This window comes from Leptosomus discolor, chromosome Z (assembly GCF_034619465.1).
Source record: "Leptosomus discolor isolate bLepDis1 chromosome Z, bLepDis1.hap2, whole genome shotgun sequence".
Lineage (NCBI taxonomy): Eukaryota > Metazoa > Chordata > Aves > Leptosomiformes > Leptosomidae > Leptosomus > Leptosomus discolor.
The window spans coordinates 5,853,193-5,919,832 of record NC_141419.1 but is presented as its reverse complement, the minus strand read 5'-3'; the positions used below and the strand labels follow the sequence as shown (position 1 = coordinate 5,919,832).

Here is a 66,640-nt window from a genome sequence, read left to right as displayed (position 1 = left end):
AGCTCAGGGGTGTGGGTGAACGCAGCATTCCTGCGGCTGCGGGAGAACCGAAATTATTCGGACTGCGGCTTTACACTCATGTTCAGCAAAACCTGGCCAAGGCCTATCCAAAAGGTAAATTTTAAGCTGCTAAAAAAAAAAAAAGCCTAACAGTGAGAATATGAAAGACTGGGGGATGTTTTTAGGGGTCACCTAAAGAACAGACATGAAGACCAGTTTTCCGTAGGCTTGCGGGTGGCTGTGTGCAGCTGCAGGGGAGAGAGCTCAGCTAGTTGTGTGAGCCCTGAGTTGATGGTACTCCGCTTGCGTGTTAATCATGGTACTTCTTCCCTCAAGTCAAAACCTGCTCTTTTCAGAGAAAAGAGGATTTCTTCCTCTTCCCCAGCATCTCTGTTTGGGGTGGGGAGGGTTGGTGCTTTTTTGGGTTTGGGCTGGACGTTTTGAGAAGCTCAACTCAAGCACAGAAAAAAACAAAAATGTTTTCAAGCTGGCTTTAATCATCTTCACTTGCTGCCCCGATACTGTACATGCAGGTACAAGCCAATGAAAATGTGAATACTTCAGATTTTTCCTCCTTGGGAAAACTGGCTAAGAATATTTTACAAAATAGCGTGCACCCTCACAGCCATCAGTCCTGCTGCATATATAAACCACAAAAATACAAGAGTTTTACATTAAGAAAGACCACACACATATAAAACATTACGTAACACAGGTATAAAATTGCCATTTGCTTTTTTAAATCTATTACCATTCTCAAGTATCCATCACAAGCCCATCCCCTTGTCTTGAACGTGGAACTGGGGCTTAAAGGACCCCCTAGTTCACCCCTCTGTGGCATTTATTTTTAAGGTGGAGTTGTTAAACTTAAGAATCTGTCATCAAAGCAAAAAAGTTTACCACAAATACGAGTGGGCTGGTGAAGGCAGCCACATTTGTTTGCTAATGTGATTACATCCTGGCTTCCAAAAGTACAAAGCTACCGAGGGTGAGTGTGTCAGTCCTGTACGAGTTCTGCACCTAACTCTCCTTCTCCCCGTAGGTAACAGAGGCACACGGAAAGACGTAAGGATGACATGTGCTGCTCGAAGGGTGAGGTGTCTGCTGCCTTTTTTGTTAAGAGGCTGAAGGCTGAGCTCGTAGTAGCAATTAACTTGTGGCTAATGGAGTTCTGATCTAATGGGACTCTCTTGGTTTAGGTAATTCTTTTCAGTGCAACTTGTTGGAGACTTTAGGATGGAAAACGTGAAGTAGCACAGATTTCTGTGTCCTTGCTTGGGTTTACCGCTTTCCTATGATGCACCCCTGCCAAGATACTCGGTTTAGCCTTCTGAAGCAGCTGCCTGGAGAAGGGCTATGGTTTGCAATGACTGCCTGCCTGAGTTGTCCTGGGTGCATCTCTTATTGCCTTGTCCCTTTAAGGGCCCTTCTACGCCCTCTCGTACTTTTTAGGGGGCTAACGCAGTTTAGAAGGCATAGGCTATGTCTGAAGATTTGTAAGGTACAGGTAAAATCCCTACATAAATTCTGAATTTTTTGACAGGATGAATACTTCAGCTTGGGTGCTTCTTAAAAGCTCCTTGGTGCTTTTGTCTGTGTGCTTATGTGGGTTTGGTTTGGGGTTTTTTCCCTGGTGCTGTTAGTAATCCAATTCAAGGGCAAACTTAAATTCAGACTTGGAGCCGCTACTTTACCAAGCGTTGTTACAAAGACAGATGTCTGGTTTTATATTTGAGGTGTAAACTTCTGAGATTAATGACAGATTCTCGAGTCCTGGATAACATCTTAAATGGTCCAGGTGCTTGTTCATAGCTTAATTTTGAGGTGGGGAGTAGGACAACATGATGGGGAAGATTATTTAGTTTTAACTGCATGAAAAAATCAAGCCCTTATAAGAAAACAAGGCCACCAACTTCAAAGTGCTAACATTCAAGAGGCATCCGCTGCCAGGGTCCCTGGCCCGTTGGGTACAAGGAGGGGAGTGCTGCTCCGTCCAGAGGCCCTCTGACATCAAGCATCGCTTCACGGTTCTCACTGCAAGCGTTAGGACAAAGTTCCCTTTGTATTTTTTTTAGCAAGTACTGGGATCTAGCAGATATATACAGACAGCGACCCTGCTAGGAAATTGGATCAATGTTCAATACCTGTCCTCCCGCTGCAGGAACACCCTTCCTGCCTCCTTTTGAGGTTCCCTCTCCATCCAGGCACAAGCTTTAGTGAGGGTTTAGTGCCCCTCCGAAAGCAGCGGCACTGTCCTCGGCTTGTTGCATCTGAGGCGCTCGCCTCCTCGCCGGCCTTTGTGGGAGGGGAGGGCTGCTGGGGGAGCAGGACTGCTGCCACCCGCCTGGGTCGAGCTAAGGGGCAGCCTTTGGAGCGCGTGGTTTTTAACAGGAGAGATGAAAGGGGGGGACCTGCTGTCCAGCGGAAACATCTCTCCCTCCAGAGAAGCACCCTGGCCTCTTGCTTCCCTTGCCCTTTAGCTCAGCATTCAATAGTGCAAGTGCTAAATGAAGCAGAGGTTGGGCTCGCAGGAGCCAGCGTGGGAGCAGGTGGTAGACGCACACCCTGTATCATTGCTCTTCATTGCACAGTTACAACAAAAAATAACCTGAATGTGATAAGAGTGCACTAAGCTCTGGTTCTTAAAAAAAGAGAAAAAGGAGGGGGAAAAAAAAAAAAAAAAGAATGAGGTATACCAATAATTGGAGCTCCAGACAGGCACAGTGGTCACACCAGCTCTTGGGTCTCGGTGGCAGCTCCTAACCAAGCTGCTTTCTCCTGGATGCTGCTGCGCTCCGTTCTGGTGTCTGTGCCCGAGGCAGATGATCGGGGTTGAACAGTGTGGCGGTTATTCGGACAGCAAGACAAACACTTAGGCCCTTTACTGTACATTTTTCCAAGTCTACTTTTAAAACCTAAATCTTCCCTAAATACTCAGTTAAGGTGAGTGTTATTGTCACATCTGGTCACTGAGTTTGGGTTGTTTAACTTCAGCTGCGTTACACGTAGCACATCTTTACCCCACCAGTTCCATCCATGCTTATTGCAGACACTTCTTTTTCCATGGGAGGTCTTTTCTGCAGCCCTTCAACCTTCTTGTTAGCTCACAAACGGGACTTTTGCACCTCTAACAACCAACCAAGGGTTGGGGTGTTTTCTGTGCTTGTGAACATGACGTAGAAGGAAGACTTCCAGTTGAAACAGCTTTGCTAGAGAAACACCGGAGCGGGCCATCATGCCTTTGGCACATCTCAGGCTGCAAACCTTGCTTTTACTGAAGGTAATTCTACAGATCTGTCTGGAGGTGTGAAAACCCAAAGGAAAGCTCTTAATATCTTTTTCCATCTGTGACGCAAAACACATTTAGACTTTGAATTCGTCCATCAAGAACGGTGCCTGAACACTGTTCCTTGACCTTTAAAATGCAGTTATTTTCCAAATCGATAACCAAATGCACACCCTTAAGGAAGTTTACAGATGTGCATTGTCCAAGCGTTTCACATCAATCTGGGAAGAAGCGTCTGAGTCAACTGGAAGAAAATAGAAGGTGGACTCTTTATGCCTGAAAAAGCATCCCCGGTGCTGTTCGTATAAATGGTCTCGTATCAGTAAAGACCCTTAAATTGCACTCACTGCTGCTGGGTGTTTGCAAGCCCACTGAAGCAAGTGAAGGTGTTGAAATGCGTTAACTCCTCTCGCGCGCACCGATGTCCACGAACACGTACAAATACCGGCTTGACTTCTCAAGTCTCATCGCTGCTCGAGCGGTCGTGTAAGACTGAACAGAAGTGACTCCCTACCAGCGAAGGGAATCGTGATCCCACTCCTGTAGGAATTTCTGGTCTTGTATTTGCAATCGAGAGCTACGGCCATAACTGCTGCTGGAGGAAAGGTTTTAAGAGCTGGGAAAGGCCGTGGAGGGAATACTTCCCACTGTCCCAGTTGCTCTGTGGCATTTTCTGAAGCCACTTAATAGTTTTAGTTTTCTGATTGCTGGCCAGGTAATTGGTTCCGTATCTCACTTGATTTCAGGAAAACTATGTCTAAGCATCCTCTCCCCATGCTTTCAACATGCCATGGCGTTGATGAAACAGGAACTAATTTCTGATTGAGCCCAGAAGCCTGGCCCACCTTCTGGTGCCCTAGAAAATTTTCACTCAACTTTGGCAAATAAAGCCCGCTCCAGGCTTGTAGAAAACCCTGGGATTGCTTAGGCCTGGGCATGAAATCGTGTAGTGTTTTCCGTGCTTTGCTGCGTGGCCGTGACTCGCTTTACGAGCATGTAGGGGATGTTTAAGCATCGTTTCAAGGCTATTTTGGCAAAATCCATCTTTGTTACTCAAGTGGGGTGCCCTGATTCTGACACCAGCGTCTACTGTCAGCTGAGCTATGGTAAGGTCGTCTGTGTCTTGGGTGGGTGCTGCGTGCGACTGGCTGCTCACTTACTGCTGGGGGTGCTGGGTATAAGATGGGCAGCAAAGCTGCTTTAGTTTAATATTAATTCTTCTTTCTAGGGAAAAATACCTGGAAAGTCAAATGTTTAGAATTTCCTTTTCTGATGGAAAGCGGAGGAAAGAGAGGAAATAATCTAATGCAGAACATCTAGTCTGAGCAGCCACCTTTTGCAAATCATGTAGTACATAAAAAACAAAATGCCCTTCGCAAGAAAACATCCCCCCAGAAAAAAAAAAAAAACTGGAGTCCAGAAGCTTGTGGTTTTTCTGGTGTGTTCCATGTAGAAAGCAATTGGGTGTCTTGGCTTTTCTTTTTGCTCTTGTTGTTCGAGGAGGGAAAGCATCTGACACGTGGTCTCACGCGTTCAGAGATGAGGAGGAGCTGATGGTGCAACATAAACATGGCACACTTCGGTCTCTCCCCCCCTCTTTTAGTTTTTCCACATAAGAGTAATGTGGGTCCTGACCCAGCTGCTTCCCCAGAGAAGTGAATGCCGGCTCCCTTGGGGGACTGGACGCGTAGTGCTGAAAGTGAAGAAGGTCTTGATGGATTTTAGTGAGTCAGTGACAGTCACTTGAAGTCACTGGCACAGTGGCTTCACCCTGCTGGTCTCTCGACAAACAGGAGGAGTCGTCCCCAGGAACCCATCACGTTGCAGCCAACTGAGAACAAACCGGGCTGCAGTTTGTTCCGACGTTAGCGATGCTGTCGTCCTCCAGGGCATCCTCAGTCTGTCGAGGATACCAAAGTATTTGGGGTTCCCCTGTTCCCTAGAGTGTGCCTTCCAGGTGACGGTTCTTTACTCGGGATTTTCCACGTGCCAGCAAGGGCGGGTTTTTCAATGGGTGCAGAACCAGTGAGCCTTTTGCTGGACCTTGGGGATCTGCTGCTGCGGGTGCGTGCCCGGCTGGCCTGGTGTTCCTGCTGCTCTTCAGCCACTGCTGTTCTCTATCTCAAGAAAAGCCTTGTGTTGCTCGTGGAGAGGGGGAGCAGCAAAGCTCTGCAACTTGCTGGAGAAATTCATTGGCAGTGAGCTCTGTGCTGGAAAGGGAAGGGGGTGGGATGCTGCGTCCACACCAGTGAGCAGAAAATACCTGCAGAGCTCCCTGCTCTGCCCACGCTGCTGTTCCTCTTCCCTATGGACATGGTTGTTGTCCCACCACAGGCAGATTTTTCATTTTTTCTGTTAAAATCGAGTGGGTAAAGCAAAAGCAGATAATGTTAGCTTGAAGGAGCAGGAAGCTTTTCCTCTCAAGACACCTTCCCTCACTTATATTCAAAGATCCAGCACGTCAGGGCAGAGAAAGCTTAGCCTCATCCAAGCGTTGTTGACCTCATATAACTGCTTCGTCTCTGGAAGGAACATCATGTTCAAACCTTTGTTTATTCCTGTTTCAGTAGTCAGGGCACCAAGTTTGCTTCCTCAAACCACTTGAGACTGCCAGGCCATCCCACGGCCCTTGCGTCGCCATTCAGCACAAGCTCAGAATTCAGCACGTGTTGCTTGAAAAAGCCCTTACTGCTCCAGCAGACGAGGATTTAATCCTTTACAAGGCAGGCACTGGGGTCCTGAAGCAGACCCCTCTCCGTCCCCGCTCAGCAGCATCCAGCCTACTCTCTTCTCAGAGGTCTGCAGTGACTGTGATTTGGTAAAGATCCAAAGTCCACGATGGCAGCTGAAATTCCTTGACACGATGTCACTAAATGCATGGGGGTGTCTGGTAGATCAGCCACCGGGCAGTGGGGTTTTTCTGAGCCCCAGGTTTGGCTTCGTGAAGGGGACAGCTTCATCGCAACAGTCTTTTCCTTCAGGTTTGGTTTTGTTCCATTGTGGCAACAGATTCGAGCTGGTTCGTCGTTCCCGGCATCGCCAGGAGAACCACAGGTTGGTTTTGTTGTGCTCTGTGCATTGTGAAATTCTCCGCTTTGCCAATAAATAATTGTAAAAAATCCCAGCTGTGCTGCGGGTTGATTTGTGTTAAAGACTGAAGGTCAGAGCCATCTGGTCGGTAAAAATTCCCCATTAACCTTTTGTCCTCTTCCAGTCTCAAGACTGTTCATCTTTTGGTGTGTGGTGTTGTGTTTTTTTTTTTCTCTCTTTTGGAAACTGATCCTTCAGGACAGTCATTGCGTTAAGTATATTTTATGAAGAAACCAGAGTTTCTAGTGGTGTCTCCCCTGAGTATTTTCAGCAAATTTCATTAGGCACCTTCAAAAAAAGCTTCCGTAATTCTCGGTTTTGCTACAAGAACTGGTCCCTCGGGGGGGAACCAAAATGCTGCTTTAAAAACAAACAAACAAAACATACAAACAAAAAACCCAAAACACTCATCCTGATAATAAATTCAAAGCATCTAGTCCTTTGTTCGTAACCTCTCAGTCACCCTAATTCCAGATCAGCAGAAGATGCTGTTGAGATGTTCCCCTGTAGCGTACCAACAAGTCGAGAGTTAGAGAAAGGTGCGTCCTGCTGCGGGGTCTGGCAAACCTTCTGCTCCTACTTGAAATTCAAGTATCGAGGAGAGCACCCTGGACCCGAGGGGAGCACCCCAGACCTCGAGCTGGCCCGCACGAGAGGAAGGGGCTGGGAGGCAGACGATCAACCAGCATCACGTATTCCCGCTCCGTCGGGTCACCTTCTCCTGACTTGGATTTTCACGTGAGGCATCACAGAGTTTAGATTTTGGGTCTTGTTTTGGCCGTACAAGACCGTGGTTAGTGGTGAAACACGAGGATAAGACCAGCGTCTGCTTAGGTGAGGCGAGTGCACCTTTTTCTGTTCTCTCTTGCTTTGGCAATGTCACTGGTCACAGGCTACATGCTACCGGAAAAAAAAAAAATAAAAAAAATAAAAAAAAAAAAGAAAAATGGCCCCCAGAAGTGCTTGCTCAGTGTCGCAGGATTTGTGTTGGGAAACGAACAAACAGGAAGTGACTGGCAGATGTCTCCGGTCAATCCGGAGTCTCTTAGATATTGCAGAGAGTGAGTGTTGTTAGCACGTGGCAAGCTACATAATAGAAGATGCTACATTCCTTGGAAAAAAAAAAAAAAAAGTAGTGCTGAGTTGGATTTTTTTCTGAGGTTTCTTTTCTTTGAAAAGCTACCTTTTCCTCAGAGGCAGGGAAACGAAATCGAAGGAAAAGAAACCTTGTCCTTGTTCAGCGGCGCTGAACGACTCAGACCGAGATGCTCTCGCTGGGCGGTCGGGAGAGAGACGTGTCGCTTCGATTCCTTTCCGCCGGGACGAGGTGCGGTAACAGTCTCGGGATCGGTCGGCAGTCGTGGCCCTTGGTCTGCCTCACGGCGGGGGTTGTTTTGTGGGTTTTTTTTTTTTGCTTCTCCTTCCCCCCTGCCTCAAAACACACAGCCCTCACTGCCTCTCTGACGTCCCCCTCTGCACGCCGGGACGCGTGCTTGGGGAGGAGCGTGTCGAGAGCAGATTTGTTTTGGGAAGGAGAATTTAAAAGAAAAAAAAAAGGACCAAAAAAAAAAAAAAAAAGAAAAAAAAGACAGGATATTTACAGCTATCCACTAACAGTTTTGGTAGGTCAGGATGTCTCCTTTCCCCTCCCAGCCTCTCCCACCAACCTGCCGCCTACGGGCAGGAGGGGCTGGTGGAGCTCTCCAGGGAGGACTGGGAGAGGCGGCGCGTCAGAGGTCCGATGCTGGAGTCGGCCAGCGAGGAGGTGGGGAAGAGTTTGTACCAGCCCATGACCGCGCTGGAGAGATCGAGCTCCTCCAAGACGATCTGGGCCATCCCCATGAAGCACTTGTGGTCCATGCGCCCGTAATCTCCCCAGACGATCACCTGCGGGGCAGAGAAGGTGTTAGGGGAGCTGCCCCGCTCACCGGGTTGGGATTTTGGGGAAAACTCGGCAAACCCAGCACACCTGGCTGGGAAGGACCCACTGCGATGGGGGTGGGGAGGCTGCGGTCTGAAGGACAGCAGTGAGGACGCTGGGTTTCTCTGCCCTGTCCTTGCTCCCCTAATCCCTCCCTGTCCCCAGGTATCCGTGTGGGGAGTACGATGTCACCTGGAGGACTTTGCCCTGGGGGCTCTCCTCGAAGAGCAGAGGCTGCTGGTACGACGGGTCACAGGTTTTCTTCACCGCCTTGGTCTTCTTCTTGGCCAGGCAGACACCGTTCTCCAACAGGTAAACTTTCACGTAGGTGGCTGCGTTGGAAAGAACGGGCGAAAAACACTGACTCGGCGCAGGCTCCATCACTCCCCCTCCATCCCTGAACCCCTCCCTCCCCAGCCACCTACCAGGGATGGACTTGGAGCCCATCTTCGGGATAAGTCCCCTCGCCTGGATCACCTCCACCTCCAGCTGCCCGTTCCGGTCAGCCATGCCGACGTGGACGTCGCCTAGGTGGAGGGACAAGACACTCTCAGCACCCTCCCCGACGGCCACCTCCCATCGGGGACAGCCGCAACCCTGGGCTGGTCCCCACCAGCTCCCCCTTTTGATGCTGCCCAAAGGAGGTGGGAGGTGTCATCTCCAGGGCTGGCAGCCCCCAGCACCACTGCCCACTCCTCATCCTCAGCACCCACCGCTCCAGCACACCGAGCATCCCACCACCGGGTGCGTGATTTATCGTGAATTTGGAGGAAGGACAAAGCCGAGCTGATGTGAAGACGCTTGGATTTGAGCAGCGAGGAGAGAACCGGGTGAGAGCCCCCCTCCTCCCCACCCTCCCTGCCAGCTCCATCCCACGGCAGCCTTGCTGGGCGATATTTTTTTCCCTCATGATGGCAGAAGGGGCTGGGATTAACCAGGGCTGTGCCTTGGCCAGGCAATGCCTTCAGCCAGGGTGGGGGAGTTGAGACCCCGGCAAGAGAAGGAGAGGCTGGGGCAGGAGGGGTCGGTAGCTGAGCACCCCACCAGGGCCAGTACCCATCTCCTGGGTGCTTCACTGGGATTCTTCCCCGCTCCTTGCAGAGGAGCATCTGCAGGAAAAAATGTGGCCAGGCGCCTCTTGAGCTCGGTGTGAAGTTGTTCTCCCACTTACGCTGTCCCGATCATACGTACGTATGTCCCTTGGCCGGCGGGTCCCCGTCGCTCGCTGCCTTGTGGCCCCGGGGGGGGGGAGTGGGGATGGGGAAGGGGCGAGCTGCCGTCCCAGCGGGGTTTAATAGGAGCGAGATGAACCTGGATGTTCTCAAAACACACTTGGCATTTCAACAGCAAGTCAGGGCCAGCGCCGGGGGCTGCGCGAGGAACCGGCCGGCGGGAGAGGAATGAGCTGGTGCCGCAGCGTGGGAACAGCAGGAGCCGTAGGGATTCGGCGTGCTGTGGCACTGCGGGACCTCGCCCCAAGGGAAGCCAACGTGTCCCCTCCTGGGGAAGGTGGGCAAACCCAGAGGGGTCCAACTGCCCCCCTTTCCCTTCCCTTCCCTCCCACTGGGAATTTATACAGGGCCAGGAGGACCAGGTCCCTGTGCTGGGGGGGGACAGGGTGGGGGACCCTGGTTACTGTGGGCCCCCCAGGGCAGCTCTCCCTGTTCCCAGCAGCTCAGGCCCCTCAGCAGGACATGGGGCAGCCACCTTGGTGTGCCCTGGGAGCAGCCACGGAGACGCTGCTGCTGGCTGGAAGTTCAGACTTGGGGCACGACTTTCTATAGCCATTTTGGATGTAAAAGGGAAAAATGGAACAAAACACAGTTTTGTTGGGTCCCCTCTGCAGCGGGATGCTCGGAGGAGCTGATGCACAGCAGAGGGGCAGAAAAGGCCTCGGGAAAAGGCAGAGCTGCTGCTTCCCCCCGGCGGGTGTCCTGCCCTGAGCCCTGCACAGGACATTCCCTCCCTTCTCGGAGCCAGCAGTGGGAGCAGCAGGGAAGGCCAGAGCATCTGCAAGCCATGCACCGACCCGGCACGTGCTCAGCAGCAAGGGACGCTGCTGGGATCAAGCCTGTCCCCCAAAGCCAGTGCCTTGTGGAGGAGCAAGCGGCCACTTTCCCCCCCACCACCACAGCCCCTTCCCTCTCGCTAGAGCATCCTCCTGCACTGCCCAGCCCCGCATCAGCCAAGACGCAGCCCTTGCTGTGCAGGGCTGGAGATGGCACCCCCCCTCCCCGGGCAGGGAGCCCCCTCAGCCAGCACTCACCCATCGGCGGGGTGGCCAGCGTCTGCCGCCCCACCAGCTGCCCTGGCCCAAGCCCGTCGAGGAAGTCACTGAACTGGCTCTCGGCGCCCAGCCGGGTCGTGGGGAAGATGAACCTGCACCAGGGAGAGCAAAGGGCTTTCGTGGAGCATCGGGCTGCCAGGTCTCAAGGAAAATCCCCTGGGAGCACAGGGAGGGTGCCCAGCCCCAGCTCCCGTCCCCCCACGGCGCCTTACGTGCCGTCGGAGCTGTTGCTGTTGGTGCTGCCGTCGGTGGACTCCCGGCTGCCTTGCCGGGTGACCCTGGTCCTCATCTCCACCGCGATGCCAGTCTCCGTGCTCCTCCGGATGTTGCTGCGCAGTTTTTTGGGGCCACCCTCTGGAAGCCAAGACAGGGGGTGAGCCCGGGAAGCGCTCACTGGACTTCCTGGACCCTCTTATGGGATGGGCATCAAACCAGACGGAAGAACTAGGGCGGCCAGAGCCTCCCCACGTGCTGCTGCCTGCCTTCCTTCCGTCCGTTATTCATCGTGATTTATGCAACCTTTCCCTGGGGACGAAACCCTGCAGAACCCCACAGGGGCACACACCCGGTGCCACGCACCCTGTGCTGGAGAGCCACGGGCTGTCTGCGCCCCAACCCCCCTGTCCCAGCCTCATCTCCCCGCAGCCCGATGCCATCGTGCCTCCGCATGGCTGAGCACCCCACCTGCCCCTCAGTCTGCCGTGCTGAGACCTGCCAGACTCAGCCTGGCCTGTGCTGCTGCAGAGCCACCTCCTGACCTCCAAAATCCCCTGGGCCCCATCGACACGTACCAATGTCCCCATGCCGCAGGGGACGGGCACCCCCAGTGCTGCAAGCGGGCACAGCCCCGACACTGGCTGATGTCTCCCTTTCTCCTCACAGTTACACCATCCCTGCCACCACGTGTCCCAGGTGGCAGATGGCAGAAGGAGGAGTGTGGGCACGAGCATCCAGCCCTGGCACTGCCGACAGCCCCACTCCTGCCGCGTGAGCATGTGTGTGTCGGCACCGCGCCGCGGCTGCTCCTGCGGGGAGTCACGTTTGTCCTCCTAATTCAGGGCTGCCCCCATAGAGGCGTTTGCCTGGTCCTGGCAGCCCTCCTGGACTGGGCACTGCTCCCCTGGGCACTGGCAGCTGGGAGGGTCCCAGTCCTGCCATCCCCAGGTGCAGTTCTGCCCGGCTCTGGCACTTTTCACTTGGCTTTTGGGGATAATTATACCCCTTCAGAAACACCTCAGATGTGCAGGGCTGGAGGGCTCCAGATTAACTCCTCTCTTTACAGAGCATCTCCCGAATCACAAAATGCCAACAAGAACCGGAATAAAAAAGCAATAACTAGAGAAAAAGCATGCACTAAAATGAGCTTTTTGCTTCCCCTGCCCTTTAAAAAGCTATTTTAAGCATTTAAATATTTCCCAGAGCCAGACCGTTTGACAAGTCCTTTCTCCGAGCTCCCTCCCTCCCTGCCCGCAGCCCTGCAGCTGGGACTGACCGTTGCTTGGGGGACAGGGACACTGAGCCCGGACCCCCCAGCATGGGCAGAGCTCCGGCAACGTCTCCACTTCATGTTTGCAAATGGTTTGGGCACTTGGAGAAGTGCCGGTGGGGGGGGATTTACAACGGGCTTTTTTAGGTGTCTTCATCAGACACGGGCGGCTGGAGCATTGCTTTGGGCAGCCAGGAGCGTGCACCTCTCCTAAAAGCAAAGGGACGAGCTGGGGGGGCCTGGCAGCGCCGGGGGTCCGCGGTGGCTCACCGGTCTGGTTGAGCTGCAGCGTGCTCTTGCTCCACTGGGACAGCCCCACGATGGCCACCATCTTGGCACCCAGGCTGGAGCGCCTCTTCTTGCTGGCGGTGATGGTGACGGAGTCGGCGCTGCCCCGCGCGCTCTTCTCGATGTTGTACATCTCCCCGCTGATGCTGGAGCTGCGGACGACATTCCTGGCCGCCGAGGAGCTGGCATCTCCGTTGAACATGGTCAGCCGCTCGCGCACTCGCCGGCCCCGGCTCTGCTGGGTGGGATCAGCTGCGGGGGGAAGCCAGGGGATGCGTCAAGGCCAGCAACGCTGGGTGGTGGCACTGGCCGTGTCACCGTGCCCCCACCCAGAGGGACCACGCAGGGGTGGACGGTTCCCCAAGGCACTTACAAACCTATGAAATTCAGGCGGCACAACCCATCATGATCATTTTTCCCCACCCATGGGGTGGTGCAGGGTGCGGCAAGGGAGGGGGTGCAGGACCTCTGTGCAGCCAGGTCATAGAGTGGACCCACCGTCCCTGCCCCAGCACCCCGTGGGACCCGGGCAGCCCCTGACATCCAGGAGAGACCCACCGGTGGGCAGAGGGCTCCGTGTGTCACCAGCCCACCTGGCTTGGGAGCAGGAGGAGACCCTGAGACTCAGGGACAACCCCGTCCACCCCCACTGAAGGTGTCCAAAATTGCAACCAGCAAAGTCCCTCCCGTGCGTCTCCTCCTCTGAACCACAGCTGCAGCATCCCTACGTGCTGCTCCGGGTGTGCCTCTGCTCCACCCCGAGACGGCTGCCTGCCACGGGGGCTGGATCCAGCCCCGGCCCAGCAAACCATGCCGGGCTGCTGCTGGGCTCCACCGCGATGCCCTGGCAGCAGAGGGTGCCCGGAGGGGCCCCGCCGATGTGCCGAGGGTGCCAGGGTGCCACGCTGCCCGGGACCAGGGTGTTCACCGGCAGCAGGGGCTGCGATGCAGCTGCCAGACCTCCCGTGCGGTGCAGCGGTTGCTGCCTTCCCTTCCCCATGAATATTTAAATTCCAGCGGGATGGGAGCATCCATCTTCCAAGGAAAGGTGAATTATTAACTCCAGGCCAAGTGAAGCCACTTTATGATAATGGATGGAGGCAGCGCCTGGAAAAATATTTCTCTTTCAAGAAAGAGAGACGGCAGCAAACGTAGATGATCAGTTACGGCTGCGAACAGGGGAGCGGGGCAAGGCAGGGGGCTTCTGCTGCCGGTTGCCATCAGGGGAAGGAGCTTTGCAGGGGAACGGTTGGGCTGAGACCCGACAGGAGCCACGGGCTCGGCTCCAGCACTGCTGAACTCGCGGATTTATCAATTACAGAAGAGACACAAACAGGGGCAAGTGGGTGATTAGTCATTAACATCGTTAATGAGCTCCCAGAGAGCAGCAGCCATCCCACATTTCCCTTCTGGCTGGTGTTTTCCTCCCCTGCTTTGCCCAGGCTCCCTCGGGCAAGCGCATGGCAGTGACCCTCCGCTTTCACCTTCCGCTCCTCACACACAGCGGTGCTCGTGGCCAAGCGGGACCCCGGCACAGCCGCTTGCATCCAGCAAGATTTCGGGTGTGCCATGACCGTAGCACATGGTTCCCCTCGTGTACACACGTGCATGGGGGATTTTCTGCCCTCGCTGCTGAACAGACGCTCGCACAAGGGCTTGAGCCCCTCGGATAAAGCCATCGGCACCGGGCGAGCACCAGCTCCACAACCCAGAGCCGCCCCGGCTTGGCCGTGTGCCGATGGGAAGCCGAGATGGGCAAGAGCAGCCAGCAGCACTCGCCCTCTGCTTGGCATCTGCTCAAGGAGGGGTCGGGGCTGAGCCGCGATCTTTGGGACCCCTGGGATGAGCATTTTCCAATGCCACCCGCCACTCTCCAGGCACCCTCTGGCCTCCAAACCCTCTGCAGCTGCTCACAAGGGCTGGGGTTTCTCTTAGGAAGCACCTGCCACGAGGAATGAATCCCAACCGCAGCACCCTCGGTCACACGCCACTTCGCTTCCCTGTGCCTCAGTTTCCCCACCTGCAAACCTGACGTTCGATGCATCCCTTCGCATGAGGGCTCAGCCCAGCTCAGGCCTCTCCCCGCGGCGTTACGGGCGAGAAGAGCTGTGGCACAACTGAGCCCCGTTATTTCCAGGGCCAGGAAAACACAAAAGGCTCCTGCTGCTGTTTTCCCCGCTCGGAGCTTCAGCCACCACGAGAGCACCGGGCTCTGGTGGAAGCAAATTAGATCAGGAGAGCACAGCGCTAATGGGATCATTTCCAATGCAACACACGCAAGGATAATCCACCGCAAAGGAAGCGGAGCGCACGCACCTCAGCCCAAAGGAAGGATTTTCTTTACCCTGCCCCTAATTTTACCCCTTCTGGCCTCTGCGGGAGCGGGATGGGGGAGATCAGGGAGGTGCCTAGTGCTCCCTGCTGAGACGAGCTTGGCCGGAGACCCTGCCCAAGCACGGGAGCCCAGAGCTCCCACCACCAAGCCGGCCTCGGCACCGCGACAGCATCCTCGGCCGGCACAGGCAGCCCTGGTGCTGCCTCTGCCCCCCCGCTCCCTTTCCCCAGCAGCAGGTGGGGGGTTCAGGGAATGGCACCAGGTTTCCCTTCACACACCCCCCCACACACACACACAACCCCAGCTCTGTATTTTCTTTATTCTCTATATTGCAAAACACCGGGATTCTCAGAGCAAATGACCGCGACACTCCAGCAGCGGCTGGATCACATGCAAGCCCCCTCCTTCCCTGCCATGGAAACACGTCCCCACGCCGCCGGGGTGGGGGGCAGCCCCCGCCGCCCCCGCCAGCGCTTACCGCCACCACGCACCGTCCTTGCGGGAAACGACAACCACCACCGCCAAGAAGTTCTCCAGCGAGCCAGCCCCGCTTCCCCCGCGGGCTCACGGAGCCGCCGGGCACCAGCCGAGCAGCCGGGAGAAGTGTCATGGCTGTAGCATCCCCCCGGCTGCTCCGCTGCTTGGCGGACACGCAGCCAGCGCCCGGACGCCGATGCACAACGCGCAGACAAACACGACCGGCAGGAAAATGCGTTCCCTGTTGCATTTCGATCGCCGCCACGGCGCAGGAGCCCCAGTGATGCTGCTGGGGCCAAGCCCTGCCCTCCCCACACCGGCACCCCGAAGGAACAGAGGAGACGGAGGCATCTTACCGCCCTGCGCAGGTGGAGGAGGACTGGGCACCGTCCGCCGCGCTCTCCCCGCCGAGGAGGCTCAGCCCCCGAGCCCCATCCTCGGCTGGAGATGGAGGGTGACGGGTCTGGTTAATCTTTAAAGGGTTCTGGAGAGCGGGGCTGTGCCGGCGCTGCTTCAGCATCTCCTTCAGCATCTCCATGGTTACATCGCTGACCCAGTTCTCCTGCCAGCCCCAAGCAGGGGCAGAGTGGTCCAGCGGAGTCGGACGTGCCTCGGTGGGGCTGGGGGCATCCCTGTGCCGGGTTTTGGGCACCCGATGAGACCCTGTTGGGTCCCCCTAGCCGGGTGTCACGGGCCTGCCAGGGGATGATGGAGCTGGGAAAAGTGGGGAGCAAGGCAGCACAGAAGGTGGGGGGTCACAGGCGACCCCAGGGAGCGGATGGGGCTCTACAGCCCCACTGCTGGTGCATCCTGGTGACCCAGCATCCCAGTGACCCAGCATCCCAGGGTCAGGGGCTGCATATGGTGAGGAACAACCTGGGGCTGTGAGGGAGCCCTGGCCCCACATATCCCACCGAAATAGAAATGAGGGGCAAAATATTGATGGGAAAAATGAGGTGTTCTGGCAAAGGCTGTGGGAAGGAAGGAGGAGCCCAGTGGGTGCCTCCACACAGGTGGAGAAGGACACCTGATGGCAGGTGGGGAGAGGAGGAGGAGGAGGAGGAGGAGGAGGAGGAGGGAGGTGATAAATGAGCATGGTAGGGCTGGCTGGGATGCGCCTGGCTGGGGAAGGATGCAGAGGGATTTTGGGGGCCATCTGCTTCGTTGAAGCCCTCAAGGTGGGTGTCCCCAGGGAGAGACGAGGTTGGAAAGCCCCGGCAGTGGAGTGGCAGCTCCTCTTGCCCCTGGGCTGCCTCTGCAGCCCCCAGCCCCCTGCACTGGGGCTGCCTCCAGCCTGGAGGGAGAGCACCAAAATGCTGCTGTCGTCTGGAGCAGGTAGGCCCTAAAATCAGCACTTTTGGGGATAGAAAAGCCTACTAGAGCTGCCGCTACAAGGTCCTGCCAGTCCTGAGCAGGGCACAACGCGCTGGGGCGAGCCGCAGCAGCACAGCTCACAAGCACATGCTCCTCCTTGTATTCGGAAGTAAAGCAAGGGCTTATTTCCCCTAAAAGTACTTAATTCTAATTAATTGCTTCAGGTTTGATAGGCAGTTGCTCAGATAAATTGAATTGCCCAGCAAGAGGTATAATTCAGTGCACATGAGCTGAGAACATGCAAGTAACTCCAGCGACTGGAGTTAAGCATCTCATCGCTCAGGCAGGTTATAAAAGTTATATTCTGACTGAAACTTGCTGCAGGCACAGCATTAATCCTCCTGCACAATCTCCACGGGAAATAGAAACCTCGAAATTAAAGGATGGGTCCAAATGTGTTCCATTTGTAAGAAAAGTGGAGCTTAGAGGGGAGAAGTTTGGATGGGGCCAAGCTGGGGCTGTGCCCAGGGATCCTGTGGGAGCAGCTCCTGCCTGAGGGTGCTCCAGCCCTGCCTGTGCACCTGGAAAAAGACCTGACTTGTGTGAGCGAGGTTTAGCAAGCCTGAGCCTGGGAGGAAGAAGAGGAGGAGGGTCGTGTGGCAAAGCCCACAGCGTGCTCCTGCCGGGTTGCTCCAGTCCAGACAATTCTCCAAAAGGCAGATGCCAGCGCTTGGGTGGGAGCAGGACGAAATACTGGAGCTGCTCAGCCACTCCATCTGGCGTTGGAGCGGCTCTCCGGGAGGGATGGCAGAGCAGCACCAGGAGCTGCTTGCGTTGGCGGTGCCCTGGTGCACGGGGCTTTGCCGAGAAGGCGACTGCACAGCCTGGTCTGTCTGCGGCAGCCGGAGGCTTTCCACTGGGGTGGGAAGGGCTGGTGGTCGTGGTGCGGGTGAAGAGCTTGGTCCCCTGCACAGACCTGCCGGTGGAATGGCGGTGACAGCGGCCAATGCTGTGGCCTGGGAACGTCCCCAAGGGCTGAGAAATGGCTTCACGGAGACCAGCTCTTCCAGCGACACAAGCAATGCATGGCATCTCCTCTGGGATAAGCAGTGGGATGGTATTCCTCAGGCCTGGGAGCAGGTTGGGTCTGAACAGCCTTTCCATGCCGGGTGCTCTCCTCCGCGCTGCTCCTGTGCACGGGGACGGACTGGGAGCACCACTGGGACCCAGAGCAAGAGAGAACAGGAGCCGCAGCCCCACGGGGGGGTCTCCAGCGCAGCAATGACACAGAAGAACAGACTGTCCCGTGATGGACCGTGCGGTGTCTCCAGTCCCAGCTGTGTCCAAACACACCTCAGCCGTGGCGATTTACCTGCCACCCCCGCTCACAAAGCACATTTCCACCTCCAGCCAGTCCGGGTGCCGCAGCTGCAGCAGAAGTGATGCTCCTGGCAGGCAGAATCCATTTGGGAGCACTGGGACAGGGAATTGAGTATCTCCAGGAGGGACAGGCAGGAACACGGCATCTTCCCGCACCCACCTTGTGGCCATCTTTCACTGGGTGGGAGGATGGGTGTGGGAGTTGGGGGGGCACCCATGTCTGCCCCTGCCTGGTGGCCCGATTTTGGGCTAAGCCCCCTCTCTGAGATGCCAGGAGCGCAGGACCAGTGCCCTGACCACACCTTCCCTTTCCCCCATGTCCCTGCATGACGTCTGCTGCTCGGTTAAATCAGATCCGTGCTGCATCCCGTCGTTTCCTAGGCAACATAAAAGAATCAGAGGAGCAAAAGCCACCCGGCGGGGCTGTGGCTGGGGGACGGCCAGCTCCCGCCAAGCCCAGCCTGCTGGGTTAGCTGCCTGGCAGACGAGGGCTCATGGCACTACGGCAAGCACCAGGGCATCCCTGATGGTCCAGTCTCATCCCGCAGACATCCTGCCTGGACCAGGCTCCAGCAGGGCAGAGCTCGGTGCCTCTGCATTTGCCGCACCCTGGTGCTGGTTTTGGCCATGACGGGCAGCTTGGGAGGGAGCAGGACCTCGCTGGAGACGTGCACGAGCCAGCGCCTGCCCAGTGCCAGCAGCCACCTTGGGTAGCGTGATGCTGCAGCCATGCGGCCCCGGAAACTGGGCCACTTCCACGGGGAGGCAGCGGGGATGTAAGAAGCCAACCCAGGGCCTTTGGTGGCCCCCAGAATGGGATCACCGGTGCTCAGACCCCAACGCATCACCTGGTGTGCAGGCACTGAGGCCTTGCACCGCCACTACGGGGCCAGGGCTGGTACCAATCTCCACCGGCACAGAGGGGCTGTGGAAAGGAGCTTTTCCCGTTACCCAGCAGCCGCTGCCTTCCCGGCTGCACGGCTCCGAGCTCTGCAATGCAGCTCACACCGTTTGTCTGCTGTGTGCGAATCCCATCAATATTTCATGGAGCTGCTTCCTCCAGGGGAAGGACTGCTATCAGCTCTGGCTTTCTGCTGCTCCTACCAGCGCTCCTCTTCTTGCAGAGAACATCTGATTTCCTTCCACCGGTGGCCAGCACCCAACAGCCCCCCCTTTCCCTCCTCGTTCTGCATTAGCAAATACCGCTTTGCCTTTCAGGGGCTCTGTATCCCACATGGGCCAAGAGCTCTGAGGTCCTCTTGGGTTCAAATCAAAGTACTGACCACGTTCTGCCTCTGCTCACTTAAGCCTGCCCGCAGCAGAGACACCCATCGCGACAGCCCCATGTTGGGCCCTCCAGGACCAAGCTGCCAGACCCACAGCTCCAGGATGAGTGACCAGACCCACCCACACCCCCCGCAGCCCCCCCAGCTCCACGTTCAGCAGCAGGATGGTGAACGAGGAGGCCCTGAGACTTCTTAGTGCCAGCAGCCCATCTGACCAGGTCCGATCCACCCTGCCTGGCCGCATCCAGCCCGCAGGTCCCAGCTTGCTCCAGAGCCCAGCGGGAGCCAGCGGGTAAGGCAGGCTGTTAGCAGAAAAAAGTTGCTTTTTAAGTGCTAAGACTGCACTATTATAGCAAAGCTTCTTAAGAGATCAGCAGAAAACTTGCTTGCCGTAGGAAGACTTTTGGGAGCCGGAGTGATGCCAAGAGACAGCAGGAGCCTGGCGCTGCCCACAGCAGACTCCCGTCGCTCCACCACGGTCTGTACCCGACCTGGTGAGAGGAGCCAGGGCAGCTCTCCTGGGCTGGCACCGGCATCTGCATCCCCGGTAGAGCGGGAGGACGGGCCGATGGAGCACCGGAGCACGGGTGCCTTGGCTGGGGAGAGAGGCGATGCATGAGTGTGCCTGAAGAGAAGGCCAAACGCTCGCACATCACTCCACCACCCAACAGCTAAAATAGGTGCAATTCGCTGCTTGCAGGCTGAGAGACCTCCAGCTCCGGGAGTCCCTTTGGCTGCAGGAAGGATGAGGAGCCTGGGGAGGCTCCCACCATGATCCCTCCGCAGTCCAACACAGCATCCCGGGGCAGGCAGGGAGCCCCTGAACCCAGCAGACAGTAAGCATGGTGTGTCAGCAGGGCTGTCAATTCTGTGCTAAATCACTTTAAAATAATTACTAAATGAGCCTGTTACCCTGCTATTTGAGATGCTGTGACAAAACATTTTAAGTGCATTGAAATGGATGCAAAAGAGACGGTGCTGCACGGCTCGAGTTTCAATAAGCAGGAAAATTAGGCATTTTCATAACCTTAAACTGTGTCTTGCATCAATGTGATGCTTCCCGTAGGGCTGTGCCGCAGAGAGAGCCGGCGTGAGCCCGCGGCCGGCCCGATCCACACGGGCTGACTCGGCTGAGCTCGAGGGGCAGCAGAAGCTGCGGGAGGATGGCCCTGGAGTGTGCGAGGGAAGCTGGTGGGGATTTGTCCCCTGACTTGGGGTGCAAGGGGCCAAGTGAGGGGCAGACCAAGATGCTGCGATCTCATCCTCTGTCCACAACCCACAAAGGCTATTGTGACCGGCGCTGCGAGGATGAGACTGAAACGGGGACGAAGCGAGAGCCCAGGAGTGCTGTGCCTGCAGAGAGGAGCGCTGGGATGTGGGAGGTGGCAGAATTTTGCCCTCGCAAAGGGATGTCAGAGAAGGTACATTGCTCTTCAGGAGAGGTGCGTAAGCACAGCAGAAGGGCTGGCTTTTAAGAGGTGTTGGTGTAGAAAGAAATGGGCACACGTCTAAACTGGGGCTGGAGGTGAGAGGTGTCGGAGAAGCCACTCCACTGCTCAGGGAAGGGGCCGTGCAATGGAGCTGGCTGTGGCAGGGCTGGTTTGGGCAGGTAGCCCCTCGCTCTGTGACAGAGGGACGACCCTGGGCTGCTGGGGCTGGCAGCAAAGCCGCTGGGTTTGTGCTGCAAGCAAAGCCCATCCCCGCGCCGGTGGCCCGAGGGGATCCGCAGGCTCCTGCTCTCAGCACTCAAATGAAATAAGCAGCGCAGCCCCACGGGATGTTCCCTGTGCACCAAGTGATGCAATTCAGCTCAGGGCTAATTGTTTTGCTCAGCCTCGAAAGACCCCTCGCGATACTTCCCGGAGCCCCGGGAGCGGGCACTGGCCATCGCAGAGCCTGGCGTGGCCACCACCTCCTGTGGGGACAGCTCAGCGTGGGCACCCACGCAGTGGCCCTGGCTCTGGGGACCATTTCGAGGCGCAGAGCAGCCATCGCTCCGCAACAGCTCGGTGGACACGGCGGCTGGCCAGGCCCACGCCCGTTTGGGTGCTTCCCCGCTGTGGGGGATAAGTGATGCCCACGCTGCCCTCGGGCTTCTCCCCACTCGCTGTAACCCCGGTTACAGTAAGCAGCGAGCAGCACAGTGGCCTCTACCTATCCCGGGGCATCACTTCACTCTTCCTCACCCGTTCTTTAACAGATTTCCCTACAGAACCCGCCTCAACACCTGCCCAAAATGCCACGGAGGGCAGAGCGGGCTCTCTGGATCAAGCAGAGTCAGATCAACATATGAAGCACAGGCTGGAGACACCGGGAAGCCCGGGGAAAGCTGAACGCTAGTGTTAGGTGGGCTGCGCGGTGCAAGGATGAGGACCCGAGGCAAGCTGTCCCCAGGCAGGACCCCTCGCTTTCACTGGTCCCTACCCCCGTTTGCCCCAGCGGCGGGGACCAGTGCGTATGGGACGGGGTTGACGTCAACGGGCTTTCAGCGGGGATGATGGATGGCACGGGAAAGCGCTCCCGTTCCTGAGCCGCTGGCTGGGAAACGCTGCCCGCCACCCCGAGCCGGGGAGGGCTCCGGTGAACCGGGCTCGGTAGCGCCCAACCAGGGAGCCCCTGGGGACCGGGGGAGCGCAGCCACAGCCCCCACGCTTTGGGTGCAGCGATGTTTTCGGGGTGTTCACGCCCCAGCTGGGAGCCTGGGGTGTGTTTTAGGGGTGCCAAGCGCACCTCGCCGGTGAGGTGAGAGGGGCAGCACCGGGGCTGTCCCACCGGGGGTCGGGACCCATCCTTCCCCCCGCTCCTCTTCCCACGCCCCCTGCCCCGGGGCTGCCGGTGAGCCCATCCCGTTCTTCCCGGGCACCGCATCCGCGACGGGCATCCCCAAAAATCACTGCCCCCCCCCCCCCCCCCACACACACACACAAACCCCCCTACCGCCGGCGGGGGATGCTCCGAGGCAGGTGCGGCCCCGCTCCCCACCGGTGGCCGCGGGGACCGAGCCTGTCGCCGCCGTCCCGGGCGCCCGGGAGCGCCCCACCCCGCGCCGCCGCCGCGGGCACTCACCGCTGCCGCCGCCGCCGCCGCCCGTGCCCGCTCCTCCCCTCGGCCCCGGCGGGCTGCTGGGAGCGGCGGGCGGGGGAGCCCCGGGCCCGGCCCCGACGCCCCGGGCTGCCACGGAGAGGGGCTGGCATCCCCCCCGAGGGTCCCCCGAAAGCTGCCGGCTGCATCCCGCTCCCAGCAGCTTCATGCCGAGAGCTGCCAGCTGGACCCCACATGCCACCGGCGGGACCCTACACCCATCAGCCAGACTCCAAGAGCCTCCAGCTGGACCCTGCACCCATCACCCGGACACCAAGGGCCTCCAGCTGGACCCTATACCTGTCAGACGGACCCCAAGAGCTGCCAGCTGGACCCTACACCCATCAACCGGACCCCAAAAGTCATGAGCCAGATGCTACACCCATCAGTTGGAGCCCAAGAACCGCCAGCTAGACCCTACACCCACCAGTTGGACTCCAAGAGCTGCCAACCTGATTCTTCTCCCACCAGCTGTACCCTGAGAGCTACCAACCAGACCCCACTACTATCACCCAGACCCCAAGAGTTGCCAGCCAGACCCCACACCCATCAGCCAGACCCCCAGGGCTGCCACAGGAGCCTCCAACCAGACCTGAGGCGCTGCCAGCCGGTCCCTGCTCAGCCTGGGTGGCCACTGTCCCTGCTCCTTCAAGAACACATAAACTTCCCAGCTCCGATCCCTTTTGGCTGCCACTGGAGTGCAAGCGTGGCCCTCCTGGGGGGCGGGGACCAAAGGGACACTTCTTGTGCCTCGGTCCCTTCCGAAGGGGAAAGTTTGAGCACAGAGGCAGCCCCGATTCCTGCGCTGCCCTTGGACTCACCTTGGCTCCCTGAAGACAAACACTAATTTCTCTCTAAGCAGTGTCTCTTTTCACTCATGGTAAATTCCTCCAGTGCTTTCCCTGCGTTGCCTCCGCAGGCTGCGCACCACTGCTGACATGGAGCCACGTGCCAGGAGGAAACCCTCCTTCGCCGACTTTAACTCTGTCCCTCCCTAAAATAATGCCAGGCTTGGATTTCCCGGTGGGTGGGCTCCCCGTCCTCACCATGCTGGGGGTCCCAGGGCTTCCACCGGCATCCCGGGCTGCAGGGAACCACCCAGCCCTCGTGGGCAAAGCCTCCGCTGGGTTCCCTGTATCAGGGTCAGGGTCTGGAGGGTGATTTGCACCCTGTCCCCGGGGTGGGTTGGTGAGTACGGTGCTCAACAGGCATCCTCCAGTGCAGGGAGGATGGGGGCAGAATTCCTTCTGTGGCAGCTGCTGGAGGGGAAGGGGACACCGGGCAGAGCCGGGATGCGGCGGGTCCCGGCGTTGCGCACGGGAAAGCTGGTTAAGGAGCAGGAATAGCTGAAAGAACTAAATATGGAAACTTGGATAAAACATCGCTGAAGTAGGGAGATGGTTTCCTAACAGAATTCAAAGCATATAAACAAACTCAGGGAGGGAGAGAGGTTGTCTGGAGGGGGCCTTTATGAGTAATATTTAGAAAAACTAGCTGAAAATATCTCGGTAGGGAAGGCTATTTCATCAAAGAAAACTTCCAGCTTTGTGGGGAAAGTGTCAGTTCTGGGAACATATTGTTTTGGGGGAAGAGATAGTGAAAACACATGTCTCGGTGGTGAAAAGCCTCTCCTTCTAACATTTTTTTTTTTCAACTGCCACATTTCGATGATAAAACATGACGTTTCATGGCAATGATAAAATAATAATGACAAAGTTTTCAGTCTGATTGGTAGGAAACTTTCTGACCGATTCTGGTTTTCTGCTTCCCTTGGCAGGTTGCTCTGGGATCCCTTGCCAACCTCCCGCCAGGAGGGACTGGGTGGCTCGTTCCCACGCACTCGAGACCGGGGGGCTGTGCGGCACCGACAGCCCCTGCAGGTGATCCCCTGGGAAGCGCATCCCCGGAGCGGGATGGACAAAAGCCCCAGACTTGGTCTTGTGCTGGGATCCCATCAGGGCTGTCCCATCTCTCATGTCTCTTAATTCATTAAGGAGCTCAGCTCTCCAGTTTGTCGGCTCCTCACCACCTTCTCCTTTACGTTTTGGTTTCGTGCCGGTGAAAAGGGGGTGGTTTAATGCGATTACTCCGGTAAAGCTCACGTAAGAGGATTCGTGGGGCTTGGCTTTACGGTGCTGCAGGGGCTATCGGCAGCACGTGGCACGGGGATGAGCGCGCTGGCCGTGGGTTAACGGAAAGCGCGGAAGAGGCTTTGCAAGCCCTGCCACCCTAGGCACCCCAAACCGTGGTGTCCCTGCAAGGGTGACCCTGGGATTCTGTAGACCCCGTGGAGGCCACGTGCTGCCTTCACCCTGCCTCTGCAGGGCAGGCATCTGCCCGCAGCGTGGCTGGTGCTTCCCGGCGAGAGGTGGCCGTAATGGGCCACAGAAGACCCAAAGAAGGGGGCAGAAATGCCGGGGGACTGGGGCTGCCCTGGGGCTGGGCGTTCGGGGAGGGAGAGGGCTGCGCCTCGTGAAGGGTTGTGGGGAGGGGATGGTTTCTGCTGAGACTGGGTAAAGCCAGCGTGTTTTGCTGGGGTTTCTCCAGAATAAGGCTGCCCTGGGGCAGGTGCTAGGCCCTGTGCAGAGAGTCGGGCTGTGGGGTGGGGTCCTGGGTGGGCAGAGGGGCCTGTCCCCTCGGCACCGCTGGAGCCCTTGCCCACAGGGACGAGCACGTTGCTGCCGGCGCTGCGTCAGCTCTGCAGCTTTGCTCTCTCGTTCCTGCGCCGTGTCCCACTTCTCGCAGGAGAAGGAGCTACGGCGAGATGCTGGAAAATCTCCTTTTGCCGTTCTGCAGGGAGCAATCGGGTCACGTGCGCTCACCAGTATCCTACTGGGAAAGCCAGCATGGTTGATCTGTGCTGGGCATCAGCCAGGCAAGAGGCACCAGCACACCATCTGCTTGTCCTCGGGATGCTGCAGGCAGTGGGAAACCCGCTGTCCTGCAGCGGGACCCAGCTGAACCGAATCCCAGCTCCGAGCTGGGAGCCGCGTCCTCTCCCCACTGCTGGCAAGATGCAAGCACTTACCTGGGAATGGGGTGTCCCAGTTAGAGCTGGGCTGAGCATCTCAGCTCAGAGTGGCTCATCTGCAACTCTTGAGTCTCTAGATTTCATAACTCTGGGGGGTTTTAAGGATTTCTGTGGACTCTGCGCTGGGGGTGGAAGGCTGGGAGAATGAGGGAGGGCGTGATGGTTGGCTGAGGGCTCCTATCAGGGCCAGAGAAGGTAGAAGTGCCTTGCTGTTCTGGGAGCGGGTTCAAGCCTCAAACCACCCGAGTACAAAAGCTGCTGGTGACCCACAGCCCCGGGGCTGACGCTAGGCTGTACTTCAGGTCTTTTGGTCTCCCAAGGAATCCTTTGGCAACACCCAAACCATCACCTCTCCTGTGTCAATTGATCTTTCTGGGGTTCTTTTCAATGCAGAAGACCAGGTTTCTACAGGGCCTTCAAAAATGTGTGCACAGGCATACTGATATACACCCTTAAATACAGTTATATGCCCCATGGATGGTCCCCCACTGGGAGATGACACTTCCAAGCTGCTTTAGCAGCCCCTTTTCCAGCCTGCACCAGGTGTGAACCGAGGTGTGGCACAACACGGCAGCCCCCAGGACTAAGGGGCCCCAAAATCTGGCCCTAAATAGCCTCTTTTTTTCCCCCAAATCTACAAGGCAGCATCATTTATACCCAGGTTTTGCTTTTCTACACTGTTCTTTGCTTGGGGATAATCACCCCGAAGCAAGAGCTTATTTGGGATGAGTCCAGAGGAATGCTGCAACAGGAGTCCCAGGGGGCGGGAGGGGGTTGAGCCGAGGGGAAGTGCCAGGCGTTTCACCTCTGCTCTAGGAGACGATTTTCCTACGTGTCAACCAAACTCAGCCCTTCCAAAACCTGGCCCTGGGGTGCAGTCAGCGCGGCACAGCTCCTCAGGGTCCCACTGCCGATGCAGGAGGGCATCGGCGGAGCAGGCAGCAGATGTTGGTTAAGTGCGAGCTCAACAAACCACAAAAAAATTTATGCAAGCACCGATAAAGCAAAGAGTGGAAAAGCACTTTTTTTTTTTCTTTCTTTCTTGTTTTTCTTGGCTCCTCCACGTCTCGGGCAGGCTGACACAGAGACCTCTGTGTTTGCAGATGGCTGGGATCCTTCTTGGGGCAGCCGAGCGGCTCCAGACAATGAAGCCATTGCTGCCGAGCGAGCAGGTGGGGAGGAAACGGAGCATCACGGGCGCAGCGCAACGGCACACAAAAGGATTCAGCGGGAGGAGGAGCGGGGTATTGTGCAGAAACCCCTCGAGTGGGGCCTGGTCCTGGCAGGAAAAACAGCTGGTTGGTTTGACAGCTGTGCCTGGCAGCAAAGTCAGCAGCAGTGCCGGCTAATTGCTTTATAAATGAGTCATTTTGAAGAGGGGCCGCAGAGCACTGCGTATCATCACCCTCGAACGTTACAACGAAAGGAGGCTAGCTCAGAAACTGTGAGAATTACAAAAAAAAAGCCAACCAAACAAACAACAAAACCAACTGTAGCATGACTTTTATTTCTCTTGGCTGCCTTGCAAGCGCCCTGAGATCACGAAGTTGCAAGACTTGCAATAAAACTGCAGGAATTTGCTGCGAGGTATCTTCCACCTCGGTGCCAACACACAATCTTCAGGGCAGCCGAGCTCTGAAACCACAGCGTACGCAGAAACGTGTCCCATTTCCTACATTTGGGCAAATGTCACGCAACAGAAACCACAGATCTGAACTCTCCGTGTCTGCAGGGCGCAGGAGGGATTTTCTCCTCCCTTGTGCAGGGTGCAGAGCCCACACAGCAAACCGCCGTGCCAGAAACTCCACCAGCAGACATCACCAATTTCAGAAACTCCATGGAAAGGGAGAGGGGAAGTGCAGCAGCCACCCAGGACCTGACTTTCCCATCTCAAATGACATTTAAAGCACCCGACAGGCAAATCCTCTTTCCTGTTGTAAATTGGATGCAAACGATTTGGGCACCAGAAGGACAATAAGGAGGTGAAGATGGAGTCACTTTTCAGAATGCACTTTTTCGTGGGAAAAATACTGAAGCAGCGTGAGTCACGCTTCAGTGTAACATGTCCCCGAGCCAGAAAAGCAAGTCCCTGGGAAATGAGATAGCTGGCTGAACTGGAGCACAGACTTTTGCTTGAACCAGCTCCAGCTCGGGTAGGATAGTAGCAGAAAGTTACCCTGTGATGATGGATCAGAGGCTTGTGTGAAGAGTGTTGGACAGCTCACTGAGGTTTAATTTGGACAGCTCTCAGGGACATGACAGGCAGAGCTGGAAACCTCCCCGGATAAGCCAACAGGCTACTCCTCCACCGTGGCTGGGCTGGGCTGAGCGATGCAGAACTCTACCTGTCAGCGCCAGCAGCAGGGTCCTGGGAGGACCCTCGGGCTGTGATCCCTGTGCCGCCAGGGCAGCTGCCTGGGGAGAGCCGGGACCTCAGAGACAGTGAACAACAGCTACAGCTTCGTCCAACGCCTCAGGTAAGACACCGGGAGCAAGGCTGCGGGCTCCCTGCCCAGAGGACTGCCCCACGCCAGCCCACCTCAGCCCGACGCCTCGGCCTTGCTGAAGCCCAGGCCCGCACAGGCCTAGGCCGGGGATGACCTGGACCAGGCCCTGCTGCACCGAGGAGCTTGGGTCCCCTCGACGCACACTCGGGACCCAGGGCACCTCACGCCGACGCCTGGGCCCCCGTTCCGGCCTGCCCGGACTCCCGCCAAACGAGACCCCCCCCGCCCCGTGGATCCTCCCCCGCTTCAGCTCCAGGCCCGTCCCTCCCCGCCTCTGCCCAGCGGAGATCTCGCGAGAGCAGCCCCGGGTCATGCGCCTGCGCAGTGCCGCGGCCCAGGGGAAAGGGGCGGAGACTCCGTACCACCGCCTCACGGATCCGCCGCCATCTTGTTTCTCGGCCGCTGAGCGCTCGCTCTGCTCTGGCCGCCCCCCTCCCCCTCCTTCCCGCCTCCCGACAGCCGGGCCGGAGGTAGCGCGGGCGCCGGGCGGAGGAGGTGGAGGTCGCGGCTCCGGCCGCCCCGGTGAGTGCGGGGGGAACGGGCAGGAGCGCGGCGGGGGGAGTCGGCGGCCCGTGAGGGGGCGCGGAGCGGGGGCGGCCTGAGGGGGTTCCCCCCACCCCCCTCCCGCCCCGGCGCCAACGGCTTCGCTCCGATTGGCAGAGCCGTACCGCGCTCGCTGATTGGCCCGCGCCGGGGGAGGCGGGCGAGGGAAGCTGCGCGCTGATTGGATACCGGGGAGCGGACCGGGGAGAGGACAGGAAGCCGAACCGTTTCCCCGCGCGGCACGGGGTGGGGGAGGGGCGCGCCCGTGGCTCACCCCGATGGGGTTGGGGGGGGCGGGAGGGAGCGAGGTCCGTGCGGTCCCGGGGCTAGCGGAGCGCCTGGGGCCCGCGGGCAGCGCCCGGGGCAGGTGCTGCCTGACGGGCGGCGGGCAGGGCAGGGGGCGGAGGCCTTGCCGGGGCAGCCGGGGCCTTCCCGGGCAGCCGGCGGGTGTTGGCGGCAGCAGGCCCGATCTGCCGAGCCCCGACAACAGATTTGCTGTGGGAGGGTTCGGTTTCATGTAGTGGGGACGCTCTGTTTTACCGGTATTTGGGGTTTTTTTCCGCTCAAGCCTTCGGGGGCTTGTCCAGAGTCTGCCTCGACGCTGTGTGGGATGCGGGGCCGGACCGAAGCTGGAGCAGTTGGGGATTATTTGTGGGTGTCTGGTAAATATCTGAGGGGTTGTTTAATCTGTACTCGAAACCCAGGGACACTGAGAGCTGTGAAAATACCTTGCACGTAAATATGATCTCGTCTCCCGAGATTCTGCTTTTTCCTGAGCCGAGAAAATGAAAATCCCAGTAACTGGTAAAGCATTATCCATTAAACGCGGTACGAGCATGGCACAGGTGAAAGCGAATTCTCTTTGGGTGAGAGTTCAGTCAGGTCGGTTTATTCTCTGGCCGCTTCATTAGTTGTGGAGGTGTTTGGGAGGTCAGGGCTGAGTGGTGGGCAGCAGGACAGGGCTGGCTTAGGCTTCATGTGGGCTGAGCTTTGTCCCAGGGTTGGGTCCAGAACCTGGAGCTCTGGCAGACTTCAGGTCGTTCACAGAAGAAGAAACCATAGCGCTGGCTGCTGCTTCTGGAGTGTGACTCTTTGTGCCGCCTTTTGAGACGCTTCTGCTGTTGCGTGAAGTATTCTCCACGTTCTTACGGGTAAATACTTCTTGTCTGCCTCAACAGCTGCCTGAGTACGGGCAGTTAAAAGCAGAGTCTCAACTGGCTTCACTTGCGCTGCCAACAGTCCGCAAGCACGCGGTTTAGCTTTTCCTCTAGTCCTACATCCAGAAAATAGACCTCCTGGGTCATCAGGCGTCGTTTGCTGCTGTTGCCCTTGGCAACGCCGCCTGTCTTTTCTTAGGCTTACCCGTGCCCTCCTTAAATGAGGTTACGTTTCTGGACTAGGCTGCTCCTGCTGGGTCTGTGTTTGGCTTCAGTTGAGCCGTGCTTAACTTAGCTCGGCCCAGCTTACCGCCCCTTAGGCATCGGTCATGGTGGTGACAACCTGACGTCACCTCGCCTCTGGCATCGCACGTGCCGTCATAACCACATTGGGTTTTGTCACGAGGGCTTCTTCGAGCCACTGGCTCCTGTGGGGCCTTCAGGCCGCTTGTGACCGCACCGGGTGGAGGATTCGGACACGTTTGGGGACGAACACAGAGTTCTTGGGCAAAGCAGAAAGTGGTGCCTCGAGTCAGACCCCTGCAAGCCCTGTGCAGGGGGCTGCTCGCTCCGAGCGAGGATGGGGAATAGGGTGTAATCCCACTGCTTCCCAGGTCGGCAGGGTGACCTTGAGCCGGTCGTTCATCCTGCACTGCCAACCCATGCCCTCTCGTTATTTTGCTCTCTCTAAAGACCAGTCGCGTCCCTTGGGGTACGTGAAAAACGTGCGGTGACGCTCCCTGAGAAGGGCCGCGACCCGCAGAGCGCCGCGACAGACGGCAGCTCCTGGGGCAGGAGCGCTCCTTTCTCCTTAGGTCTTCCCGGTAGCTTCGTACTTAAATCTTTCAGGTGGGATTTCGGCCATTCTGGAGCGTTTGCTCGACCGCCCCGCGTGATTTCACAGCATGAACAGCTGCAACGATTGACATAGACCCTTGAGGGCTTCCCAAAAATTTGGCTTTTTTTTTTTTTTCACTGACATAAAGAATTATTAAACACTGGGAGAGCTGTTCCCATGGCTGTGCCGGCTCGTACCCACACACAGGAGAGGGGCTCTCGCTCCGTGGATGACAGGAGGTCACGTCAGGGTGCGAGAAGGCACAGGGGGATGTGTTTGGGTGGTTGTTCCCGCTCGAAATACCAGCCAGGCGCTCCCCTCCTCAGCTGGAGAGGTGGTGGGCTGCTCGGGGTTAGTTCTGCACCGCCTGCAAGTACCTCGTGTACCTCTGCTAGTGAGTGTACCGCAGCTTTTCTCTGAGGAGTGACACAGGAAGAGAACAAAGCATTGGGAAATGTTGTTGGGGTTTTTTTTTAAGCCACGCTTTAACCAATTATATTTAATAAATCACCCGGAAGGTCTATTTTTAAATTAATCTCTCCTTGCTATCTGATTCAAACTAATTTAATCTGCAGGACTGGTTAAGCATTGGCTGCGCTTTGTAATATTTTTTCCTCCTCCGTGTATAATCCTCTAAGCACATTATTTTCAAGCGGTAAAATGCAGCTTGAAACCCGCTCGGGTGTTGCCGGGGCCTCGCTGGCGGTTGTGTCCCCGCAGAGGGTAACCACCGCCCGCGCTCCTCGGCTCTCGGTCCCAGCCGAGAGCTACCGCAGCGCTCGGGGAGGCCGCCGCGGGGGGGGGTCCCCGGTGCCGGCAGACGAGGGGCGAAGGCGCTGCCGGGGCTCGCTTCGCTTCCCGGGGCCTCCGGTGGGGAGGAGGTGTTGGGCCTGCTGAGGGGGGTCGGGGCTGTGCCGGGAAGGCGTCGGTTTGGGCGGCCGCCTGCTAAACCGGGGAGTTGATCTGCCAGGGGAAAAAAAAAAAAAAAAAAGCTATTTTTAATTTTTTTTTTTTTTCCCCCCCCGGATTATTTTGGCGTCTCTACGCGCCGTGTGCGTGGGTTTGAGCCGGGTCACCGCGCGGCCACACGAATGTTCTCGGTGGGAAGCGCCACCAGACGTTCGCTGCGGGTCCCCGGGGCTGCCCCGGTCCCCGCCGCTGCGCTCCCAGCCCCGTGATGCGGCGGGGGCGGGGCGCTACTGGAGTGACAGCCGCGCGGGCCAATGGGCAGCCGCCCCACGACCCCTCCGTCTGTTTGAATAGGAGCCGAGCGGCCAATAGGAACGGCCGGGGCGGGCGGTGAGGGCCCGGCCGCCGCGCTGCGGAGGGGGCCGCGGGCGGGGAGCGCGGCGGCCGGGCGCCGCTCTGACCCCTGCGCCGCCTCTCAAGGTAACTTTAAAACAGGAAGTAGACGGCGAGGTTGCGCCGCCGGTGGCAGCCAATGGGCGCGCGGGGCCGCCCCTCCCCCCGGCGGCGCGCAGCCAATGGGATCGAGCGGGGCGGGGCGGGCGGGCGCAGCAGGGTAGGCTGAGCGGCGGCTGTTAAAGGGGCCGGAGGCCCGGTCCAGCGGGGACGCGGAGTCCCGGCAGGCAGGGGTCAGCTCAAAGACAAAGGGATGGCGGGGAGGCCCCGGGGCCGCCGCCCCCCTCCGCAGCCGCCCCCCGACCGGTGGGCAGGGCCTGCGGCGGCCGCGGCCCGGTAAGTTGATCGCGGCGGTAGGAGCCGCGCTGGCTGGGGCGGGGGGCGCCTGCGGCCCGGCCCGGTGACGGGGGAACAGGCCCCGGTGGCGGGGGCTGCCCGCCCGGCCTCCGAGTGTCCCGGCCTTACGCAGCGGGAGGAGGAAGGGGAGGTCGGCGGGAGGGGCAGCCCAGGGGCGCGGGGGGGGCGGCGGCGGTAGGGGCCCGGGGCTGAGCCCCCGGTGCTGCCCGAGGCGCCGAGTATGGCTGGGGGTACTGCAGGGCCGCGCCCAGCGAGGGAGCGGAGCCGCGCCGCCCTGGGGCCGGTAACCGGGGCCGGGAAGGGGGGGGGCACAAAATGGCAGCGCCTCACACCCCCCCGCCCCCCCCCGGCTCCCCGGAGCTGCAGCCGAACCGCGAGGGTCTCCCCCAGCTGCCCTTGGCGGGGGCTGCCCAGCCGGCTGGGAGCTGGCCTGCGGGCACCCGTCGGAAACGGGGTTCCTGGGGGGCAATGGAACGCCCATCACCCCCAAACCGCCAGCCAAACTCCCGACAAGTATAAGTAGCCCTTTGTTTTCCTTTTTATTTGCAAATAAGCACTGAAGGTCATCGGAGCCCCGCAGCCCAGCGGTGACAGGCGGAGAACGGGGTGAGAGCGTGCCTTAGCTTAGAAGTTTTCCAGCGTAAAGGGCTTTCTCGGTAATCCCGGTGACACCCCGGGCTCCGGCAGGGCTGGGCTCTTGCAGGGCTCTGCCCGTCAGAGCGGTGCTGCAGCTAAAGTTGCTGGAGCTAGGCCTTCCTTCGCTAGCACGAGTGACCTTGAAATACCACTGCTCTGAGTTTCGAGAATGAAGGACAAAGTTTGTTTATGGCACTTTGGACTGGGGAAAAAAAAAAAAAAAAAAGAATCAAAGTGGAAAAATGAAGCTGCTCCCGATGGCCGAGGGCATGGAGGACACAGAGAATAGTTTGTAGATTAGAATTAAAGTTAGTTTTCAGCGAGGAGTCAAATCACATTGCAGACATTCCTTCTCCTCCGCTCCTACTGAGAGATGCTAAACGCTGCTATTGCCGTCCTTGCCTTCTCAGGGTGAACTGGGTGACAGGGCTTGAGTGTTCCCAGCCCTGCTCTTACCCTTTTTTTTTTTTTTTTTTCTGGTTGTTAATTGTTGCCCTTAAAAGTACTGTTTTGAAAATCAGAGGTAATTACATTGTGCAACTTATTTTTGTAGGGATGTTAGAAAAGCGGGACCTGCACGTCGGTGTCAGCTGCTAACAAAGGACTGCGTCTTGGGGCTGAACTTCAACCGGAATGGGCTTTGAATTGTTACAGCCTTCAAGTGTTGTTTTGGGTATTTTAATTTGAATTAAGACTGGTGAATAGCATCACCTTGTCTCAGGCAAAGCTTATTCAACTTTCTGTGGTGTCTGGCATGTCATACTAGTTTCAGTCCGAGAAGGGGGCAGAATGAGAAACGTCACCGTAAGTCATCTGTTAATAATGGCGGCGGCTCCGGTATGTTAGTGGAATAGCAGTAACTTCTGTAGCAGGCTGTTGGCCAGAATCAGGGGATTTACTGTGAGAGTGAAGGTCATTGTTAGCATCTTTAAGCAAAAATGAGGCATTTTAAGATTTTAATTTTTTTCCCTTGAAATTAGGGTATATTCAGTTGCTACGTGCTTTTAAGCGGTGTCAGAACGCGAGGGAATCTGCAGCTACTGTAAGATGAAATAAGAAATCCTGCAGAAGTCTTTGTTACACCCAGTGTTTATCAGATTTCATTGCTTAAGCTTGCAGGAGGTTGTAGCTGTGTAAGGAGAGGTGCTGCTGGATCTTTCTAGGTCAAGAGCAGCAGGAAAAACCTAAAGCTTTTGCTAGCGCCATAAAGGGATTTATGAACAAATTACACCGGTTCCTGACATTTTCTTGCAGCGCCGTAAGGGAAGGGAAGGTCCTTGGATCCCATTTTATGCTGCTCGGTGGCGTTTGTGTGTTCCCTCTGCCCCAAAGGTCCCCTAGGCTTTCCTAGTAGTTTTACCTGCTGGAAACGCAGGCTCAGAAAACAGGCTCATCTTTTTATTTAAAGGACTTTTCCGTGCTTGTTTTTTGTGCTAACTTAACTGGCAGAGCAGTAGCGAAAGTTTAAAGGACAAGTTTATTGTGGGAAATTGCTGGCCCTGGGTCGAGCACCCCAGTGGCTGAGAGGAGGAGGATGCACGTGTGCCTTGCTGCGAGGGTGGTGGGTGCTCGCAGGAGGTCACCTTTCAAGCCAGTGTATTTGGGTTTGGGTTTTGGTTTTGTTTGGGTGGGTTTTTTAAATCAGACTAGTATCTTACATTTATATAATGCAGCATGACATCTGCACTTTGATAGTGTTGGCACATGAAGTGATTTCTTAATTTCAGGGCTTAGTGATCTGTCCATGTTGCAAGTGAATTAAATTTGTGTGGTTGCTAACTTAAACTTTAATTATTATGTTTTGATAAAGACGACAGCAAAATTATGTTTCAGAGGGTCAAAAAATGTAGCAGCTGTTACAAGGGACGCTGACAGCAAGATCAAGCTTCAGGATCCCTGCCAGAGCTTCCCAGGAGTTACAGAAAGGTTCTTTTGGTTTGTTTTCAAAAACTTAAGTTTTTCTACATGCTGAGATCTCATTGAGGGGATTTTCTTCCATTGTTTGTTTATAACTTGCTCTACTACTTGGTCACTTCCTGATAAATTCAAAATGGGTCACTTTTGATTGTCTTTTTTCATTTAATGAAGGTGACCCAGAAGGGCATAGATTTGCATGTTTGTAATACAGGATCGTTTTTTTAATTTTTTTTTTTTTAAAAAAAAAAAAAAAAGAGAAAGGCCTGATTAGCCCATCCTGTCTGTATATTGAGCAGTGCAGGTTATGCTTCATTTAAGCAAGATGTGCTGATCTCAGGAGGCGAAAGGCTTATGGTTGTTTCTAAAAAAGTAATTATTTTTAACTTTTGCAAGATGCCATTTGATAATTTTACTTACAAAGTGAGTAAAGAAAGTAATAGGAATAGTGTAAGAATAAGAATATTAGAACTGAGTATTAGAATAATCCCTATAGAAGAATAACCCTGGAGCCCCGTAAAAGGCAGTACCTTTATTTGGCTTCTCTGCCCAGGATAACAAAGTTTGCAGAAGACATGCCCAGTTACAGACTGGTATGGCCTTTCACTCTGCTTTGGAACTGTCGCAAGTTCTTGTGAATAACTTGTATTTGTCGTTCACGCTTCTCTAGGTTGTATCTCTGCTGTCCTGCTGTGGTTTGAGTCATTCTTTGCCTTCCCCTCTTCCCTCTCTAGCAGCACGGTGGCGGTTGAGCCTAAAAATGCAGCAGAAGAGCAAAGAAACGCTCAACGCTTAGGCTTTAATTTTAATGCAGCCTTAACTTTGCCCTAAATGTGCTGCAGCATCTGTGTGTTAGCGCAGGATCATATGACGGCTGTCTGCTCCAGCTGCCGCCTGGGTCCCCCTGTAACTGGGAGGTTAATAGCGAGCACCCAATTTAGCTTTTTCAGCCAGTTAGATTGTCTGGCTGTCAGAAGGATGAGAAAATGTGAGGCCACTCATACGACTTTTTGTATAGAAACTCTTGATTTAATGCAAAATTATTTATGAATAATCCAAAAATATCAACTAACATTAAAAAAACCCCAATCTCTGGGCTGAATATCTGTTGAATCCACACTGTCCTAACAGGCATTTTGCTTGTGCTTGCGCTCCAGAGCAGTAAATGTGTGTGTTGCATCACCAGAACTGCTGCTGCCTAAAATGCAATATCAGAGAAACAGGCAAAGCAACCCAAACGCAGGTCAGACCCCTCCTGCAACACCCCTCTTGCTTTTGTGAGCTGTTGGGGGCAGTGGTCTGAGATGGTCTCTGCGACAGGGGCCTGGGTGGTGATACCAAGTAGATGCCACCAAAGCTGAAAACTGTCATTGGGTTTTGAAATAACTTGAAGCACTTTCTGGCTGAATGAAGCCTGTCACTTGGTTAACACCGCTGATGCCAAAATAGTGCCTGTGGGCCTGAAAATATTTTTGTTTGGTTTCATCTTTAACTTATTAATATACCATATGCTGTATTGTTTCCGTTGGGGGTATGTGACAAGGAACTTCTGTAGTGCGAGTACCTGATGGCACTATAGTTGTGAAATTTCATTCCCATCTGGTACAAGTCTGGGGGAGATGCCTCCTGCCTCTGAGAGCAAAGCACCACCTTAATGTTTCTCACAGGATTTTTTTTTTTTCCTGTAAAAGTGCAAGCACACAACTATTCAAGACTGAGACCATGTAATTTTGTGAAGGTGAGTTTGGTATCGCTTTTTTTTTCTCATTACCCTCATTAAGGCTGCTGTTAAAGGGAAGCGAGTGACATACATGTATGGCAGGACTGGGAAGTATGTTGTGAGGTATGCAGCTTTTAGTTTCTTTTAAATTTATAAAGCTGCAATACATAACATCAGTTTTATGCTAAGTTGGTTGAGATTAAAGTTTATAAGGTGAAGTACATGATACAGAGTATTGTTTTGGTATGTGCCAACTGTTTTATCATGTGAAGTAGACTTGACTAACTTGAACACACTTTACTTAAAAGAGCTTTTCCATTTCTGCTGGGTGTTTAATTTAGGAGCTAGAGAGGCAGCACGATTCATCTTAGGCACTTGTTATTTGTCTGGGAATTTTCTTCCTCTACTTCTTACTCTGTGTGCTTGCCTGCCAAAACTGCACCGCAAAGAGCCACTATTTAATAATGTTTAACTGTTGAAACACCAAATATCAAGTGTGACCCTTGTGCTCTTTCATTCAAAGAAGAAAGGAAAGTAAAATAACCAGTACAAACAGCAGTCCAGATTATTTTGTTTGCTTTACCTTTTTAAAAAGAAACAAAACTAGCCTGTGCTGTTTTTTGTGGTGTTCTAATATTTGCAGCCTCAGGTTTGACTTGGTGCTGCACTGTGGGGAGGTCACTTCTTGATTCTGTAGCACAGTTTGTGGGGCTGCGCTCTGCTTCTGGTGGGTTTCTGGTACCAGCCTTAGTGTTTTTGGGTGCGCTCCCAAAACCCTGCCTAGCGTTAAACACAGTCTGTGTGTGTCTTCAGTCTTTCTGTGCCCGAATGAATGTGGACTGCTGCTGGACAGAGGCCTTTTAGCAGCGCTGTTAGTACTTGGTGCATTGCGAATAGAAACTCAATGCTTCTGTAAAAGCAGGCATTATTCCTGATTTTTTTTTTTTTTTTTCTCCTGAAGGAGTAAAGCCAATGGACAATCACCTGCCCCAGACTGCAGCATACCAGTCTGCACTAGCAATTGCCTGTCACTGCTAGGTCACACTGTCTTCGGTGTGAGGGTGTAAAACTCAACACAGTTTCTCTGAGTGCTCGTGTGTGCATTCAGTAACGTGTCTGTGCTGCAGGATATTCTCTTCCCTGTGCAGCTGAAGCAGCTTTGGAGACTCGGCTTTCGTTCCTGCTGAGCGTGTAGCACGTGTCTTTGTGCGAGGCCATTCCCAGCTCGGTGCCCAGTGAGAGGTACTGGTTCGCTCACAGTTTGGTGCAGCTCTCTGCAAGATCAGGGCTGTAACTTCGTCGCACACTCGGTATCGGGAAGGTTATCTGGCCGGTTTTGCTTTGCATGAACAAAGCCAGGGTGATTACTCTGGCCCTGCCACCTCCCCTCCAGAGGAGCTGGGATCAGCTCTGCTGCTCGCTCTCTCCTTCTGTTGAGTGGGTAGTGGAGAGGCAGCTCTTACCCCAGCTTGCCGAAACCCAGCTGCCAAGTGTCCGGGGATGGGAGAAGGGAGGAGTGCGGTTCCTGCCGCCGGTACTGGGGTGGAGAGGGGGAGAGTAGGAGGCATGCCTCTGTGTGATCCAGCAAAACATCGATTGCAATGCTCTTAGCAGCAGATCAGCAGTGGGAGTGGTGCAAAGCAGATTTGGCCCTGCTGGCTGCTGAAACCAAACTGCGCTGGTTTAACGAGTTGTTGGTGGTGTTGGAAGCGGTAATCCAGATCCCTCTCTCTGACTTTGTAACTGATTTGGGCTTAACTCAAATGCTGTGCCTCGCGTGAGTGAAAACAGAAGTAATGCATTAGAGAGGCATTAGGGAGCTAACGTGGAAGATAGAATAGTCTGCTGCTAAATATTCACAGAAAAAAGGGCCAGAAGGCACCTGAAGAGGTCATCTCGTTCTGCACTAAGACAAGATCAGCTCAACTTCAACACCGGTTTGCAACCTTCTCGTAAAAATCTTTAGCAATAAGTACTCAATAGCCTCCGTAGGCAATTTAGTGCAGCATGTAACCAGCCTGACTGTTGCGTTCAATTTTAATTTTATCCAACAAGAGGAATCTACAAATACACACCTTGTCCAGCAGCCTGGAATGATTCTCCCATCAGCTGAAATCAACCGCTTACGGTGCCAGCTATATGCTTAGAGGGTTGTGTGCATGTAATACGGCAAGAAGGAACGGATAAAAATAAAACTGAGGAATTGCAAAAGTTTCTTATAATAGCACATTGGAAGGAAGCGCTTGTGTTTTGAATTATGTTGGTTTACTGACAGCCTCTTGAAATTGTTTTTAAAAAGTTGAAAGGTTACATTTTCATCGAGAGCAGAACTTCAGACTTTCCTAAGTTTGTGATCATCCCTTTTTTCCACTACCTGAAAGACTGCGTTAGATTTTATAGCACTATTTTATAGAAACAGAAGAGAGTTCCCATATCTTTTGGATAAAGAAATCTGGTGTTAAAGTCTTAAGACTTCTGATTTTGGCCTATGGTTTAGCTATAACGTTATTCGTAATTTGTTGCCTGTGCATAATGATAGAAGTTTTTATGCTTTAATAATAACGGCGTCGTTAATGCTGTGATGTGCTGAATTGATTGTGCTGTGTATGTAATGCTATGGATTATATAGTCAATTATGTTTCGTCTTTAAAATCTTGCTGCTCCCTTTTTACTATGATGTGGAGTATTGGGTTTTTTTCAGAGCTGATCCTGTGTCCAGAAAAACACTGTATAAATCTCTTCAAGTGCGGTGTTTCCCCTTCTCCCCCCGGTGCTTGTTTGGGTGATGTATTATAGGCAACACCTTTTCTGTGCTGTCTTGTTGACACACCAAAGCTGGATATGAGTCTCAACTGGATGTGTACGTTGAAGCGGCTCCTCCTTTCAGAAGGCGTTTGGCACGTGTAGCGATGGCAGCACATGCCAGCCTGGCTCTCTCCAAGCCCCATTCCCAGGGCGTGCATTCCCTGTTTTTTCTCATGGAATCATTCAAAACATCAAGAGCCAAAGGCTCGTCTGTCGTAACGCTGGATCCCTGCGTGCTACAGCTTGTGTCTTTCCTTTTGCTTCAGCAGGGCCAGGCACAAATCTTACTGATTTTTCCATCTGCTGTAGAGTTTTGGGCCACGCTATGGCAACATCGTTTTTTTTTTTAGACCTCTAGAGGAAGATTTCAAACTTGGTTTGTTCAGCTCTTGCCACTGGTGGCAGCTACCAGTTCTTCATCAGGTCAGAAGCGTGCCGTGGAGATGGGGTTTGTGTACGGTTTTGGTGGAATTGTGGCTGCAGTGCCTGGTTTCGTAGCTAAGAAACCTTCTGTAGAGGACGATACGCTAGTAGTGTGCCCATCTAAGATTGCGTTCCCGGTGGCCATGTGGAGACCTCCATCATGTGCTCCCTCATGTTGCTGTATCAGAAGTCAGGTGAGTTCCCTCGGCAAGTCTGAATAGCTCTGACCGCTTTCCTGGCCAAAGCTAGAGCTGTGACGAACAGGAGGTGCAGAAAACTGATACAACACAAGGCCTGTGGCGTTGGTTTGGAAGAAATACCTGTCCGTTTGCAGTGCCAACGTGACTCAAGTTTCTGAATTGCATTATTGGTTTAAAAATTTTACATAATTGAGTGGGCAAGGTATGAATATTAAGGTAGAAGAAGAAACCATTGATCTCAAACACAATTAAGAACTATTTTTACACCACCACTGCCACCCCTCAAAAGCAAATGAAAGTAATTCTTGGCTGTGGTTCTGGCACTTTTGTATTTCCAGCCAGCTATGCACTTGGGCTGCTTGGCCTCTGTCTAGTGAACATATAGTTTGGAACTGTACTGGAAGTAAATTTGATCTTATTTCATGAAAGGGAGGCTGTGCTGAAATTACCAGTGTTGATTTGAGTAGATCTTGAAACAGAGAAAATGTACAGTGAATCAAAGCATGGGAGCTCTGTGGAAGCAATTTTAGACCATTAACATGACTTCTCAAAGGTTTGGTTTAAAATAAGGTAGCGTAGGGCATGATGTCGTGCCAAACGAGATCTACAGCACAGAGACAACGTTTCAGGATGCCTTTGACCATTCTGATTGCTGCCGAGACCAAAGATTGCTGTCGTACTCCACTTCAAACTCTGTGTATATTCTGCATTGGATATTCTGATACTGCAGATTGCTCCAGTTGAAGTAAGGAGAGCAGCATCTTGCAGAGGGTATGTGGCTTTCTTTCGTACATGGAAGACTCCTCCTTTCCTTGCATTGAAAGAAATTGTTACTAAATTCTTATAAAACCGTATTTATTCTTCTTGTGAAACTAGTTCTTGGTTGCTAGATTGTTCCTTCTGATTCTGGCAGGATCAGGTGTCTGGCGCTTATTGCCACACAGAGCTCATTCTTCAGATATGCAAGTGTGGCTCTGCACATTTTACTTTTAAATCAAGGGACAGGCTCCCAAAACAGAACGCTACAGTTTTGAGAGTTGGTGCATCAGACTGGAAGTATCACAGAATGCTGGGATTAGGATTTATTCTAAATACTCACTTTTCGGCTCTCTGGCTCTATTTTTAATTCTTCAGACTTCCAGGTTTTTTGCTAGGTGCTCTGGCATTGGTTTTTATTCTTTGCTGGTAGAGATGGTATATTTAAAAAAAAAAAAAAAAAAAAAGAGGAACTGCATTGCTTCTTTTCTCCTTTCCTGTAACACTTGCGAGTTTTGTGGGATAGTGGATGTTATAAAAACAACAGCATCTTAAGAAGAGTTATGTGGAGGGTTGGTTTTGGGGGGTGGGAGCCTTCTAAATGCTGTCGATGTGGAGGTGATTGAATCCGGCAGGGGGGATTTGTTTTTGCAATGGTGGTTTTCAGAAATACTTGTGCATTATCCGTATTTGTAGCTGTAATCTAAGGATGTTGAGGCAAAACATTTGCCTGAGCTTCTGTCTAATTTCTTTTTTTTAAATCTTACTTCAGATTTAGCCGTCTTTTTAAGACGCTGGGATGGAATATGCTGCTTCTGCCATGTAATACAATGCCGTGTAAACTGGGCTCTTTCCCATAACGCAAGTCATGGGAATGTGACTCTGCTATATGCAAAGAACTTGACATTTCTGATACCAGCAGGGTCCATGGTACTTCAGATGATGTTCCTGAGTTACTGCCTCCTTCATCGAGAGCCTCAAGGCTTGTCGGTACTTCCCTCTGGTTTTTGCCGTTTGCATATTCCTTCAGATATTTGGATAAATTTCATTTGGATCTGCTCTCCACCCAGCTGATTTTGTTTGGTTGACTTCTTTGTCAAGGCCAGCTTGGGAGTAACTCAAAAGTAGGCACGTCAAAAGCTGTGACATGACCCTTCTGGCCGGGGAGGTTGTCCTCCAGTTCCCGTTCCCAAGCTCACTTGGCAAGCGGCACTGGCAATGCCCGGGAACGTCCAGTGGCTGTGGCTGGCAGCTGCTGCTCCACTGGCTCTGGTGGGCTGTTCCCGGCCGTTGGTTTTCCAGAGGAAGGGCTCTGGGTACCTGCTCCGGGTGGAATCGCAAGATCAGAGGTCTTGGTTTTATTTGTGGTTACTGTAGCTTGTGTTTCAATAGCAGGTTCTTGCTCAACCGTGCAGATGGTAGGCATCCACGGTGAGACAGCTTCATTTGACTGCTTCCCCCTTCCCACAGCATTGAAGAAAGCACAAACTAGTATCTGTTTTTTTTTTAAAAAAAAAAAAAAAAATCAAACAAAAAAGCAACCAAAAAAAATAACCACAGACACTGGAAGTGTCTTCATGCTTGCTTTGTGCTCCTCTGAAGTGAAGCTCTTAAGTGTTTGTCAGCTGCCACAGGATTTTGTAAGTTTAACGTTTGTAAAAGGTGTTCTGCTCCGGTGAGCAGAAAAGCTCTAATTGCAAAGTGTTGATGTCCTAGTTCTTGAGATGTGCTTGCTAATCTGCTCTGTAATCACCTGCGGGCGTTTTATGCGTCGGCCTCAGCTTTTTGGCCTTCGGTTTCTTTTTGCCTTAGTCTTGAAACAAAATGTTTGCTTCATGGAGCGTGTGTCAGGCTGTGTGGACCGGGTTGGCTCTTGTGCAGCAGATGTATCCCAGTCTCCCCTGTTCTTACACCCTTATTTCTTGGCTGTGTGGGTTTTTTGGGGGGAGGTTGTTTGCTTGTATCTGATTCAGTAACATGTCCATGTTGTGAGTTAGCGTGGATTGCGTGCACCTCCTCATCTAGATTCTTCTGCACAAGCATCTCTGCATAGCCTGGTCTTTAGGTTGCGGGCTCCTGGGACTCAGGCTGGTAGTTTAGCTAATCCGGGGTCGGTACAGCACCCCTGTTTGCTTGGGTGCAGCATCAGGCGCACCGGGGAGATGGTGGCTTTTGTTCAGTAAGCGTTGTGCGAAGCAGCAGCGTGCCAGGCTTGCGAGGTACTTGCCCTGCTTCTGCGGGGAGATGCAGTGTTGCTGGAATCAGCAGGTTCTCTCTGGTTGCGGTTACACTTTGTGGCAACGGGAGATGGACTTTGACTTCTGTTATTCAACAACAAGATGGTGCCAGTAGCCAGTTTACTCTTAAAACTTCTGAGAGACCATACCCTGCATTACGTGAGTGCAGGGCGGGGAGCAAGGGGGATCCTCAGAGCACCTCTCCCCTTCTGCATGGGGTTGGAGGAAATCTTTAGAGGATGAAGTATAATGAAGCTCTAAAATTTCCCTGCAAACTGCATATCAAAAAAGACAAACAGGTTTAGACACTGAAACTGCAAAATCAGAGGAATGCCTCCCTGTTAGCTTTGGTGGGCTTATCTCCTGTTGCGTGCTTTGGCATTTTTTTTTGTTGGCACTAATCCTGGTATGAGGCATTCTTAGAAGAGAACATAGCTTCCCCTTGGGAGAAGGAACTTACCTAATTGCACAGGAATGGTTTCATTAGTAAAGTTTGTCACACAGAGCCAATGCTGTAGTTTTGCATGATAGTTTGGGGTTTTCTCATTTCCTTACAATCCTCCTCCAACGCTTGCAAGCGCCTTCAGCGCTGCTTATGTGTCTGTATTTTCATGGGAAGAAATTACTGTAGTAATGTTCTGAGCAGTTAACCTGCTTAGGCTTTTATTTTGGAGTTTATAGTGATTTCATTCTGTAAGTTTTTTTTTTTCAGAAAATCAGCCTATTGGTGACTCTCTTGTTTCTACTCTTACTCAATTTCCTAAGAATTATCGTAAACAGTCACTTGAAATAGCAATTTTCCCTTGAGTCTCAGGCTGTTTATTTTGCGTTCTCAAATCAGTCCTGTGTTTACCTTGAAGATAGGATTTTTTGGTATTCATTGACAGGACTCTTTAAATTGTAGATGACTGGAGTAGACCATTTCTAGCTCTTCCTGAAATCTGAATGAATACCACAGAGGCATATATTTAATGCAAGAAATTTGCTTTTCTTTGCAGTAGTGGGTAAAGTGGTGGTGGAGGAATTTTCTTCCTCTTTACTCCACTAGCTTTTTTTCTCTTTTTTTTTTTTTTTAACCTTTTATTTCTTAGGGTTATGTAGAGCATTATATTCCAGTACAGCATTTAAGTGGGTTAAATGCAAGCAATTTGTATTTTTAAATAAAGCCTTGAAAAGTGATTTGGCTTGTCTTCAAAATGAATTGCATCTCCAGTTGCAGAAAAGACCCCGTCTAGTGTTAGTGTTGACATATTGCCAGTACAGAGCAGATTTCAAGGATTAGCTTTTATTTATGTGCCTAAACTATTTTTTTTTTGTCTACATTTGACGATTCAGATCAAGGGGAGGAGAATCAAATGCCAATTTAACACTCTCATTAGAATATTTATCTCTCTGTATTTTCTTATAAATACTTGAAATATCTTCATTTGTAGGCAGATAGTATTATAATGCAAATAGCTGTTGAAGAGTCATCGAGTAACTTGTCAGTCACTTCTTTCCATGGGGTCCTTACCTGGAGTTCTTCCTGTCTCGAACTCCTGGTTTGAGACTGTAAATACGATCTTCTGACCTCCTTTTTGTCATCCCCTGTCAGAATCCCCTTCGGCTCTTCCCACGCCTCCCATGTCCCCTTCTCAGGTTGATGAAAGACAAATTCAGCTGTTCAGAGTCTGCCTTGGAAAGTGTAGGCTGCAGGAGGTAATGAACTAATTGTCTGACATTCATCTCTTTGATCTGTTAATAAGATTTTATGGATCGTCGTTGCTTTGGAATAGTAGATTTTGCAATTACTGGCAATTGGCCGCTGCCTCCCGTCGGTATTTTGGTGTGTTGTACAGTGTTGCTGTGCTTCCCTTCGGCTCGAGGAAGGATTGAAATAAACCTTTACATGGCGGATCAAAAGCAAACGGGGATTGTGCCTGTCTGTGTCAGAGCTAAATCTGCTGTGTGTCTTTTTCCATTACATGGCAACGCACAAATACCTGTGTGTATCTTGAGCTCTTTCCCTGTAGAAAATGTAGCACCCTTCCTCTCTTGCTGTAAGTTGAGAGACACAGAGACTTATTGTTTGTACATGGTGTGTGTGTGTCATTCATGGAAACTTCAAAGCTGCTCTGGGTGACCCTGAGAGCGTTTAACGTCAGTGACTCGCTGGCTGCCTCTGCTCTGCTGGCTTGAGGAGCGAGCGGTGCCTCTTCTGGCATCCGCCAAGATGCTTTTTGTGCACAGGAAGCACCGAGTCCCGTCCTGTGGGGTTGTGTCTCGGCAGGTCTCTCTGTGTGCCTGTGCTTTTGGCACGTCTGCCCCCTCATTCCAGGCTGCGATCCCTGTTGGGAATCCTGCCGGAGCCACACGCTCCGGTCACACAGAGGAAGCCAGCAAGGCTGGTGTGGATGTTCCAAGGGATTCCCGAGCTGGGCATCTGACTTCGTTAATATTAACTAGAGGTGTCTTAAGAATTCCGTGTCAAAAAGGCAAGACTTGATCTAGGCGTTTATGGCAGGGAAAGAAACGTGTCAGCTGGAACTTGAAAGGTGCCTGGACAGTGCCACGCGGGCTGGCACCGTCTCGGTCACCCGAGGATGAGGTTGATCAATGCTGCATGTCCTGACCTCTTCATCATCTTCACTGCAGCACAGCGTGGCTATATGGGAAAATCTGAACTCAGTTATTGTCCCTTTATTTTTTCCTTATAAGTTCCTGATGACTGCTGATAGATACTATAAAGAAAGCTGTTTGCAAAGGTACAAGTCTTAATGAATGCACAGGCAGTGTCCAGGATAAATTTACTAACAGCCAGACTTGCTTAACATCCTCCAGTTGCAGAATACTAAATGACAGGCATGGGGCTTTTTAAAAATCATTGCAATTAGAAGATTGAATTTTAAATCTTACTTTGTGCTTTTGACGTTCTGCGTTATACAGACTGTTAAATTCCTCCTGTTGGTATACCCAAGGAGGAGAGGGGTTTTAAAAATAGTGTAAAGCCACAAAACCTGATGCCTTTCAAACAGGCAGAGAAGCAACTGTTTCATTGCACTTCTTAGAAATAATACCAGGCCGACATTGACATTCTGGTTTCAACTTGAGGGCAGTTTACTGCTGTATCCTGCGCTGTTGTTGGCTGTAAAAAGCAAGAGAAAAAATAATTTTATAATAGGGGTGCACTGGAATGTGAGCTGTGACCGGGCATCCCTTCTCTTTTATAACTCCCTGTGAAAAGGCAGAGCTCCAGTAGGGGAGTAGAGACTATTCTTGCTTTCAGTTCTTTTTTTTTTTAATGTTACTCTTCAATCTTTGGAAAAACAAATAAAATTTTGAAAAACAGTTGCAGAGGCTGTGAGTATCTCTACATTGTTGCTGTGAGATCGGGGCGGGCATATCTTGTTTTGGGAGTTTTCCAGAGCAATTAGCCAGGCTGGCCCTTTCCTGTACTCCTGGGAATTGTAGGGAATCTCTGGGAGCCTTTGCCTCCCGCCTCCCACCCTCTCCCATTGCTAATGCTTGTTTTTGTTTCTCCCAGCTACCAGAATGTCCACAGATGGTGGCTTCGGCACAGCCAGCAATAGCGATGCCCAGCAAAGCCTCCAGTCCTTCTGGCCACGAGTCATGGAGGAGATACGCAATCTCACGGTGGTGAGTGTCCTCATCGGTTGTGTTATTTCTGAAGAACTGAGTGAAAAGTGCCTGGTCGTGTCTGGCAGCAAGATAAAGCTCAGCTTGAAAATATTCCTGCTGCTTATGGGATCCAGTAGAGTTGGCTACTTGCACACTACATGGTGGCCTTAGGAGCTGATAAATAATCGTTCAGTCAGGCTTTTGATTATTGCCTACAACTGCCAAAACTTGAGATACAGATTGAATGCAGCTGATTCGTAGTATAATGAGATGTAATAGTCAGACCTTTAGCTCTTTCTGGACTAAACAAGAAGACAAAGTTAATTCAAAGGTTCTTTTATCAGGCTAGTGATGACCGTAGCTGCTTTCTAGAGAATTGCAGGAGAATTATTTTCTGTTTGGGGGAAAAGGGACGTGATTTTAAAATAGCTACAGGTGTAAGAGTAGGTGCCATATGCTGGTTTAGCTAACAGAAGATTGAGGGATTTGAGGATATAGCTGACGTTCTGCTACATGGGCTGTTTAACTGCTGTTCAAATGCTGTAATACAGAATGTGTGACCAGCATGTGAGGGAGCCCTTATCCACACCAAAGGACAGGCCTGGGAGATGTCGCTGTTCAAAATACAATTTAAGTCTTTTCCCCCCTTCATAAACTCAAACACCTGGCTGTTGACAGACAGTTACAATTTTGTGAATGAATTTTTGGGTTTAGACTTTTGTATGGAACTATTATGCCCTCTCCCAGCACCATCTCCTTTGACAAGCCTGAAATTTTGAAAATCACTAGAAAGCCAAGTGCATCGTTGTCACATGCTTTATTAATTTAAAGACATTTGATTAAAAAAATCCTGTATAGGCTGAGAATAAGAATTGGACTAAGTAGCTTCTATATTTTTTTTTTCCATCCCCAAAAGAGATGTGCCTGAGAACAAGGGCATATAATAAAAATGACTTTTCAAGAGAGATTGATAGATTACCATGATACAGTGTCCTGAAAGCACACTCCTGTGCTTTTAATGCAGCTGAAAACAAAAGAACTCTAGTTGAAGATAGGCTGTTCAAAGTGAAAACCCAAATCCACTAGTCTGAAGATAAGCTGCTTTTTTTCAGCCTGTGTGCAGATAGTTGATTAAAGAAACAGATGTAGAAATTTGTATGCATAACCAGAATTAATTACTTTCCTCTTTCAGCGCAGTGAATTCTTGTGTTCAAGAGCTGTAGTTTGTCTTCATCTCCACATGAAAGGGGTTTATTATGCAGCTTATCAAGTATGGGCAGCTTAATTTTTAACTGTCGTAGGAATCTATTTATTGCATTGCAAGCTAGTAAGTCATTGAAAATTTAACTGGGGACAGTGAAGCGGAGTTGGAAAGGAAAAGGGATAAATGCAGAGCATTCCTGTGCAGTTGTCCCCTGCGTAATTAAGCCCTGGAATTTATTGTGCATCTTACTGAAAATGCTCCCGTGGATGTGGACGTAAGTAAACTTAAAGCTCATCTGCATGTACAACATAGTGGAGGTCAGAGCAGCTGTTTGGTGGAAAGCCTGCTTTGGTTGCCTGCTTTTCGGGGCTATCTCTGCCTGGTTTTGTGCGTTTGCCATGTGCCACAAGTAGGTAAAATTCAAGGGAGAAAAACAAGGGAGCTGCTTTAGAAGAGCAACCCAGAGCTCCCTGTTCTCTGCCCGATATAACAGAAAGGACTGTAGCCAAGCCTTGGAGAAATAGGAAACAAGACTAGGCTGAAACTAGCATTTCCGCTCTGCAGTGAGTTAGAAGAGGCCCGTGAAAACATTGAGACCTAATTTGGAAAAAAGAAAAGATGAAGAATTGATGGCTGAAGTTTTTTCTGCTGGGTGGTAGCCAGTAGTGGTCATGCTTCCCTTCACCATGGTGCTTGTGTGTCGATTTTGATTTATGTGGCATTTGCCTGTCTGCCTTAAAGGAGCTTTGGATTTTTCCTAATTTCTCCCACTGTGCCTCTTCTCTAAGATTCTGATAGCGTTGTATCTATGCATGTCTACTTGCAGTTCTGCTGTTCACAGAAATTAATAGACTTAAGACTGTTATGAGCTTCACAGATTAGAAAATTTGGCCTCATCTTCCTTTGAGGTTCTGTAAAAAGGAAAGTGCTTTAAAAACCAAAAACAAACTCAAAAAAAAACCCCTTTGGGATGTTTTCCCATGCCCTAGGAACTCCTTAACTTGTTCATGTGGCGGTTACTGGTTGAAAATGCCACCCTGAGCACACTGTGTGTTCAAGCACAGGTCCCAGCCCTGGCTGCCCTCTTCTCTCATTGCCCAAAATCCTTCCAAGATACCACATTCGCCAGTGGGGCGCAGCAGCCCTGGACACTCCCTACAAGGACAGCCCCACACCCCCACCCCAGACTAGTTCTGATCTGCAGCATGTTACGAGGTGCACCAGGAACACCACACTGACCTTCCTCTCCCGAATGAGGGCACGGATGCTTTTTTAATATATATACTCATACAAAATAATGAGTGTGTGTGTGTATATATGTACACACATAAATTTTTAATATATAAATTAAACAAAATGCCCCCTGCTGGAGCACTGCCTGGACCATGCACAACCTCCACATTTTGCTTTGATAGAAAACAGCATCTTCAGCATTTTTTCTCTCTCTTTTGTCTCACTAACATGTCTTGCAGTGCTTTCTTCCCTAGAGAAACGAGTTTCTTTTTATTTTCTATGACATTTTTGTTAAGAAGGGAAGACATTTGTTAGAAACCCTTTGTGGGCAGCAGTTCTGCATTCCTGATGCAATGGTACGTAGCCTTGGCCTTTCTCCCTTTTGAAGAGGCTCCTGGTAGCAACGTGCTCTGGATTTTATTTTTGTTACTATTATTTTTATTCCTCTGTATATTTTCAGAGAAGGGAGAGCTCTGTAGTGAAGCCTAGCAGTTTCCCCAACCTCTGTGGAGAGGAGCTCTCTAAGGGACACGTTAGTGCCTCCTCTCTCGCAGACGTTAGCGTAGTGGGGTGTCTGCCGCTGCTCACGTTGGGTGCGTGCTAACAGCGGAGCAGAGCAGGATGAGTCAGGGCAGTGACAGCGCTCGCTCTCTGTCTCCTAAACCATCATTACACCATTTTGAGTCAGCGGTTCTCTTTGCTGGAAAACAGTGAGAAATCCGTCTAAAAACAGGAATAGATTTTTTTTTTTTTTTAACAAGATTCTTCCAAAGTTTTTAACACCAAAATTGGTATTGGACAACAGGGAAGCACAAATAAAGCAGAGAAGATTTCGTCCTGTGGCCCCACATAGCCCTTGTTTGCCTTTATTTTCTCTTGTGACTTTTTATAAATTCCAATGGTTTCTGGGTCCTAAGACAAGTAATTGAATTAGTTGCTTCAAATATAAATAGATGCAGAAATGTGTAACATTAGAAACATTCTGTTCTGCAGAATGACTTCAGCTTTGAGGTGATATAGTAAATACAAGTGTCTGACAGAAGATTTAAGTAGAATTATATCAGTATAAGATGCAGAAAAGCAAATGAGGATTCTTGGGCCCGAGGAGAAGCTGCCATACCTCAAAGAAGATAAGTTATTGTTATAATTTTATAATTTTAGCCGGTTTAGTTCTAGACAATACAGAGTTGGTTTAACATTTCTTGTCTTACCTTTGTTTTCAGTTAAGTATCAGTAAAGAGTCTCTCGAATGTCAATCTCTCTGCAGAAAGACTTCAGAGTTCAAGAACTCCCGCTGGCTCGTATTAAGAAGATAATGAAACTAGATGAAGATGTGAAGGTACACTGGTGGTTTTTTCCCTTAAGTGTTTGTGACCCTTTTGGTGGCTATTGTAGCTCTAATTCCTTGCAATTCATTACTACTTCTTACAATTATGTCTGAACCGAATGAGAGCCAAATTTTTGATGATGAAGGGGAAGATGAGATTTTAGGGTGGGGCAAGGGGCAAAGTCTCTGGCCTGCCCGGAATATTATTTAATAAAGAGGCTGTAATAGGGCGTAGGCATTAATGCCAAGCCAGCTAATAACGAAACCACTTAATTTGAGTAAAACTTGAACTAGATACTTTTTAAGGAAAAGGAATTTGGTGCCTCCAAACCTCCTTCGCATTTTCAGCATGCATTTCAAATTACATAAAGAAAAAGTAAGGGCCAGGTTTTAAAATGAGCCCTCAACGTGTCCGCTTCAGTTTCTGAATCGTTTCTGCACATCCCAAGGCACTGCCAGGAGCAGCTGCTGGTTGACACCCTCTCGGTGAATGCGCACTGATGCTGTTTGCTGGCCTACCGTAATCCAGCACAGTATGGAGTTGGCATCTGGCTGGTCGTGGAGGGAGCGGACTTCCAAGACCAATGTTAGATGCCCAATACTCCTAACACTGCATTGGCGTTTTTGAGGCTGGTAACTCTTTGGACTGTCAGACCCATAGACATTCTGATGTGGAAATTCCCCCAGCTTCACTGTTAAACAGTGCAACTGTTCAGATTTGACACACATGATTACCACTTTGCAGTATTAGAATATTAATGGTAAACTTTAAAAATAAAAAAAAAATTAAAAAAATTAAATTTAATTGCAGATGATTAGTGCAGAAGCTCCCGTGTTGTTCGCCAAGGCAGCTCAGATATTCATAACAGAACTGACTTTGCGAGCATGGATACACACAGAAGATAACAAGCGGAGGACCCTGCAGGTAACGGAGCTGCTCCTACCTAGCCTTCAGCTGCTTCATAAACTTGTTTCCAACTCTTTGTTTGCATAATATGAGGTGTGTTTTGTAGACAGTAACTTTAGTACCTGTGTTTATCCCTACAAACCTGTGTACAAAGCACAGTGTGCAGTGTAACTGTGCAACCGAAATGCTCTTTTCTTAATTTGTTTTCCAAAAAACCCAACAACAAAAAAGCCCAAAAAAAGCAAAGCTGCAGCTGTCAGCTGATCACGACCTGCTGTAAGGACTCGGGATAGCTGTAGCTGTTGAACTTCTAGCTGATTTGGTTTTCGGTGGTAGTTCTGATGTAAGCTTGTAGATGTTAGGGTGTGTTGATAACTGTGTAGAGATGAAAACAAAAATACCCTTCTCCAGAGCAGATTACTGTTTCTCCTGGGTTGAGAGGCCTTCAGTAATAGTCATTTGTTCAGTGGTTCAAGAGTAAACTGAACTCTTTAGTGTGTTTTTATGGGTGGGGAGCGGGGAAGGCATTCACTTTTAGTGCTTCATGTTGACCAGAACTACGTGAAACTATAATAACCATCAGTTCAGGCCCTTAGATCAGAGGTGAGAGACTGTGATATTTAGGACCATGTCAGCTCTCCAGTACCCTGACACAGAGGTTGCTGTAGTGGCAAGGAGACATATCTGATTTCAGTCCAAAGCTGTCCTATTGAATGGGCATCGAGCCACTCAGTTGCCACTAAAGTGGGCTAATGCCGCTTGCTTAATTCAGGTTTTCCTGCAGTTACTGTGGGAAGGATGTATTTGATATACACTCCATGAACACGACGCTTCATAAGCACAAGTACTGACTCAGGCATGTCCTGTTAACAGTTTTCAAGCTTGGATGGATTTGTTTATTTCGGAATCATACTTAAATCCTGATCCTAACGTATAAGACCTTGAATTGACTCAGGTTTTATTTCTGACTGCCTCCACTTCCACAGCAGCTGCCATGCCGGAGCAGCTGCTCTCTGCATGGACAGTGCAGCTGGAGAAAGGCAGTCTCTGCTTATCAAGTATTTGGGAAGAAAATTTTGAGTGGAGAGGTCTGAGTTATGGAAGCCTCTTTCTGAGGAAATTGGATTGAACCCAGTCCTCAGCGTGGAGAATGAAATAGGAGATACAGCTGTTCAGTAAAAGTTTTCTTGGTGAAGATACTTTTATAATGTATGCTGCCTGCAGAACAAAAGAAAAGTCTCTTGTGCTTTCTACGTGATCATTGTTTGGCAATTAAATGCCAAGATGGTATAAGTTTTAAGAATGTCAGCTAGCCTGAAATGAGAGGATTGATAGTCTTTTAAATTTTACCTACTCATTAGGCAGCGTAGGCATCTTTGTCTCAAATCTTGTTCGTGTATATGCTTTACAAATTTATCTTCAGCTAATGAGAATTAGACTTTTAACAGCTTCTTGAATTAGCCCTACTTAAGATGGCTTGCAAGAATTTTTAAATGACAGAGTACATTTTTTTTTCTTTTTTTCTTTTAAATAAATTAGAGCTTTTTTATCTTGGGGGTTGTTTCAGATCTTAAGCAAATACATTTAAGTGATGACTTATTGCTGGATAATTCTTTATTCAGGTCTTTAATGCTTTGACCTAATGCTGTTCTTTGAATTTCTTTTTCAGGCAAGGTATAAAAGTAAAGTTATAAGCCATTTTGAGAAGATAATTACCTTGCCAGTTTTTCATAGAAGCTCGTTGGCTCTTGCACATCCTTTTTCTGATGCATGTTTGGCCAGTTTGCTGAGTACATGTTTTAATCTTCATGCTTTCTTCTAACCATTTTGCTCTTCTACGTGCTGAAGCTTGTTCTCTTGGGATTCCCCTGCCCTGAATAAGATCCTGTGATACTTTATTTTCTAATTTTTTTAATCCCATCCCTAACTCATAGATTCTTCATATGTTGCTGCTAATATATGGAGCAGTCATCCTGGTCTTCTTGCAAAGCTTCTTTTCAGATATCTTGGAGATTTTTTAAAATTATTTTTTAGAAGAATTCCCCTTTTTTCTTAACATGCTGAAAGGCTTATGGTGGTTTTCATGAGCCCTCTGTAGTGAATTACAGCGATACCGTTGTGGAGAGCCTGATCAGGCCCGGTGGGTGAGTACATGACTGTAAAAGCCTGAGTTTGATAAGCACCTTCTTACTGCACATCTTGGAGGCCTCACTCAGCACGAGGGTGTTATTAGCACTGGAACAGAAGTTCTCGTCACCTGGCTTGACACTTGGGATCTAGAGAAAGCATTCTCACTTGACTCAATTTCATTTAATTAATTAAAGCTCTAACTTCATTTATCTGGGGACAGAACAGACTTCTAAAGCTGAAGAATGATTTTTCTCTTTTTGTTGTTATAGAGGAATGACATTGCCATGGCAATTACAAAGTTTGATCAATTTGACTTTCTTATCGATATTGTTCCAAGAGACGAACTGAAGCCTCCAAAACGGCAGGTGAGACATACAACTGAGTGCCTTATGGTCTGTCCTTTCTGAGGTGTGAGTTCAGTCTCTAATGAAAAAGAGAGTCGATAAAGCAATACAGCATCAGGTTTAAACACGAGGTTTGTGCCTCTCTTTTATATGTTTATTTACAGTAGTTTTCAGGTTGTTAATTTTTTTTTTTTATGGAAATAGCGCTTGAGTGGAGATTTACGAAGTCTGACTTGGGGATTTACTGAAGTGACGAAACCTGCTGCAAAGCTCTGCTACCTAATGTTGCCAGTGTTAAAAATCTAACTTTAAAAAATATGCTGAGTCTGCATCCTTTGACTTGTAAAGGGAGAAACGGGCTGCTTTGCTTAGAAGTACCACCTCCTGCATCCTTTGGGGCAGTCGTTGCTACTGTAAACATCCTTGACTGGAAGCTGTGAGGAGTTAGAAGGAGCTTTCAGTCGGATGTTTACAGCAGCAGGCTGCTGCGGTTATCTGAGCACAAGATCTTTGAAACTTAACAAGTGCTTTACAAAACACCTCCATGTTTGAGACGGTGCTGAAAACGCAGTGAGGTGGGGTTGGAGCTCAGTCTTGCTGCTTCAAATGTACAAAGGAACATTTCCAGCTCCTGGCAGACTGATTTATCTCCTTCACCTACAAGCTTGTTGTTTTGCTGCTAAAAGTTCACCGGTTCGGTAATTGCTTATCTCTTTTTGTTACCAGTTGTCTGGTAGATAAAATGGCTGGACTACCATCGGTACACCTCTTTTAGGGAACACCTGCGTTCAGACAGTGCTGCACCTCGCTCAGCAACTCCTGGAATCGTTGCCCAGGACTCAAGTGGAGCAATTTCTTCTGAACAGTAAATTCAGAAAAATGTTGCAACGGTTTATAACAATTCCTTCCACTGTTTTTTCTGATCCTTGTGAAGGTTTGCAGTGTGTTAGCCTTTGAAAAAAAATCCAAGGTGGTCCTTAAAATAGCTTCTCTGGTGAGTGCTGCTGGAGAGGCTGGCACGCTGTAAAACGTCTTCCTGGCAAGTGTTTTACTTGGAAGTTTTTCTTTGACATGTTTTGTTGCATGTTCCAATTTAAATCCTGGATAACATGTAAAAAGGTGCCTGCTCTGAGTGTAGAGACCAGCGGTTCCATTGTGGACCTGGATTTTGGAGGCTGCTACTTTACTTTTTGTCCTGAAGTCCTTGTGGTGCTACTGAAGTGATGGGCAAAGGGAGGAAATAACATGCTTCATCCTTTCTGATGATGTCCTGACTTGAGTTTAACCTCACATTCCATTTTCCAGAAGCATGACTTTCTCGTAAATGAGGAAAATACCTTTCTGTGTCACAATATATGCAGGAGAGTCCATCCTGTGGCTGCAGTCAGCTATGGTTAAAGTTAGCAGCACCCCAAGGCTTCAGTGCAGAGGTGTTGGGAAGTCTGTATTCTGTACACGTGGCGAGCAACACACGTGGGAGCGTGGCACAGCTCCTTCCATTCCTTCACTGAGTTTGCCACTTTGTCCCTGCAGCAGAGATGATTTATCCAAAGATCGTTAGTTCGGTGTTAAATAAAAGGACAAAGCAGCAGCCTGCCCAGCCGCTCTCGACGCTTTGCTTAACCAGGGGCAAGAAAACCCATGTTTCAGTTTGTTCAGCTTGCTAAGTTGAGTTGGCTGCAGCCTGGAGTAACACAGGTTAATTCTGACATTGCAAATCCAGTTCTTTTTCTTTTAGGTGCCTCATTCAGTTATTCTACTTTGTAGTGCTATTTTTAGAAGTACTCCATGTTTGGGAGGCAGAACATGGCCTGTACCTCTTCCTTGCTGGAGCCTTTTGATTCACATCAGAATGTTCTGCTTACATCGATAACATTCAAGTTCCGTAATCAAATGAATGCCTGAAGGATTTTAATAGCATGTTATGTGCATATAGGTTGTGAGGTTAATGTGTCTGGATGATACATCGCACCAGAGCTGTGTCTTTTGGAGTGCACAGCATCAGCAGTGAAACCCTGTCGGCTTGGGTTTCCCAGAAGGTGGGCTTTAGAGGTCTGTCTCTCACCAGTACATCCCCAGCCTGCGAACGCTACTGAATCAGTAAAAATATTCTTGTGGCAAAGGAAGTTTCATAGAGAAATAGCTGCTTGATAAGAACGTAGGGTAGGACTTTGCAATGGAAAATACTCCTTTGATTCAACAGTGTTGAAAAGTGGCTGCCTGTGGGCTGACAGCCTGCACTTTTTGGCTGGGGGTACAATCTGTATTTTATCTCTGCCACAGAAAAGACTGTTTGACAAGTTAGTGTTGGTTACATGGAAGAGCTGGGAGTGAAACCATGACTGTTATGTTGCTCTGGTAACTAAAGCTATGGCTTGAAAATAAAAGATGGCAAATGATGTGGTATAGCGTAGTTCAAGCAGATCTGGATTTAAAGCCATTTTTGCCTGTAGCAAATGCAACTTAACCTGGAATAGATACTTACAGAAGTACTCAGTTGCGTTAATTGTTTCAGGATTCAGCTAAAAATCGAGGATTGGAGTGCTCTAGAGATAACATACCCAAGGACTGGGCTTTACAGAAACCGCTGCAGCTCTTCTGTGCATGCGGTTTTATGGTTAACTGGAGACATGCCCTGTCGAATATATATTTTAAATTTGTTATTAATCCCTTCCCCAAAGGATTTGATGAAGCAAGTAGGAATAATCAGTGAGCTACCATGTGTAGGAAGTATTGTAAGTGTTTGATTGCAGTGGTTTGCAGTACCGTGGAATAGTGCTAACGTTTGCTCTGAGAGGCAGGCTTAGAAGTTGCTTCTAGATTACAGCCAACTGTGAACAGCTTCATCTTGGGGGGGTAATTTTCTGGTAGGCTGTTGAGAAACCTCCCGACAGTAAGTCTTTTCTTCAGTTGCTGTCCCTCCGAGAGACTAGCGTCTAAGTGGATGGGCTCTTTTACTCAAGCCTGATGCCCATCTAGACAACATACATCGATCTTGTTTAATGTGAATTTTTCTTTTCCTGTCCAGTTGGATGTCCTGAAGGTAATCCATGAGCGAGCCTCATTTAATGCAGGGGCATCGAGCAGACTTGTGTAAGTGGGAATCTACCATGTTGTAGCACGTGTAAACATCCTACACTCTCAGCTGTGAACTCGAGGTGGCTGGGAGAGGATTGTTTACGCCTTCTGCCATGGAGTGAACGCCTGGTGAGCTGCATCTTCCATAAGGTGCAAAGTCCAACTGCTCCACTGGGGAGCTGCATCTTCCATAAGGTGCAAGGTCCGACTGCTCCTCTGGGGAGCTTAAGAATTTTGATTCTTGAGTGTTAACCACTTGCCACTTAACATAATCTCTGAAAATCTACTTCCTTGCCTAAAACATCATTAATCATAAGGGGCTTTTCTCTCCTAAAGACATGCTTAGGTAAAACAAAACAGCAGTATTATAGCCTGTGCTTCTGACAGTGAGCTAGAGCAGAGCCTTTTGTTTCTTCACACTGTTGAGATATTCCTGCTACCAGCAGAATCGGGCTGTTAAGCCCTCGTACAAGATGAAATTGTTACCATTCCAGAAAAGCTGGATTTAAATAAATAAATAAAGGCACGACAGCCTACATCAAGTCTCTGACTTTTATTCCCAGGGGTTTAACATCATTGAGAATTCTGTTAGGCACGTAGGCTAAGAAGAGGGTTTTGTTGACAGGGGAGGCTTTGTAAGTCTTCCTGGTGCATTTGCAATTCGTTCTGTGTTAAGATAACAGGCGATGATGGAATCTACTGATGAGGAGTTAGGTGGATTTCAACTATGGTAATTTTACTCATTTGCTTCTCATAATGAAATTGGTGACTACATTTATTATACCTAGGGTATTGGAAGTGATTTGATTTCCATATAGCTGAATAAATGAGGAAACCCGTTTTGGTTTATCATTTCGGATTTACTTAGCTAAACTGTTACGAACGAGGTCTTACAGAGACTTTCCCATGGAGCATGCTTATGGGGGGATGTTTCAGCTGGGGGTTGATCTGTTCCCTCCCCGTTGACCTGTCTCCTACCTGTGCTGCAGGAAGAGGTGCGTCAGGCCGTGACCCCAGCTGAGCCCGTACAGTATTACTTCACCCTTGCTCAGCAGCCGGCTGCAGTGCAGGTTCAGGGCCAGCAGCAAGGACAGCAGACCACCACGTCTACAACCACGATCCAGCCAGGACAGATCATCATTGCCCAGCCTCAGCAAGGGCAGGTGAGCCGTGAGCAGCGTTCGGGGGGCTTGGCAGTGCCCTGGAGCCAGCGAAACCCCCGAGTCGCCCCTGCGTCATGTATTGCAGCGTCCTGATCTCGCTGCTCAGAACAGCCAACAGCCATAGAGAAATGTGGCTTCTGGTCATGCCCAGGTGTTCTGGTACCTTCGTAACAAGGGTCACCTAGATCCTGTGTCCCCTTTGTGGTGGTGGAAGCATCAACAAGTAACGGTGGCTCTGGGAAGCAGTCTGTCTGTTGCAGTATTTGGGATTACAGTATTTCCCCTGTGTTCAGTCCTTGCTTGGTCCTTCTCCCCATTTTGAATGCAGAGCACCCCTGTGACGATGCAGGTTGGAGAAGGCCAGCAGGTACAGATCGTGCAGGCCCAGCCGCAAGGGCAGACCCAGCAGGCTCAGAGCGGAACTGGGCAGACCATGCAAGTCATGCAGCAGATCATCACCAACACAGGAGAAATCCAGCAAATACCGGTAAGACTTGACCTGTAGAAACGTGTTAACACTCTTGTGAGCAAACTGTGCGCTGGTGTTCTGGCATGAGACTGTACATGTGTGCTTTTTTAACTGTAAGAGGAAGTCTGGATTGAGTGATGTGTTTCCTGCACTTAGAGAGGAAAACAAACCAGGTGTGACATGAAGGAGGAAATAAATCTAACCCATCCAGTGTAGATTCATTGCCCACCCCAACACTTCCCCCTGAGTGAAAAAGTTATGATTAGGAAGCAATAAATAAAATATTTCCTGGATAAACCTTAGTTCTTTACAACAGCATGGTTTCAATAAAGCATAATTAACTTCTTTTGCCTTTACTTGGTTCTGCCTCTGCCATCTGAAGTCATGACCTGGCAGACTGAGTGGGAAAGGTGCCATCTGTGAGTTATTAATAAACTTTTATGGTATAAGAAATATTTCTGCGAAATACTTTGAGCTGGTTGGAGAAACGGTTTTGCAGAACCAGAAAATATCTCCTCGCTTTCACATCAGTACAGACCTGCTGTGGCCTTAAGAATGGGATTTTGAGTACCCAGCATCAGCAGTAACATTCTGGCATGTGTCCTAGGTAAACACGTGGGTCAAAAAAATGTCACCTCCCCCCCCCCCCCCCCGTAACTTGTAATCACAACCAAGCTGGGTCTTTTGGTTCCCATCTGGAAAATTTCACACCTCTTAAAGAAAAGAAAAAAAGTTCTGTCCAGTTCTATGTACTTAACCAGCAACTCAAAGGTCAGACCAAGTGACCAAGACGAGCATTTCACTTTGTCTTTGATTTCTGTTATTAAGAAGTGTACCCACAGCTGTGGCAAAACTGATCTTTCACACAAGTTTTGCTTTTCGAGATTTGCTAAGCTTCCCTCTGTACGTCTGGCAAATGTTCGTGCTTTGACATCGCATCTTGAAAAAGGTTTAGATTGTGGGTGTCGCCAGATTTTTCCAACTCCCTTCCAAATTCTTTTCATCTCTTTAGTCTTCAGCTGATTCCTTCTGCTTGGCTTAAGGTGGTGATCAGAAAGGAAGTGAATCGCTTTCCCAGATACAGTGTTTTACTACAAGCAACCTTTTTTTTTTCTCTGCATTCTCCACTACCTTTCTTTTACATTCTTCTTTTTTTTTTTTTTTTCCCCTGCCTTCCTTTCCTTGTGAAAGTCTCTCCAAGACACAAGCATTTTGGAAGAAGATCTGCAGCTCCAGCCTCAGTGAATCCATTACAACAGTACTGAATGTTGCAGCATCCTCCTTTGGTTGAGCACTAAAAGAACAGTTCAGGCTTGTTTTCCAGTTGTCTCCAGTGAATGCTGTGACTCCCTACAAGAAGGGGGCTTGGAGATCTGCTAGGAAAAAGGATTCTTTATGAAGTAGTTGTGAGGGGGCCATAACCTTCTGCAGAAAGTGCTGTTCTCCACATAGGTGGATCCTGTTGCAAGTGGTCCTGTGTTTTGGGAGTGTGGGACTGCTGGAGGCTTTTTAATTAGTGTCTGGTTTTGGCCAAGCGTATGCTTCCACCTTCCTCTTGCCTGGGAGCATCGAAGAACAGGCAGCTGTGACTGGTCCTCAGAAGCTTCTTACGCTGCAGATGTAAGACAGAAACTGCCAAGTGCCAGAGCGTGGTGTCTTGTCTTTGGGAGCGCTTGGGTCTCTTAACGGTTGTAGGGCTGCAACACAGAGCAGCTTGGGAGGAGCGTTACCATGGCATGGTCTCCATTCGCCCTTCTGTATCTAGCAGAGATACTGGTTTGATGTAAATAAGAGGATTTTTCTTAATGACGGCGTGTTGAAGAATCGCAGTTCGTGCTGAAGGAGGCATCTTTCCCCTTGCTCGCTTCCAGAGCACGGAGCCACGCGCTCGCTGCAAGGGCTTTTTAGTGCCCTAACCCAGAAAGCACTTTTGTTTGATTTCACGGAATTACGGTCCTTGGTCTCTTCAGTGCTGCTGCCTTTCTGCTCTCTTTCTGCTGTGCTTTTCTTATTTTCCCCTTGAGTTTCCTTTCTCTCTTGGTACAGTCAGTGCTGTCTTCTCATAGTTCCTTTTCACTCCAGTATCTGTTAGGGTTCAGCAAAGAATCTTTCATAACACAAATACGACGATTGGAAACACTCTTGTAAAACTGGCGGTGCCTCTGGCGATTGCAGGAGCGTTGAGAGTGTCTTACTAACGTTCTCCACTGGTCTTCCACGTGCTCCTGATACCGTGTACGCTTCTGCTGCAAGTCACCATTTACTCTAAGACCGCAGGTTGCCTGGGGAAAGGCGACTTATTTTTTTATAGGCTGAGAGAAACTGGAAGGAAGCATATACATCAATTAAATGGCAATCACTTTTTTGTCCACGTTAATTTTGTGTTAAATTTAATCTGTGCCTTAGGTAGACCTCGTTGGGGCAGGTTCTTTGGGGCTTACTCTCATTTCTGGAAGAACGCTCTTTCTAAATCGCTTTCACCCATTCGGTTGGTCGTGTAGTTAAAATCTAAGCAGGATTTTCTCAGTGTGGAAAACGTGATCTGCTGGCAGATCTCAGTGCAGAAACAAATTCTTTATTGAAATGTTTATGTTCGTGTGGAGTTTATTTGCTCTTGAAATAATATTGGAGCTTTTAGACACAGCCGGTGAAGTCAGCGGCATTTGTGTAAATGCCAAGACGTGCTCTAGGCACTTGAACCTTGTCAGTGAGCAGTTTTTGAAGTATTTTGTACCTCCTTCTTTCCGCTTCTTAAAAAGAAGAAAACTCCAAAACATTTTTTGTGTATAATTAACCTTAAGACCGTGAATCTTAAGTTAAATAGCACAAAATGAAAAATGCAACACTAGTATCAATCATACTGTGACCTTTTTATTGCCTCTCAGCTGTATATTAGCAGTATTGGCTGTTTAGATCACAGGTTACGATGATGACCATTGTCTTCGTATCCCACATCCCCAAGCATCTAACCTCGCCAGATCAGGGTTGTAGGAAATAAATTTACGTTTGAATGTTACACACAGAAAGTACCGGCCTTTGCCAGGTGGGGGTTGACATACTGGCAGAGAGTTGCATTAAAAGCTTCCAAATATATCCTTGGGTTTTGTCATCTCTGCTGTCTTTATTTATGTGAAAATTTCCCATATATTCTTTAATATTTTGGGCAGGATCTAATAGGAGTGTCATGATGTGCGGCTAGCTCGTAACGATTTTCTTTATGTGAAATGATACGTCAAAGTCGTAACTCAGTTCTCGTAACCAGAAAGAAAAACAAGTGTTCTCAAAGCTCTCTGAAATTTAGCAATTAATATGCTTTAGCTACTAACTGACCACTCCCGTCCTGGAGAAAGAAGTAATGTTGTGCTTCCTCGGGGTTCTACTTCAAGAACCTGCAGGAGTTCTGTGGACTTCGTTCTTGCTTTGGCAGGGTCTGTGGTAGTTACTCATCTGAACTGTTAATCAGCTGAAGCTTCCCGGTGTCATCTATTACTCTGGCTTCTGTTGTGGAAACAAGAAGGCAAGTTTGTGTGTTTCAGGTTACACAGTTATCTGTTTAATTTTCTTTCCCTGCCCCCTCCGCTTGTCTCCAGGTTCAGTTGAATGCTGGCCAGCTGCAGTATATCCGCTTAGCCCAACCTGTGTCAGGCACCCAGGTAGTCCAGGGGCAGATCCAGACGCTTGCAACCAATGCACAGCAGGTATGCGCTACAACAGCAGGGCTGACATGAACTGGTAAAGTGTTGTTCCCTGGCTCCTGAGACTGTGAATTCCAGTCGAATTTCCCACCTCTTGGGCTAGGATTCCTGCATTTCTTTTTTCTTCCTGTTACTTTCATCACAATAATAGAGCAAGGAGCATTGCGGAAGCCTCCTTGACCTGTACGTGAAAGGTGCATGCATATGTGTAAGTGTGTGTGCGCGTGTGTCTCGCTGTATAAAGCTCACGCTGCTTCTGAGCTGATTGCAGGTAAAACTTCGGTTCATCAACCTTCTCTTTACTTCTGCTCCTTCTGGCTGGGTGAGGGAGGAGCAGCCGTGCAACCTCTCAGGAAAGCTCTCGCAGAGGTGAAACATCAAGACCAGGGTTGCTGCCAGCAGGTTGTCTCATGTTCTTGTTGAGACTGGTCGCTGAGGGATTCTTCTCGGCCTTCAGAGGATAGGAAGGCTGCTGCTTTGCTGTGATCCTGGAGGGCGTGTTCTCCTCACGAAAGTTAGGGAGGACACGCTCGTGTTTGGTTTGGAACGGCTGACTCCCGTGTCCTTTGTTCTTGACTTGCGGTTAGCGCCAGCATGACTGCGGGCCGGCGGCGTAAGCCGTGTCTTACCACACGGTGGGGTAATGAAGTTTGAAAGGGTCTAAAAGCTCTTGAGAGGCAGCAGCAGAATGGTGGTAGTGGGGTTCTGGCCCTCTTCCGAAGTGCTCTCGGTGACCATCCTTCTCTTGTCCTTGTAGATAACGCAGACAGAAGTCCAGCAAGGACAGCAGCAGTTCAGCCAGTTCACAGACGGACAGGTGAGAGCTTGGAGTTCTTGGTGCTATGTCCCTGTGAAGCCAAGGGCTGGGCCGACTGTCCTGAAGTCTGCACGTTCTAGGAAATCTGCTTCCCCCGATAAAACGCTGCTGCTGCAGCGAACCCTAACCAGGAGCAGAATAAGTGGCTGTTGGGCCAGTCTTAATTCTGGTGGATTCTTCGTGTTCTGCTGCCTTTGCTCCGAGTTAATCCGGTCCCTTGCACCCTGGGTGGGATCCATTTTAGTCCTAACCAGTTTAGGAATAAAGGTCTTTACATCTAGCCATTGCCTTGCATGGGTAGCCTGAGCTCACTTTGGGCATCGGAAATTCACAGAATTACTGTGTTAACTATTTAGCAGCAAATGTCCAGCAGCAATTCATGGTCTGTTTTTCTTGGGGGCGGGGGGAGGTTGTACAAATTTTACTTGGACCTAAGAGTTGCCGTTAACGCCACCAGTGAGCTTGTAGGGTTAATGCACAGCGTTGTGCTTGGAGGGAGCTGGCGCCGGGTGTGATGAGAGCTGACAGTTGTTTCTTTCTCCTGCTTCTGTCTCCGCCAGCAACTTTATCAGATCCAGCAAGTGACCATGCCTGCAGGCCAGGACATCACCCAGCCCATGTTCATTCAGTCCACCAACCAGACCTCAGACGGCCAAGCCACCCAAGTGACAGGGGACTGAACGGGGACGTTGTAGCGAGTCTTGTCTGCGTGGAAACGGGCACCTACCAGCTTGACGTTTGCCATCGCAGCCCGATCTGATGAATACATCTGCTTCTGTGTATCTGTACTCGATATTAAGCCTATAGTAGGCTGCGATCTCCGGTGCACTGTACACCTTCCTCTGGCGGGTATGAGAGAATATCCAACAGACACTGACAAGAATGCAATATTTTTATTTTTATTTTCAGACATCAGTATTTCGGTGTATTCAGCTGCTTGTTCAAACCCATAAAACTGAAAGAGAGCTAATCAAAAGGAGTTTGTAGCATCTCATTGAACAACGTGTAAGACGTTTTTATCTGGCAAGATTATTAAAGGGTACTGCATCTGGTTTGTTGCAAGAGCTTTATTCCTGGCATTCTGTTTGTATTTTTTTTTCTCTGACTAGAGCTAGATTCAGTCCTCCCATCTCAGTGGTTTCTTAGAGGTGTATGGGGGGAGTGTGTGTGCGCGTGTGTTAGATTTTCCTCTCCTGCCTCCTTTTTTGGTAAGCCGGAGCATTGGCTATGTGCATCTCGAGGGCAGGAAGTAGGGGAGGAGTAATTAAAGTGAAAACAGGAAAAAAAACATTCCTTGTATTATGACTGTATTTTCTAAGGGCAAACGATTCTTTAATTTGGCCTTGGTTTATTCCAGAAACACTAAGGGAAGTCTGGAGGAACCCCAGCCTGGCTGTTAACTGTTGTACTAGCTTCAGTCGATGCATGTAATATAAGCTTCATAAAATGAAATAAATTTCCTTTGTAAGATAACGTGTGTGCTTTCTTTGAGATCCACTGCCCAGTATCAGCCTCCCAAGCAAAGAGTGTCCCCAATCCTGGAAAATATTACACCTGCAGTGTGAAACTAGCGATGGGGCTTAAGGGCGGCCTGGAGAAGGGGATGGACGAGGGCTCGAGCGCCAGGAGCGGTGGGACTGGAGGGCTGAGTTCAGGTCTGGGCTGAAAGTGGGGGGCGAGTTCCTAATGGAGAACCTTTGTGCGTCCAACATCGGGCAGCCTGACACAGTTGGCACTTCGTCCAGGGGAGGCTCGGTGGCTTTGTGCCGTGCTTGGCGGAGCCGGGGGACAGCGCCAGCCGCTGCCACTTGTTTTTCACTGGCGGAAGCATCGAGTTTGCCACGGCTTTGCGATGAGGAGAGGCTGGCAGCTCCCACGCGGGGAATGTAACCTAGTGCCTGGGTGCGGGCTGCTCAGCCCCTGTGAGGGCTTTCCCTGGCCGTGCCCAGCCCGGCTGCGTGGGATGGGGATGAGGAGCTTACCCTGGTGCGGGTGGTACCTGCTGCTGGGGAAGGAAAACTCCGCTTCAGCAGTTGGCTGGTGCAAACTACTAAATCTGGGCCAGGTTGTTCCAGTCAGGCAAGGGAGCTTGCTGCATTACCTGCACCTCCTGGGCTTTCTAAATGTCAAATTTTCTCTTTTTTTAAAAAAAAATTCTCCAATCCTGCAGTGCCTGGGAGCCAGCGGCTCACTGCGGCAGCAGAGCGATGCAGCCCAGCGCCTTCCTGAGCATCAGCCCTCTGGTACCGCAGCCCTGTGCGGGCAGGATGAGGGGTGTTTGGCAGAGCCGGTGCTGTGCCCTGGAGGAGCATCTCCTGTGCGCAGAAAAGATGAAATTGGGGAGGAAAAAGTACCTTTTGTGAAAGCTCCGTGCGTGGGAGCACCACGAGAGGGCACCCGTGGGCGGCTGCTGCCCGGGAAGGGCCGGAGCGGGGCTGGGAGGGGTCGGAGGTACCTTCCCCCGGAGCCAGGGGCCAGCGTGTGGCTGGTGGCTCGGTCCTCGGCAGCCTGATCCTCTTGGTCCCCTGGTCCGAGCTGCCAGCGGTCCCGGCAGCCTCATCCCGCCCGAGTAAAGGTGCCGTAGCCAGGCTGGTGCTTCCCACCGACCGTCCGGAAGAGCTGGGTTGCCTCCCAAGGCAAAGCATCCTTTTTTTGCTTGCACCAGGGAGCTGAGACGGGGAATCGGCTTCTAAGGATGGAGAGAGACGTGCGGCTCCTGGAAGGGGCAGCCGGAACAGGCAGCTGCCTTGCCTTATCAGCGGCTGGCAGAGGTAGCCAGCAAGGCTCTTCTGAAGGAAAGCTCTTTACCCAAAGCAGTTGTGTTTGCTTGAAATAGATTAAATTTGAATGGAAATAAATTGCTTAAAGGACAGAAAATGGGAGTGAGACGCCGCTCCTGAAAAGAGAGTGGTTTCGAGCGAAAGCCTCTAGTTGAAGGGGCTTCTGGTTTCGACACGCTCCGTATCATCTCGATGGTCGCCCAAAGGCTGATCTCATCCAGGAGCGTGGGAACTCAACAGGCAGTTAATACTGAAGCTGATCATGTTAATATTTAGCTAATAATGGAGATAAGACTTTGTCTGTGCTCCCAGAGGAGGGCCCTGACTGACTCGAACAGGAAAGGTATTTTGAAGAGAGCTGACATCGTTTGTCTGTCACAGGTACTATAAACTGCGGACATTAATAAAAGCCAAATCTTCCGTATAAGGGCACGCGCCTTCGTTTGATCTTCCGAGGGAGCACGATGACAAATTGAGTGGCGTGGGGCGATGCAGAAGGAAACAACGCATTCCCCGGGAGGCTGGTGAGCTGTGGCGCCCGTGGGGAGGGACACCGGACCCTCTGTGGGCAGCAACTGCGGTGGGTGACGACGTAGGAAGGTGGCAGAGCTAATCTCACCTCCAGGGACCTGATGGGGTGAAAGCTGATGAGGAAGCAGCGTTTTCCTCCCAAAGAGCGGTTTGAGTTTCCGTTTCTCCTCACGGGTGATGAGCTAAGCACAACCCTCGTGTGGGCAAGTGCCGGCCGCTGACGCTCGGGAACTGGCCCTGCTGGGTTTACTGCGGGGTTGGCTGCTGACGGCTGCCCGGCCCCGGGGCTGCTGCATCCGGCCACCCTCTTCCAAGGAAAAACTCGCTGTGGTGAAGGTCACGCTGCCACCGTGGGCCACTGGGTTTGAGAGCCACTGGGCATGTAGGGAAAGGTGTTTGGGTGAAGCTGCCCCGCTCGCAGCCTCTCCTGGCACGGGCTGTGGGTTCACCACCTGCAGTGGGGCTTCCTCGGGGAGCGGCGCGGGGTCTTCACCACTGCCACCGCTGCGGGACCCTTCATCTTTGCAAGGACCTGGGCACCACTGGAGGGATTCAGTTGTGAACTGTCCTGAGGCTGCTGAGCCAGCGCTGGAGAGCCCAGGGGTGCAAAGCTCTCCTGAAGTCCTC

The 66,640-nt window shown here is 51.2% G+C and overlaps 2 protein-coding genes across 3 annotated transcripts; one reads left to right on the top strand and one right to left on the bottom strand.

Annotated features, from left to right (window-relative positions):
- Positions 1–8,050: 8,050 nt before the first annotated feature.
- RIMS3 (regulating synaptic membrane exocytosis 3) lies at positions 8,051–12,560 on the bottom strand. The gene is made up of 6 exons (XM_086480354.1): positions 12,341–12,560; positions 10,797–10,938; positions 10,564–10,676; positions 8,723–8,824; positions 8,490–8,629; positions 8,051–8,263 (listed from the first exon to the last, which is right to left on the bottom strand). The coding sequence occupies exons 1-6, from the start codon at positions 12,558–12,560 to the stop codon at positions 8,051–8,053; spliced, it is 930 nt and encodes a 309-aa protein (XP_086336480.1).
- Positions 12,561–28,276: 15,716 nt separating this feature from the next.
- On the top strand, positions 28,277–64,175 carry NFYC (nuclear transcription factor Y subunit gamma). 2 transcript variants are annotated; one of them, XM_086480351.1, is made up of 10 exons: positions 28,277–28,291; positions 46,241–46,353; positions 50,040–50,111; positions 50,911–51,024; positions 53,406–53,501; positions 57,548–57,721; positions 58,050–58,208; positions 61,781–61,888; positions 62,643–62,702; positions 63,263–64,175. In XM_086480351.1, the coding sequence occupies exons 2-10, from the start codon at positions 46,249–46,251 to the stop codon at positions 63,380–63,382; spliced, it is 1,008 nt and encodes a 335-aa protein (XP_086336477.1). In that variant the 5' UTR covers positions 28,277–28,291; positions 46,241–46,248; the 3' UTR covers positions 63,383–64,175. The 2 variants fall into 2 exon arrangements, with proteins under 2 accessions (XP_086336477.1, XP_086336478.1); XM_086480352.1 differs by lacking the exon at positions 61,781–61,888.
- The last annotated feature ends 2,465 nt before the right edge of the window (positions 64,176–66,640 follow it).

Excerpts from the sequence above, each read along its gene's own strand:
- RIMS3 (XM_086480354.1), bottom strand. The coding sequence starts at position 12,560 with ATGTTCAACGGAGATGCCAGCTCCTCGGCGGCCAGGAATGTCGTCCGC. Across the intron at positions 10,677-10,796 it reads AGCAACAGCTCCGACGGCAC|GTTCATCTTCCCCACGACCC; the intron begins GTAAGGCGCCGT and ends TCCCTGGTGCAG. Across the intron at positions 8,825-10,563 it reads GCTGGCCACCCCGCCGATGG|GCGACGTCCACGTCGGCATG; the intron begins GTGAGTGCTGGC and ends CCCTCCACCTAG.
- NFYC (XM_086480351.1), top strand. The coding sequence starts at position 46,249 with ATGTCCACAGATGGTGGCTTCGGCACAGCCAGCAATAGCGATGCCCAG. Across the intron at positions 58,209-61,780 it reads GAGAAATCCAGCAAATACCG|GTTCAGTTGAATGCTGGCCA; the intron begins GTAAGACTTGAC and ends GCTTGTCTCCAG. Across the intron at positions 61,889-62,642 it reads TTGCAACCAATGCACAGCAG|ATAACGCAGACAGAAGTCCA; the intron begins GTATGCGCTACA and ends TTGTCCTTGTAG.